General features: G+C 39.3%; 1 protein-coding gene across 1 annotated transcript; it reads left to right on the top strand.

Annotated features, from left to right (window-relative positions):
- Nucleotides 1–4,723: 4,723 nt before the first annotated feature.
- thbs1b (thrombospondin 1b) lies at nucleotides 4,724–43,714 on the top strand. Its single transcript, XM_062034770.1, has 23 exons — nucleotides 4,724–4,885; nucleotides 4,956–5,033; nucleotides 5,104–5,663; nucleotides 14,405–14,480; nucleotides 16,854–16,931; nucleotides 17,003–17,112; nucleotides 23,424–23,549; nucleotides 24,263–24,359; nucleotides 27,304–27,477; nucleotides 27,560–27,736; nucleotides 27,837–28,010; nucleotides 28,086–28,213; nucleotides 28,303–28,455; nucleotides 28,614–28,832; nucleotides 30,239–30,346; nucleotides 30,706–30,865; nucleotides 35,510–35,628; nucleotides 36,183–36,417; nucleotides 36,876–37,103; nucleotides 37,208–37,479; nucleotides 37,559–37,656; nucleotides 37,732–37,871; nucleotides 39,532–43,714. The coding sequence occupies exons 2-23, from the start codon at nucleotides 4,970–4,972 to the stop codon at nucleotides 39,537–39,539; spliced, it is 3,504 nt and encodes a 1,167-aa protein (XP_061890754.1). The 5' UTR covers nucleotides 4,724–4,885; nucleotides 4,956–4,969; the 3' UTR covers nucleotides 39,540–43,714.
- The last annotated feature ends 21,041 nt before the right edge of the window (nucleotides 43,715–64,755 follow it).

Below are 64,755 nucleotides of genomic sequence, written 5' to 3'. Positions count from 1 at the left end.
AATACATTATACTGATATATATATATATATATATATATATATATATATATATATATATATATATATATATATATATATATATATATATACACACACACATATATACATATATATACATATACTGTATATACATATGTATATATACATACATACTGTGTGTATATATATAAACATATATACATACTGTATATACATATATACTGTATATACATACATACATATACATACATAAACACATAAATATACACATATATATATATATATATATATATATATATATATATATATATATATATATATATATATATATATATATATATATATATATATATATATATATATATATATATATACATATATATATATATACACACACACACACACACACACACACACACACACATACTTTTTGGAGAGTTGCTGGTAAATAGCTAGTGAATGCAGGACCTGCGGACCCAGGGCATGTAGCAGTTAATGTAGAGGCATTTATTGAAGTTGTCTGAGTTATTCCCGCACTTTCACATCAATCTATCAAACGGCACTCCTCCGTTTCTCTCGATAGACAGAACTTTGTCATTGCACTTAAATCCATCCATCCATCCATTTTCTACCGCTTGTCCCTTTTTGGGGTTGCGGGGGGTGCTGGAGCCTATCTCAACGGCATTCGGGCGGAAGGCGGGGTACACCCTGGACAAGTCGCCACCTCATCGCAGGGCCATTGCACTTAAATGTGCAACAAAACTCAATTTTCAGCACAGACTCGTTCAAGAGCAAAACATCCATTGTGCAGGGTAGACAGAACAGGAACCCTGATGGGTCGCCACCCGCAAATGGTGGGAAAAGGTGGACGCAGGGGGAAGAGAATGAGTAAAAAAAAAAAAAAAGCGATCCCAGACGAGGCTCATATGTTAGGGGCTAAGTTTGGGGCCAGGAAAAAAAAATCTGGTCAAAGGTTCCGCAGACAAGTGAAAATGACGGGTAACCAACCAGGTTGACATATTAATTATTAAATCATGACATAATGAATTAAATTGTGAAATAATAAAATAAAACATGAAATCATAAATGATTAAATATTAGTCAAAGAACAATGAAATCAAGAACTAATTGAATGTATAAATAATTGTATGTAATTTTACATTTACACAACACTTTTGTATTTAATTCCTATTATAACAGTGACACATTTAAGTAAATATTTGATGACATATTTATTTATTAAATTGTGTCCCATTTACCCTCCATACAAACATGAGTTTGACACCCCTGCATTAAAATATTTCTTAGCTGTTAAATCATGTTAGGTTTACTTAATTGTGTCATTAGTGCGAGGAGTCAGCTGTGCCGCTAACTGAGGCCTTACACACACGCTCCGACAGGCACTGTGACCTCCAAGTGTCCATCACACACGAGACTAGCAGGCACCACAAGAGTCAGCTCCGCCCTGACCTCAGCCAGGACCCCTCAGGGCGACAATTCTACCCCCAGAAGTTTTATACCTTACGCCTCACTTCCCTTCCTGCATGCATCTTCTGCTACTTCTGAGACCTACAAAATAAGAGCACGTGCCACAACTACACATGCATTAGTTAGTTGCAGACATGCCTCATTTGCATTCACATTCTGCATCTCATGTCGACTCCTAGTGGTAGGAAACAGAACAGCAGCCACATAATACTCATGTTTGAGCTTTCTTTAATGGACCTACACAAATAAGGTGCATGTTTTATGGAGGTTAATTTGTGTCTTTACTACGAACGTTTTTTTACACTGAATTTACGCAAATGATTTTATTACGTTTGAATATTATGAACTGATTTTTTTTACATCAAATTATTCTGACAACTTCATTGAATGCAAAATTGAGAGCAAAATGTGTGTTTAAAAATGCAGATTTTTTTGCACTGAATTTTAAAACATTTTTAACAGACTGAATTTTTAAACACACACAATGAAATGATCAGTTTCTATAATTGAACTTTACAAAAAAGTGCATTTTATATGGAGCTTAATTTATCTCTATTAATGCTTTTTTTTTTTACACTGAATTTATGTAGTTGAATTTTTTTGTGTTTGAATTTTGGTAACTGATTTTTTTAAATTATATATACATACATAAATGCATATGTATGTATGGGGGCGGTAAAGCTCGGTTGGTAGAGTGGCCGTGCCAGCAACTTGAGGGTTCCAGGTTTGATCCCCGTTTCCCCCATCCTAGTCACTGCCGTTGTGTCCTTGGGCAAGACACTTTACCCACCTGCTCCCAGTGCCACCCACACTGGTTTAAATGTAACTTAGATATTGGGTTTCACTATGTAAAAGCGCTTTGAGTCACTAGAGAAAAAGCGCTATATAAATATAATTCACTTCACACATATATACATACATATGATTTAAATATTCTGACAATCTGAAAATTTTTGTTTAAAAATTCAGTCTGTTAATATACAATGTTTTAAAATTCAGAGGGTAAAAATCCAGTGCTAAAATATTCGTTGCTTCAAAACTTTTCTTTTGGAGACAGGATCGATTGATTCAGTCTTAATTTATGGGAAGTGAGTCTTGAAGCAACGAATATTTCTGCACCGACTTGTTTTTGCTACAACTTTTTAAAACAATAAATTTTGACAAACTGAATTTTTAAACACAAATTTTGCTCACAAATTTTGATTCAATCAAATTATCAGCATAATTTGATGTAGAAAAAAACTAAAATTCAGTTACAGATATTAAGTGTTCAAAAAAGGTTTTTGCAACGAGAACACAAATTAACCTTATGGCACTTGATCAAACATTCATTTCATATAGATCAGTGGTTCTTAACCTGGGTTTGATCGAACCCTAGGGGTTCGGTGAGTCGGGCTCAGGGGTTCGGCTGAGGTCAAAACACACCCGACTCAGTGTGTAAATAAAAACTTCTCCCTATCGGCGTATTATGGATACGGCAACAGCAGAAGTCACACTGATTTGCATGTGTGTAATTTGTTGTGAGTTCATGCACTGTGTTGGTTTTGTTCTTTGAACAAGGTGATGTTCATGCACGGTTCATTTTGTGCACCAGTAAAAAAACTTGGTAACACTTTAGTATGGGGAACATATTTACCATTAATTAGTTGCTTATTAACATGCAAATGAGTAACATATTGACTCTTAACTACTCATGATTAAGAACTTATAAATGCCTTATTTGGCATGGCCTTATTATAACCCCAACCCTCTAACCCTGACCCTAACCCTAACCAAATAACTCTAAATGAAGTATTTGTTACTTAGAATATGTTCCCCTAGTGTCCAAAAAACTATAATTGAAGTCTTTGTTACTTAAAATATGTTCCCCATACTAAAGTGTTACCAAAAACATATAACTTTGTCTTGAATTTGAAAAAAAAAAACATTTTATTTTTCACTAAAGAAGGGTTCGGTGATTGCGATTATGAAACTGGTGGGGTTCGGTACCTCCAACAAGGTTAAGAACCACTGATATAGATTAATGTCTACTTAAATGCATAAAGTAAGTGAAAACAGGTGTGTTATGTTTTTTTTTTACATCATTTAAAAAAATTATAAAAATGATAAATGTGTTAATCTGTAAAAAGGAAAGGTCCATCGAAATGGGCTCCATCTAGAGCAGGGGTCGGCAACCCAAAATGTTGAAAGAGCCATATTGGACCAAAAATACAAAAACAAATCTGTCTGGAGCCGCAACAAATTAGAAGCCATATTACATACAGATAGTGTGTCATGATATATAAATTGAATTAAGAGGACTTAAAGGAAGCTAAATGACCTCAAATATAGCTACAAATGAGGCATAATGATGCAATATGTACATATAGCTAGCCTAAATAGCATGTTAGCATCGATTAGCTTGCAGTCATGCACTGAACAAATATGTCTGATTAGCACTCCACACAAGTCAATAACATCAACAAAACTCACCTTTGTGCCTCCATGCACAACGTTAAAGGTTTGGTGGACAAAATGAGACAGAAAAAGAAGTGGCATAAAACACGTCCTAGAAAGTCGGAGAAAGTTATACATGGAAACAAACTAAGGTGAGTTCACGGACCGCCAAAATTAGTAGGACAAAACGGCGCTCGCCAAATACTCGAATCAGTGAAGCATGTTTAATATAAACAGTGTGCTTTATAACAATTAGGGAGGTTTGTGTCATGTTTGTCCTCCTACAGTAACCATACTAAAACAAAAAATGTTTTTTTTTCCCATCATCTTTTTCCATTTTTCATACATTTTTGAAAAAGCTCCAGAGAGCCACTAGGGCGGCGCTAAAGAGCTGCATGCGGCTCTAGAGCCGCGGGTTGCCGACCCCTGATCTAGAGGTACGCCAAATAATCACTTAATTACATATTCAAACAGTTCAAACTGTGTGTAATGTCACAGTGAACAAAAATAATAAATGTACTTGTTAAATAAAACCTCTGCCTTGTTTTAATGAATACGTAGGCCTACTACGCTACTGTAATTTGATGTTGGTCATTATGGTGGTACTTAGAAAGCCACGTTTTTTTTTTTTACCAAGGTGGTACTTGGTGATACTGCAGTAAAGGAAATACTCCTCCCTCCCTCTCTCTCTCTCTTGGACGATAAACTCGACCATTCTCTCTCTCCTCGCCCTGATTGGTGGAGGCCACTTGCTGGGAATGCCATCAAACTATTTAAATTGCACTTTGTGCCCCTTGCAGGCTTATAAGGGACTCCTTGTTGCGTCTGATCCCAACCAGGACACTTCATACTTAAAAAAAAATAAAAAAATACATACAACAAATGGAACTTCCATCTTTTTTGTCAAATTGATACATATCTTTCCCGAGGATTATTGCTGGATTTTTACACATATTGGTGTTTTTATACTGATTTAACGCAGGTGAGTTGACTATAGTGCAGAGGGGTTATTTATTTTTTTTTGCGTGTTTTAAGTGTTTTTCCTGTTACAGATAGTGACGTCACCATGAAATTGACGGGGATATTTTTGTTGCTGATGCTTTGGAGCTGTGAGGGCGCCATCATCGCAGGTGACTTATTCAAGTTTTATTATGAGGGGGGGGGAAATGCATGAATTGACGTGTCGCTATGCGCCGACAGAGAGCGGGGAAGACAACAGCGTGTACGACCTGTTCGAGCTGATACAAGTGGCCAAAAAGAACCACGGCGTGAACCAGGTGAAGGGAGACGACCCCTACAGCCCCGCCTACAAAATCCTCAACCCGGACCTGATCCCCCCGGTCCCCGAGAGCGCCCTGCGGGACCTGATCGACTCCATCCACGAAGAGCGCGGCTTCCTCCTCCTGCTCAACTTCAAGCAAGCCAAGCGCACCCGCGGCAGCCTGCTGACCGTGGAGAAGAAGGACGGGTCGGGCCCGGTGTTCGAGATCGTCTCCAACGGGAAGGCGAACACTCTGGACCTGGTGTTCGCCACCGACGACAGGCAGCATCTGGTCTCCATCGAAGACGCGGACCTGGCCACCGGGCAGTGGAAGAACATCACGCTCTTCGTGCAGGAGGACCGGGCGCAGCTGTACGCCGGGTGCGAGGAGGTCAACACGGCCGAGCTGGACGCGTCCATCCAGAGCATCCTCACGCCGGAGACGCCCGCCAACGCGCAGCTCCGGATCGGGAAAGGGGCGGCGAAGGACCGGTTCATGGTGAGCACGTCACACTTACTAAAACAGTGTTTTTCAACCACCGCGCCGTGGGAGATGATCTAATTTCACCTATTTGGGTTAAAAATATTTTTTGCAAACTAGTAATTACAGTCTGCAAATGATGTGTTGTTGTTGAGTGTCGGTACCGTCTAGAGCAGGTGTGTCAAACGTACGGCCCGAGGGCCGGCCTAGGCCCGCGATCAGGTTTTATCCGGCCCGCAGGATGAGTTTGCTTAGTATAAAAATTAACCTGAAATTTTTTAATGAAAGAAACAACTGTTCTAAATGTGTCCACTGGATGTCGCAATAGCAATTCTTTGTATCTTTGCAGATGATGCTTTATGTACAACATAAACCACATGATGTTAGTACACCAGTCGAGGGAAATGATCAAACTACATAAATAACATACTGTAATTTGATTTTGATATAATTTTTTTATCTTCATAGATTGAAAATTAACACCAATGAGTTGACTGATGAGCATTATCACATCATTTATTCAGAAAATATAAATAACGACAAATAAAGATAGAATACTATTAACCACAACAAGTAAGTGTAAAAAAAACACAACAACATTATGATTTCTACAATTTCAGAATGTGCTTGTTCTATTTTTAAACAAAGAAAATAACCTAAAGTTGTCTTGATTTTTAAGTTATCGTGCCGTGATTTTACCAGTCAGGCCCACTTGGGGTAGATTTTTCTCCATGTGGCCCCCGATCTAAAATGAGTTTGACACCCCTGGTCTAGAGCAGGGGTCGGTAACCTTATTGGCTGAGAGAGCCATGAAAGCCAAATATTTTAAAATGCATTTCCGTGAGAGCTATATAATATTTTTTAACACTGACTACAATTAAATGCGTGCATGTTTAAGTAAGACCAACATTTTTAGAGTATAATAAGTCTCTTATTCTTCTTAATAACACTGTTTTCCTGAAGCTAACCAATAATGAATACAATTCTTCTTACCAATAATGCCACTTCTTGAACAGGCGCGGTAGAAAGGGACAAGCGGTAAAAAAATGGATGGATGGATTAAAATGCATGAGAATGTTTTATATTTTGAATGTTATTTTTAACACTGTAATTACCAGCGGAATCATTCATTACTTATCGTGTAAAGAAATGTCAGGTAAGATTTATCTGAGACCCAGATGCAGTCATCAAAAGAGCCACATGTTCCCTACCCCTGGTCTAGAGCAGACCTGGGCAAATTAAGGCCCGGCCACATGCGGCCCATTAAGCTTTTCAATCTGGCCCGCCGGACATTCCCAAATAATGTTTCTAGATTTATTTTTTTTCCTAATATTTTTATTGAATTTTGCAGACAGTACAGTATGATGGATCATGGCAACAGCAAGTGGAGGTATCTGCACATTTTACAATATGTAACATAATAAACCCCATCCATTACACCCACTTAATTCCCAAGGTAATTGTCACCTAGTGCCCACAACAAATATAGACACACATGAATATATGCAAACTTAGATTCAATCTAACAAAATATATTAAAGATAAATAAAAGAATAGATAAGGTAAAATAAATAAATATATAATACATAAGATATACAATAAAATATAACGTAAAAGTAAATAAACACAAGGAATGGGGGTCAGGGGGGCGGGGGGAGGGGGGGGTTCCTACAGCGGTCAGCTTTGTCTAAGTTGTGTTACTCGAATCACTTGGGGTGATGTCAAGCTTGTCCCTAATAAGGTCTAGGAGGGGGCCCCAAGTTTTATGGAAAGATGACACAGATCCTTTCTGCGAGAACCGAAGCTTCTCTAATTGCAGACACCGCAAGACATCTTGTATCCAACTGTTATGGCTCGGCGGAGTCGCAAGCTTCCATTTAAATAGAATTGTACGCCTAGCCAGCAGAGTCGTTAACGCAATGACATGACAGGCGGTTGCAGGTAAACCGTCCACCTGCGGAACGCCAAAAAGGGCAGTCAGCGGGCTGGGGGTTATTGATTGATTGATTGATTGAGACTTTTATTAGTAGGTTGCACAGTGAAGTACATATTCCGTACAATTGACCACTAAATGGTAACACCCGAATAAGTTTTTCAACTTGTTTAAGTCGGGGTCCACTTAAATTGATTCATAATACAGATATATACTATCATATATACTATCATCATTATACAGTCATCACATAAGATAATCACATTGAATTATTTACATTATTTACAATCAGGGGTGTGGAGGGGGGGGGATATAGACATCAAGTAGTGGACATAGAGAGAGAGAGAGAGAGAGAGAGAGAGAGAGAGAGAGAGAGAGAGAGAGAGAGAGAGAGAGAGAGAGAGAGAGAGAGAGAGATCAGAAGGCATAAGAAAAAGAAAAAGTATCTGCATTTGATTGTTTACATTTGATTATTAGCAATCCGGGGAGGGTGTTAGTTTAGGGTTGTAGCTGCCTGGAGGTGAACTTTTACTGCGGTTTTGAAGGAGGATAGAGATGCCCTTTCTTTTATACCTGTTGGGAGCGCATTCCACATTGATGTGGCATAGAAAGAGAATGAGTTAAGACCTTTGTTAGTTCGGAATCTGGGTTTAACGTGGTTAGTGGAGCACCCCCTGGTGTTGTGTTGTGTTGTGGTTATGGTTATGGAAGTAGTTTAACATGTACTTCGGTATCAGGGAGGTGTAGCGGATTTTATAGACTAGGCTCAGTGCAAGTTGTTTAACTCTGTCCTCCACCTTGAGCCAGCCCACTTTAGAGAAGTGGGTAGGAGTGAGGTGTGATCTGGGGTGGAGGTCTAGAAGTAACCTGACTAGCTTGTTCTGAGATGTTTGGAGTTTAGATTTGAGGGTTTTGGAGGTGCTAGGGTACCAGGAGGTGCATGCGTAATCGAAAAAGGGTTGAACGAGAGTTCCCGCCAGAATCCTCAAGGTGCTTTTGTTGACCAGAGAGGAAATTCTGTAGAGAAATCTCGTTCGTTGGTTAACCTTTTTGATTACCTTGGTTGCCATTTTATCACAGGAAAGGTTAGCCTCTAGAATGGAACCTAGGTAGGTGACCTCATCTTTCCTGGTGATAACAATGTCACCTACTTTTATGGTGAAGTCGTTGACTTTCTTAAGTTTGATGTGGGACTCAAACAGGATGGATTCTGTTTTACCCAAGTGTATGGATAGCTTGTTGTCAGCGAGCCAGGTGCAAGTTCTACAGAGCTCAGCACTGAGGATTTTCTCCACCTGTGACTTGTCCTTGCCGGACACCAGCAGGGCAGAGTCATCCGCAAACAAAAACAATTCACAGTTGCATGCCGATGACATGTCGTTTATGTATATTAGGAACAGTAAAGGTCCCAATATACTGCCTTGGGGGACTCCACAGCTCACCGAGAGGGGGGGGAGGGGGGGGGGGGACACGGTGCCGTTCACCTCTACCAGCTGCTCCCTCCCCTCCAAGTAAGATTGCATCCAGCTCCATGAGGTTTTGTTAAATCTGATTGCTCTGAGCTTATCCAACAGTATAGCGTGGTTAACAGTGTCAAAGGCCTTCTGAAGGTCCAGCATGACCATGCCGCAGTATTTGCCCGCGTCCACCTCATGTTTGATGTGGTCGGTCAGATAGAGAAGGCATGTGTCAGTGGAGTGGTTAGTTCTGAAGCCGGATTGGAATTTGTACATGAGTTTATTAGTGGCAAGGTAACTATCGACCTGTTCATAAACTATTTTCTCCATTACTTTCGAAACGGAACTGAGAATAGAAACAGGTCGGTAGTTGCCAGGTTCCAATTTGCTTCCTTTTTTAAAGAGGGGAGTTACTCTTGCTATCTTAAAATCTTTTGGTACTTGGCCTTGTGTAATTGATAGGTTTACTATGTGCGTGATGATCGGGGCAATGATGGAGGCAGAGTCCCTGAGGAATCTGGAGGGAATATTATCAAGGCCGGTGGCCTTGTTAGGGTGGAGCGCGCTCAATTTTTTAAACACCTCATCAGCTGTGACCATTTCTAATTTGAAATCATCGTTGGATACTCCTAGCTTTCTGTAGAAGGCTTTAATGTGTTCTACACCAAAGCGACCAGAGTGGTGGGGCAGCTTGTTGACAAGAGTTGCAGCTATGCTGGTGAAAAAGGCGTTAAGTCTGCTAGCTACCTCCATTTTGTCTGTTATGAGGGAGTCACCCTCCTTGATGCTGATGTTGGTGAGTCTTGTTTTAAGTTTCTGGCTGCAACCAGGAAGCTGGTTGTTGAGAATTTTCCAGAGCTCACGTGGCTTATTTGTGTTTTCCTCTATTTTGTCGTTAATGTCATTTTTTTTTAAGGATTTAGTCAGGTTGGTTGACTTATTTCTTAATTTATTGCATTGCTTTTTGAGAGTTGAATGGAGTAATTTGAGGTTGATATTATTGGGTTGTTTATCTACTTCTGTTTTACATTTTTGGTATTCAGAGTATTTCCTGTCTCTGTCTTTTATGGCAGCTAATAGGTCCGGATTCATCCATGGTTCCGAGCGGGCTTTGATCCTGACTGTTTTCACGGGAGCCATGTCATTTAGTATCTTTATGAACGCCGTTTTGAAGCGATCCCAAGCAACATCGACCAGGTTGCTCGCGAGCACAGGGGACCAGTCCCACTCATCTCATTTTAAATTGAAATTGTAATTGGAGTATTTTTTGAGGGATCTGGATTGGGCTGTTATGTGGCCATTGGCTTTAGGTTTAGCTATTTTACGGGTGCAGAAGGTTAGATAGTGGTCGCTAAGACCACAGATCATGACCCCACTATTTTTTATTTTAGGCCGGTCTGAAGTGAGAATGAGATCTATGGTTGATTGGGTGGAATCACACACCCTTGTGTGTAGCGCTATTAGCTATTATTAGTCCTACCGAGGGCCTGCTTGACAGTGTCAAAAATAGCCGACCAAAAACTTGAGAGTTTTGGGCACGGCCAGAACATTTGCAAATGGTCAGCTGGGGATTGTCTACAGCGGTTACAAGCTTCGCATTTTTTTAGATTTTTAAGATGGAAAATGTAGCTGCTATTATGATGTGCAGTCATGTTTTCTAATGACCGTAAGTCTTCAACTATACTAAGTATTTCAATGGTTGGAATCTGCGCTTATGGATAATATACCAGTTACTATGGTAATCTAATTAGTTACTATTGTAATATAATTAGTTACTATGGTCATCTAATTAGTTACTATGGTAATCTACGTCACAGCAGCTCAGACGAGGCACCAAGCAGTGTGGGCAGGAAGCGTTTCCACAGACGCGGAAGGAGATTTTCACAACAAAGCTCTAAAGCTTAGTGATGTATCAGATGTATCAGATTGTAGGTGGGTTTATTTTGTACCCTTCGCGGTCATATTTCACTGTTTGTTGCGTTTTTGTTGCGTTTCACTTGATTGTAAAATGTGTCGATCGAAAGGGGGCGTGACGTTCATATTTTGTCAATATTCAGTGTTTTCTCCTTCGTAGAAAAATTTAAAATTCCATTACGTTTTTTAAGGCGGCCTGTCATAACGTTTTTAGCATTCAAACAGACATTATTGTGAGGTTTTGTATTAGTGTATTAGAGCCATATTGGACCAAAAATACACACAAAAAATTAAAAGCCTTACATACAGTAATTCTTATGGCGAAGGCAACACATGGTGTATGTGTTTAAATGAGCTATTAACTATCAAAATTACTATGTTTCACAGGCTGAGGCAAATCTTTGTTGATAGAAACGTTTATATGTAATATTTATTCTACACATTTTTCTAACATTGGAAAACATTAGTAAAACGGAGGCTTCTCTGAGGGTGAGATCACTCCTGGAAATTTCTGGCTTTTAATGGCCAAAGGTATAGATGTGTTTGTCTAAGTTAAAGGAAACGGGAGGCCATCTTCTTCTAATGTTACTATCTTTGGCAAGCTAGGTAATGTTTTCTGTGGTTTATAACGACATGTCACACAAACAACTGTCAGACATGCAGCCAATATTACATACAGATAATGTGTCATGAGACATGCAAATATAAATTAAATACAGTGAGTAAGGAAATTAAATGAGCTCAAATATACCTACAAACGAGGCATAATGATGCAATATGTACATGCAGCTAGCCTAAATAGCATGTTAGCATTAGTTAGCTTGCAGTCATGCAAGCTAATCAGGCAAATATGCCTGATTAGCACTCCACACAAGTCAATAACATCAAAAAAGCTCACGTTTGTGCATTCACACACAGCATGAAACGTTTGTTGGACAAAATGAGACAAAGAAGGAGTGGCATAAAACACGTCTTACTGTGGCAGCTTCTGAGAAAGTTGTACATGTAAAAAAAACTATGGTGCGTTCAAGGACCGCAGAAGTTAGTAGGACAAACGGCTCTCGTCAAATCCTCTCATCGGTGTAGCATGTTTAATATAAACAGAGTGATTTCTAAAAAGTAGGAAGGTTTGTGTCATGTTTGCTGTCTTACAGAAACAATATTAAAACAAAAATTATATTTTTTTCCACCATCTTTTCCATTTTCATACATTTTTGAAAAAGCTCCAGGAAGCCACTAGGGCGGCGCTAAAGAGCTGCATGCGGCTCGAGAGCCGCGGGTTGCCGAACCCCGGTCTAGAGCAACCGTGTTATACCATACTACATAGGCGCCGATCTACATTTCTGCCAGTGGGTGCTCGGTGTGTGTGTGTGTATAGTGTTGTCCCGATACCACTATTTTGGTACCGGTACCAAAAGTATTTTGGTACATTACATCTATCTGAAGCAGCATCTACTGTATACAGTAGGGAGGGGATTCATATGGTCCCATTTGTCATGGTTTACCTGACACATGAAACATGACGAATTGGGGGGTAGGGGGGGGGGGTACACTATCCACTTTAGCCGCCAGATGGCAGTAAAGTGTTGAATATCTTAAAATGTTTAAATGCGTACTTATAATTTTGTGGCCATTCACCAAAAGTATTTTGGTACTTTCCGGTGCTTTTCTAAATAAAGGGGACTACAAAAAATTTCATTATTGGCTTTATTTTAACAAAAATCTTAAGGTACATTAAACATGTTTCCTATTGCAATTTAGTCCTTAAATAAAATAATGAACATACAAGACAACTTGTCTTTTAGTAGTTAGTAAGTAAGCAAACAAAGACTCCTAATTTAGTCTGCTGACGTATGTAGTAACATATTGTGTAATTTATCTACCTATTATTTTGTCAACATTATGAGGGACAAGGGGTAGAAAATGAATTATTAATCTACTTGTTCATTTACTGTTAATATCTGCTTATTTTCTGTTTCAACATGTTTCTATCTACACTTCTGTTAAAATGTAATAATCACTTATTCTTCTGTTTTTTGATACTTTACATTTGTTTTGGATGATACCACAAATTTGGGTATCAATCCGATACCAAGTGGTTACAGGATCATACATTGGTCATATTTAAAGTACTCATGTGTCTAGGGACATATTTCCTGAGTTTATAAACATAGTATACATTTTAAAAAAGGAAAGAAGATTTTGTGATGTTAAAAAATATCGATGTAATCAATAGTAATATCGACTAGATACACTATTGTACGTGGTATCATTACAGTGGATATTAGGTGTAGATCCACTAATGGCGTTTATTTATATTGTAGCGTCCCGGAAGAGTTTGTGCTGCAGGGAATCCTGGGAATTTGTTCTGTAGTGTTTATGTTGTGTTGCGGTGCAAATATAATTTTATTGTTAAATTAATTTAAGAACAGGATTGATTTTTCAAAATGTATGTAAAAGAATGAAAGTTGCCGTCAATCCCACATGGGTGCTCGGCCCCGAAGCACCCACGGGATCGGCGCCTATGTCATACCATATCAGTAGGTGGCAGCCGGTAGCTAATTGCTTTGTAGATGTCGAAAACAGCGGGAGGCAGTGTGCAGGTAAAAAGGTGTCTAATGCTTAAACCAAAAATAAACAAAAGGTGAGTGCTCCTACGAAAAGGCATTGAAGCTTAGGGAAGGCTATACAGAACAAAATGAAAACTGAACTGGCTACAAAGTCAACAAAAACAGAATGCTGGACGACAGCAAAGACTTACTGTGGAGCAAAGATGGCGTCCACAAAGTACTACCGAACATGACATGACAATCAACAATGTCCCCACAGAGAAGGATTTAAAACAACTTAAATAGTCTAGATTGCTAAAACAAAGTAGATGCGGGAAATATCGCTCAAAGGAAGACATGAAACTGCTACAGGAAAATACCAAAAAAAGAGAAAAAGTCACCAAAATAGGAGCGCAAGACAATAACTAAAACACTACACACAGGAAAACAGCAAAAAACTCTAAATAAGTCACGGTGTGATGTGACAGGCTGTGACAGTACACCTACTTTGAGACAAGAGCTATAGTGATGCATGCTTGGTTATGGTTTAAAGTCATATCCAACAATTGCGAGGACGACTTTTTACTGTCAACCGAGTTTCGTTTTTTAATGATTTCTGCTGGTGGTGTGCCTCCGGATTTTTTCAACGCAAAAAATGTGCCTTGGCTCAAAAGGTTGAAAAACACTGTACTAAATAACGCACTGAGTGAGTAAAAGTGCTGCACAAACAAGAAATATGTTGGAGTGTTGGCAGTAATTTCACTCCATAAATTTGCCTCGGTGTGGTGATGCTTGCATAAAAAAAGTATATTAGTAACGTCAATTAGAGTAATAATTAATTTAAGGATTTTAAAATATTGCATTCAATTTGTTCATTGTGGGGGTAAATCCAACTATTGTTTGCAGGGAGTCCTTCAAAACGTGCGCTTTGTTTTTGGAACAACCTTGGACGCAATCCTTCGCAACAAGGGCTGCCAGAGCTGTGAGTAAATTATTATGAGCTATCTCTCTCTCTCTCTCTGTGTGTGTGTGTGTGTGTGTGTGTGTGTGTGTGTGTGTGTGTGTGTGTGTGTGTGTGTGTGTGTGTGTGTGTGTGTGTGTGTGTGTGTGTGTGTGTGTGTGTGTGTGTATGTGTGTGTTCTGGCAATGCTTACTTAATGGGGACATCGCTCTGTTTACACAGTCACCTTTAGGGGACCTCCGACGGTATGGGGACAAAAAAACAGGTCCCCTAAAGGGGAACCTTTTTAAATGAAAAATTAAAATTAAAATTATTTAAATGGAAATTTGGTCCCCATGAACCATATTAACTCTTTTTCCCCAGGGTCCCCAGTAAGAATGATCAGCACATTACTTCATCAATCCAGAGATTTAAAGACATGTATGAGCTAACTGGGCAGTGACCATTTTACTTAATTTTTTTTATGCCTCCACAACCTGTAGAAAGGGTGGTCTCCACAAATGATGATCAAAAACTTGGTCCCCATTCCAATTGATAACCAGTATCTGTGTGTGTGTGTGTGTGTGTGTGTGTGTGTGTGTGTGTGTGTGTGTGTGTGTGTGTGTGTGTGTGTGTGTGTGTGTGTGTGTGTGTGTGTGTGTGTGTGTGTGTGTGTGTGTGTGTGTGTGTGTGTGTGTGTGTGTGTGTGTGTGTGTGTGTGTGTGTGTGTGTGTGTGTGTGTGTGTGTGTGTGTGTGTGTGTGTGTGTGTGTGTGTGTGTGTGTGTGTGTGTGTGTGTGTGTGTGTGTGTGTGTGTGTGTGTGTGTGTGTGCTCGCTGTACCACGGCCCCGAACAAAGGGGTCCCCTTTGGGCTTTCGCAAAGTATAAAGATTTTTTTACCATCATTTAAGTATGCAAGTTATTTAAGAAAATGACGTCATAAAGACGATAAAGAGAAAATAAATATAGCCGTGATACAGTTGGTAAGGTTGTATTTTTGCCCTCATTCCTGTGAGAATCCTGCATATGACTGAAGCATTTAGGAGTGGTATCTATGCAGTGTGCTCAAACAACCACCAAACAATACTCTAACACAGACGTCATAGCGTCATCAAAGCTCGCCTTTAAGCATTCACCCACAGCACCAACAAGGAAGAGGTAATAGAAAAAAGGTACAAAATACATTACTTCTATCTGAAACAGCATATACTGCATACAGTTGGAAGGGGATTCATATGGCCCCATTTGTCACGGGTTTACCTGACACATGAAACGTGACGAATTGGGGGGATACACTATCCACTTTAGCCGCCAGATGGCAGTAGAGTGTTGAATATCTTAAAATGTGTTTTGTGGCCATTCTAACTTTGACCACAGTGTCAGTTGCTGTGTAGGGTGGCGCTTTCCATCATTTTCAGCAGACTGCATTGCACAATGTTTAACTTTCCTCTCACGCAAAATCCACCCAGGAACCTGGGCCATTTGAATCCCTTCCCTTCTGTAGAAGAAAGTGCGCGTTTCACTTTTGAATCTTATTGCTGTGGTGCATTCAAGGACCCTCAAATAAAGTCAGAAACAGTGGTTTTAAAGACTGTGGAACAAACTTAACCCTCAAGAGATGCACTAATAATAATGATATCATAATAATGATGTATTATTGCAAGGATGTCTAAAGTGCGGTCCGGGGGCCATTTGCGGCCCGCAGCTCAAATTTTGTTGGCCCGCAGCATACTATCAAAATAAAATTTAAAAAAAAAGTAAAAATGTAACAAAAAAGACAATGTTATGAGAAAAAGCTGACATTTTTAAACGAATACACTTTGTCACCTATAACTCAAACATGACAAATTAATGTTTTAGAAATTTAGTTTTTGGCTTTTTTTATTTACAAAATAAAACATTTCAAAATGGCCCTCGCATGCTTTGACATTTCAGTATGTGGTCCTAGTGGAAAACGTTTTAACACCCGTGTGTTATTGTATAATCCACGTATGATAGTCCTATGTAAATAAGATATTTATTTTACTAAAATATTTATTCTAATTAATATTATTGCCAGTTTATACTGAAACAATTTTTTGGTTTAAAAAAATGTTTCTTTAAAAAAAAATAAACTAAAATATTTAGGAATAAATACTACTAATAAACTGTCAAAAAATTGTAAGTGCAAATGAAGATACAGCTTCACCACTTTAGTCAAATTTTTTGTGCTTAAGAAACTTCCCTGTGACTTTAGCGCCAGACTTCTTCTGTTTGTTTGAGATTGTCATTACTGCCACAAGTGGTGGAAAAGTGTATTGCAACAGAGTACCGCCTGGGCCTATTAGGGCCACAGCTAGGAAACAGGTATTTTTTGGTGGCCTACCAGGGGGCGCTATGGTTAAGAAACACTGTTTTATATGATGTCATCTACAGCCACAGATGCAGTCATCATGGAGAATCTCAATGGCTCCTCGGCCATCAGGACGGAGTACACAGGACATAAAACAAAAGGTAAACAATAGAAGTAGTATAACATAAAAGACAATACATGGAAGTGATTTTTTTTTTCTGCCTTGGTGAAGATCTCCAGATGGTCTGTGGCTTCTCCTGCGATGACCTGGTCAGCATGTTCAAAGAGCTGAAAGGTCTCGGCGTGGTGGTGAAGGAGCTGTCCCTCGAGCTCCGCAAGTTGGTGAGCAAGAAAAACATCAACCTGCGTGTGCTTCTTGTCATTACTTCGGAGTACACTTGTTCAACTGCCACTGGTCGGTTTTCTTTTGACTTGAACTTACGGGCCCAAAACCCTACCTTAGCTCTGAAATTTCTAATATTTTAGGATTTTTGTTTTTCCTTCATCACCGAACCGTGAATCTGAATTTCAAAATGAATGAAAAAAAGATGTGACAAATGTCCAGTGGGGTACATTGTGGTCATCTAGGTTCACAATTTGCATGTTAGTAACAGTACTTGAGATCTCAACCTACACCAAAAAGAACTCTTTTTTTTTTTTCTTTTTTTAATTTTTCATCAGAAATTGAACAAGATTTCAGTCAATTGTACACTGTAATACAGGGGTGTCCAAACTACGGCCCACGGGCCAAGTGCAGCCCGCAGGCGAGTTCAATCTGGCCCGCGAGATGTCACCAGTTTATTAAGGAATGTTGCAGAAACGTGATATTTCTGTTTGATTACAAAACTTTTAGGAGGTTGTCACTAAAGTAAACAAGGTAATAGTCGAACTTTCACATACTCCTAATATCCAATTATATTCATAGAAATTATATTATATATATATATATATATATATATATATATATATATATATATATATATATATATATATATATATATATATATATATATATATATATATATATATACACAGGTCAAAAGTTTGGACACACCTTCTCATTTAATGGATTTTCTGTATTTTTATGACTATTTACATTGTAGATTGTCACTGAAGGCGTCAAAACTATGAATAAACACATGTGGAGTTATGTACTTAACAAAAACAGGTGAAATAACACGTTTTATATTCTACTTTCTTCAAAATAGTCACCCTTTGCTCTGATTACTGTTTTGCACACTCTTGGCATTCTCTCAATGAGCTTCAAGATGTAGTCACCTGAAAGGGTTTTCACTTCACAGGTGTCATAGTTTTGATGCCTTCAGTGACAATCTACAAAGTAGTCATGAAAATAAAGAAAACGCATTGAAATGATAAGGTGTGTCCAAACTTTTAGCCTGTACTGTGTGGGTACATATATATATATATATATATATATATATATATATATATATATATATATATATATATATATATATATATATATATATATATATATATATATATATATATATATATATACATGTATATATTTTATATATGTACACATGTATAGTTTTAGGACATATATGTGTGAGCGTGTATATATATATATATTTGCCACGTTTCATATATATATATATATATATATATATATATATATATATATATATATATATATATATATATATATATATATATATATATATATATATATACACACGCACACACACACACATACATATTACTTTACGGCTTTCGACCCCTGGCCAAATTTTTTTAGCCCAATGCGGCCTCCAAGTCAAAAAGATTGGACACCCCTGCTCTAATAGTTGTTTTGTCCATTTGCTAATAAAATGCATGAAATAAAATGCAAAATGTTCGGAATAGAAACATCGTGGTTGTTTGCCCAAAATAAATTAAGTCATGTGATTAATCACCAAAAATGACTGCATTAATCATGTCTATACGCAGATTAATCACGCATTTTATTTTGACTGTAGATGCTCCTTTTACCTTAATCGCTGTATAGGTTGTTAGATGGTCAAGTCATAGAAATTTCACTTTAAAAAAAACAGATGGGACTAAGATAAAATTGTTACCAAGTGTTGAGTAAATAAATGACGTACATTAAAGTATAGCATAAAAAGTGTTCCTGAACGATATTCTGACAATAAAATTGCATATGTGGCCAAATGTTAGGCCTTTTTTATGTATGCAATAACCTATGATTAGTCATGATTAATACAAAATATAAAAGTGTAATTAATGTGATAAAAAATAATAATTTGACAGCACTAAATGTAACAAATATACGACATTTCTAAATTGTAACGTGTCAAACTGTAATTCCATCCAACTTGAATATTAGATTACATGGAAAAAACCCATGCACTGTGGGATATGTTGTGGTTGTCTAGACCAGGGGTTCTTAACTTTTTTGACTTCGGTGCCCAACTTTTCCACTACAGAGGAGCCTGCTCACTTAAATATTACTTGTTAACACTTTTAATCCTATCTAATAATTATATCTAACTTACTTACAAACCATGTGTTAATCACAAAGATTATTATTTATTCAACACATAAAACTTGGGCTTGGGTCAGGCTGATTACAAAAATAAATACTAATCAAATGTACTGCAAAAGATAGTCTCATAAAAACTGATAAAAAATAAATTTACATAAAATTCATTACACAGTTCGAAAATGTATCAATTCAAACTAAATTAATAATAATTTTCTTAAATAAACTGTCAATAAAAAATAAAAGTGCAAATAAAAATATAGCGTCACCACTCTCGTCATAATTTTTGCGCTTACGAAACATCCCGTTAGCTCCAGACTTCTCCTGTTTGTTTGAGATTGTCCTTACTGCCACAAGTGGGGGGAAAATGTTTTACAACCACATGGACCACAGCTGAAAAACACTTTTTTTGGCGGCCGGCCCCATGGTTAATGAAACACTGGTCTAGACTCACAATGTTCATGTTTAACAGTACTTGAGCTCTCAACATGGGCCAACAATGGTACCAAATTCTCCACAGTTGCAGTGTTTTAAGGCGTATTTCTTTCATTAGCAATACAGCTGCTTGTGATACTGTCAATTTGTAATCAGTTTAAGTGTTTTTGTAACCCTAATCGACCCAGATTCAACAAATCAAACAAAATACAGTAGGGAGGGAATTCATATGGTCCCATTCGGTTTACCTGACACATGAAACAGGACAAATTGGGGGGATGCGCAATCCACTTAGTCGCCAGATGGCAGTAGAGTGTTGAACATCTTAAAATGTGTTTCGTGGCAATTCCAACGTTAAACACAGCGTCCAGTTGCTATGTAGAGTGGTGCTTTCCATGGACGCCCCTGCTTATTACAGCAAGACTACCCACCAATGTTGTTTTTGACAACCATCTTACATTTAGTCTTAGTCTTTTGGACTAAAATGCTTATTAGTTTTAGTCACATTTTAGTCACTTTTATATGTGATAGTTTTAGTCGACGAAAACTCAAAAGGGTTTTAGTCTAGTTTTAGTCGATGAAAAGTCAAAAAGGTTTTAGTCTAGTTTTAGTCCAAAAAAAATTAATAAAAAGTATAATATAAGTATATAAGTATAGGCTTTTAACAAATTAATTTAGGTCAATAAGTATTGGAGATTGCTGTTGGGCAGTGTCACACATAAGTTGTGAAAATAGCAGCAGATCTTTAAGTTCAACCCATTGTAAGCTTGCAGATCTGCTATTTTCACAAATAATAACAATAAAGGAATGGTTTTAGACATATAAGGTTTCCACCAAACAGCAAATTCCTGATCCAAGGATTGTGTATTACACACAGATAAAGTGGTAACAGTGGAATCAAAGTTCATTACTCCAAAAAAGCCAAAAAACAAAAACATTCTACTTCAGCAATTGTGGCTTTATTTCTCAGAATTTGTTAAAGTACAATGAACATAAACATGCCCAAAATATGAGTGATGGATGAGGAACACATATGCTCAACTTGGCCTTGTCTGCCAGTGCAATTACAACAGATATCATACAACCCCACTCTCTTTAATTTGTGCAAACCATGTAATAAAATAATCAATTAATTCCTGAGGTACAGTGAGGTAGGTTGTAAGTTATACCAGAGAGTTATGCTGTACATACTTGAAAGTATGAAACAAACATGTTCTTAAGTTTTTGGAACAAAATAGACCACCCTGTAAATACTGTAAACACTAGTAAATTCAATAAATAAAAACAACAACAACAGTGTTTAATATGAATTAGAGGCTTTTAGGCTAAAGCTAGCAGACTCTACGTATAACAGTAACTCGACCTGTTTAACATATCAAGTTACGTGCTGACAGAACGTACTCACAAAGAGATAACCACACCGTCACTGAATGTAAACATGGCTAAACATGCTGCTAAAGTAACACACACTTAATGAATTGATGTCAGCGTAACAAAAGCTAACTTTAGCCTGAAGTTAGCAGCCCATTTGCGCCAGGAGTATGTGGAAAACGTACTAATGTATTAGCTTACTATGACATTTATCGATTATGTTAACAGCATTTGTAACTTACCTTCGAAAAAATATCCTTGTGGCGAGCCTTAAGGTGCCGCTTAAGGTTGGTCGTATTTTTCCGCATATTTTGTGGCCACATTTGTCACCGTCTTCCTTCACAATACACTCTGTTTTATTATCTGCTGGGTTATATTTAAAATACACCCATATTGCGTCTCTATGTTTGCGACCACCGAGCCCCTGTGTTGAAACTGCCGCCGCCATCACGGTCCATTGCCTGATGAGTAACAACAGTCTGACGTGTTGAGCACGTTGTGCGCTGCACGCCAGTTGGTGGGCGTGACCAAACAAGGATAGAATGCAGCAGCAGATACGTTGTAGGTTTTAATTGACACACACAATAAACAGAAATGTCATGCATTTTAAACGTCTGACAGATTACCCACTAACATTTTCGTCCGTTCTCGTCTCGTCAACGAAAACTCACACATGTCTCGTCATGTTTTCGTCATCAGAGAGACATGTTTATCTCGTCACCGTCTCGTTATCGTCATGAAAAAAAGCGGCGTCAACGAAATGATTTCGTCATCGTCATCGTTGACGAAAACAACACTGCTACCCACCCCCTCACCCTTCTTCCTCTCACGTGAGATCCACCCAGCAATGAATCCCTTCCCTACCATATGCTTTCGTTTATCTTCCAACACATTACACTTACATTGGGTAAATGTTAAAAAACATCTATAGGTGATTTTTGTTGGTAAATGAGTGAAGGATGAGTAATAAATGAGTATGTAAAAAATCGTAACAAAGAAGTGGGGTGATGCAGGGAGACAATCGGGTCGCGTGTGAGTGCTGCTGGGACAAATTGGATTAGCAAAAATGTTGATGATTGGCAAAAATGTGCAGGGAAATTTTCGGTGATTGGACAACGTTGCGAGGTCAGAGATTGGTTGAATTAGCGTCAATTGGCATCAAAATCCTGGAAGGACTGAATGTGGTTGTATTGAAAAATGTAAATGGCTGGCTTCACACAAATTTGACAAATTGATGAAAAAAAAACATGCACTAATTTAGTAGCTACGTGTCAACTAGGGATGTGAGCCTTACACCATGTTATGATTCCATTCAATTCCGATTCTTGGGGTGACGAGTCCTTTCAGAATCAATTCTTGATTCAACATGATTCCCGATTGAAACCATTTCTCGCAAGCTAATATTTGGTACAAAAATGCCAATAAAACCAAGTTACAGTTTTAAAAAGCTCCTCTTAGCTGCTAACATGTGACGTATACACGCAGTGAGTAAGCGCACAGACGGCCTAAAAACCATCTTTAAAAAAATCCTTCTTTTGATTTTGATCGATTTTTGAACATTAGAATTCAGAGTCGGAATGAACGAGATTCGCGTTACGAGTGTGAATTTTTTTTGGCAACTCTTCTGTCCAGTAGGTAGAGCAACTACACTTGAATAGTGCTTGAACCCTGTTGTTTATCGGAACATATGCATGCACACTGTTATGGGAACATATGCATGCACACTGTAGACCAAAAATTGTATCTGAATCCTCAATTTTGGTAAATTGATATTTTCCTGTGAAACCTCAAATTTTACAACTTGTCCACTAGGTGGAGTAGGGATTCCCAAACTGTGGTACGCACAATAATCAATAATTTAATATTCAAACACAGTGTTGCTGTTCAAACTATGTGTAATGTTACAGCGGCCAAAATATCAAATATACTCCTGTCTTGTTTTTAATAAATAGTTAGGCCTGCTACGATACTGTATTTTGATGTTGGTCATAATGGTCGTACTTGGAGAGCCAAGTGTTTTCTGAGGTGGTACTTTGTGAAAAAAGTTTGAGAACCACTTATGTAGAGTGCCTACATTTTAATTGTGCTTTCATCCAAAAATCCGAGAGAAATACCATGGGCTACATTGTGGTAGTCGACAAGCATACTTTTCTAATTGTATGTTTTGCCTTGGGCAACAACATAACATTGAACTCTTCGGAGATGTGCCATTTGTCACACGCGGTACACAAAAAAATGTGCTAAACTACAAACATTATCAAATGTACATCATTATAAAGCATTACCGCATTCTTATGCTCATGCCATTCCTCTTTCTTTGTTTTCCCTCTGCTGCGTCCAGACGAACGAAAACAAACTGATTAAGAACCGCATCGGCATCCACAGTGGCGTCTGTATTCACAATGGCATCGTGCACAAGAACAGAGACGAGTGGACCGTGGACGACTGCACTGAGTGCACTTGTCAGGTGAGATCTGGGCGGTGTGAGACGAACACAACTCTATTCTCAGACTGCGTTTCTGCCTACTGACAGGAGGACACACTAGTGCGTAATTAGTACACACACACTCAAGAATACCAGACCTCAGCTGACTTGGTCAGTAATGACAGGATCGGGTCAAGTCTTGTTTGGTCTAGATAAGAGCTCTGTAATCAGGGAGTCAACAGAAGTGGGTCTGAAGTGATTCACAGCTCGTAATTGAGAGGAACGTCAAGTGGAATGCAACCGTCATTTAGGTCAGGTGTTAAAGATCTCCTTGCTTAGTAAAATCCCTGCAAGTTATCAGTTGCTTATTATCCCTGAGTGACTCATGTAGGACATACCGGCTGTCTGGCTTTACATGTCTAGGGAACAGCACCCAGTCTGGGTCCTCAGTCTGAACCCAACTCCATTTTTACGAAAGGTTTGGCCACGGTCCCACCCATCTACTGACCCAGTAGGCCTCTGGGTGCCCGCAGAGGTCTCCTTTCTCAGACAGAATCCTGCTTTTTTGAGATTGTCGGGCTCTGTGAATCATTCAAAAGCTCACATGGCGATCAGACAATTTGTTTCACAAAGTTGAATCAAAACCGGCAACTAAGTCCTACACAGGATATAGTCAATTTCCGTCTGGACTCGTTTGACGACTTTTGATAGTCTTTATTACATAACCTGTACCAAAAAAACTCTGTTCATTGCAGAACTCCGCTACAGTTTGTCGAAAGATCTCCTGCCCCCTGATTCCTTGTGCTAACGCCACCGTACCTGACGGAGAGTGTTGTCCACGCTGCGGAACACGTAAGCACTTCTCTCCACATAATCCACCATATTGGCTTCAAGTACATTATGACCGCTAAAGTCCAACCCAACTGAGGTTGTACAATTTAGTGTTTGACCAAAATCTGGGGTTAAAATAAACCAAAGGCTACATTCACACAGCAGGGTTTGATGACCATTCAGATTTTTTGTTAAATCCGATATCTTTATGTAGTCGTTCACATTAGTAACAATATATGCGGCTTCTATGTACAGTATGGCTAACGTGAACGGAATGCAACTGTGAACAAAACATGACGTCACACACGGACTCCTATGTTGACGGAAGATGACGATAGGTCCGGTGAACTCAACCTGATTGGTCAAAATGCAGTATCCGATTTATAACCACATACAAAAGAGACCTGGGTCGGATTTGAAGAAAATTGCAATTGTACCATTCACATTGACATGAAAAACACAGAAACACATCACATATGGGCAAAACAAAATTAGAATCGGCATAGAATGCAAAAATAGCCTTAGTCGTACGAAAACTCTAATGCTGAATTGTCGACTAAAATCGAACAGTAAAATGTGTTGCAGACAAAAGTGTTATCGATAATAGTGGGTGACGTCCAGTGTTCGTAATAACTGGTTGTATAATAACGGTGTTCGTAACGCCGTTACTTTAATCTAATTAATTACTTTTGGGTCTGTTACAATGCTGTTAGCGATAGCTTGTTGTGACGTGGAACACTATTTTTGATGTGTTTTTTTGTCAGCAACAAGGCAGCAAGTTCAATGCAGGAAATATATTTTTACTCGTGAAAGCAAAAGGCAGCGCCACACTAAAATGAAAAGGATAACAAATAGGAAGAGGCACCATCACACTGTAACACAGCAACATACGCACACGTACACAGTGGGGAAAAATGAATAACAAATCAATGATTGAAGTGACACTTACTTACCACCCAAACAATACATCGTTTGTTGACAAGAAGATATGACAGCCATCAAAGCACATTCAATCTCTTTATTGACCAGAGGCAACACAATCCGGCGAAAAGATTCAAAAGGGCTGGCGTCAGAGCCGACAAACTGCAGCCTGCCGCTGCTAACTGGTAAAGCTAACAAACGCAGCCCCGTTGAAGTCCTCGATGACATCATACATCACTAAGCAACAAGCTCCGCCTTTTAAAAGCACACACACACAAAATATATATATAAAATGTCTCAACTGCATATGCCAGATATTTGAATTTTTTTTTTTTTTTTTAAGTAACTTATTAATTACTTTTCCTAGTAATTATTTACGTTTATTAAAGAGTAATTCAGTTTACTTTACCAAAAGTAAAGTAACAAGTAACCATTAGTGATCACTTTTGAAAAGTAATTTTCAGAACACTGGTGATGTCATTGCTTGTGGGTGTTTTTTCGGACAGAAAACAAACAACAGAAAGAGAAAAAATGGCTGTGGCCACAGTAAAAACACAGTGAGTGAAAAGAATGAAATTATGGGAACATTTCACCCTAAAATGTCAAATAACTTGCTGAAATTGCAAAATTTTAACTTGCTTTTCATGGCAGTAAGTCTGTGGTGCGGGAGCATTCACTACGAAAGCTAGCTAAAAACACAGTTGAGTAAAAAATAGTGGGAACTAATATTTTAGCCAACTAAACTTTGTCTAAACATCATCTTTCTAAACATTATCGTTAGAAAATTAACTTTTTCTTTTCAGAAAGATTAGATAGTATGGCGTTTTTCGATGTTTTTTGTTAGTTACTATTTCTACGGTTCTTTGTTTACATGAAAAATGATACTTCACTCGTCCTTTCTTTAAAATGTCCACAAGTTGCACAGTTCATAAATAAATATTATTATCAGAATAAGATAGTAATTGTTATTGTCTTAATTGTTAGTAAAAACATTCCGAAAAACAAGCCAAATATAAAAGCCAATGGCTAAATTAAATCGACTTATTACACGATTAGTCGATTAATTGTTAGGATAGTCGATGAATCGTTCACTATCAAAATAGTCGTCGGTTGCATATGATGAATCCTGCAACATATTTCTATTATTTCCCAAGGAAATGTTGTTTTAAATGTTTTAGAATCTGAACAAATTGGAGCTAGACCAGCATGTGATCAACCTGAGAGGTTCCACTGTGCACTGGAATTAAAGCCATATAAACATCATCCAATGCATTACAGTAAATGCTGCCAAAGCTATGGATGGTGCATTCATTCAAACACTAACCTAGTCAGCCTCTAAAAAGAGATGCTGTGTAATTTCCCAAATAAAAGCCACAAATATGTCCCAACATAAAAGGTTTCTGTTCAGATATGTTAATTTTAAAGATGACTTAACTGGACTCACCTCCCAGTAAATAAAATAAGTGTTCCTGTGTTTGAAACATTGGCGTTTTGTGCCTGAAAACATCTTTGAGTCCTTAAAGCTGAAATGGCTGTAATGTGGCCAAATTGTTCAAAGCGGGTTAAGAAAATTGTTTGACTGTTTTGTGAAGGCATCATCCACATGAATGCCAACCAACATGTTGGTCATACCTCTGCAGGTTTGGCTGCAACGCCTCGCTAAAACCAAAAATAAACAGCAGGAGCCACATTCATGTGGAGCTCGGCCACTTTTTGAAGTCATGACACACTGACAGCCATGTTTTCAGAAACATTTCCTCTTTAGGAAAACATAAGTCAGTGGGGCATCCCTCTGTATCTGTAGGACAGTGGGCCTTTCTGTTCTACGCATTCTCTCAGTGCCCGTCCTAAACAAAAGCCCCTCTTTCTGTCTAAATCCCGGCTAAATCGACACTATTAGCCCTTTGCTCTAAAAGCCTTCCTCCCCTCATTTAGGCTTGGGGGTGTTTGTGAGTGTGTGTTGGGGTGGGAGGGTGCTGCTTTTCTGCAATAGCTCTTTCATTGTGTCTCTTTTCCATATTCTCGCCATTTCCCTCCTTCTCAGCGAGCGACTATGCAGAGGACGGCTGGTCGCCGTGGTCTGAATGGACCCATTGTTCCGTGTCATGTGGGCGGGGCATCCAGCAGCGTGGACGCTCTTGCGACCGTATCAATAACAACTGCGAGGGCACCTCTGTGCAGACCCGGGACTGCTACCTCCAGGAGTGCGACAAGCGCTGTAAGTTGGCCCCCGGTAAACAACACAAGTTCCGGAAAATGCACCAGAATGCAATTCAAGTGTGTGTTTTTGGTTGCATCAGTCAAGCAGGATGGCAGCTGGAGCCACTGGTCGCCGTGGTCATCATGCTCCGTTACCTGCGGCGCTGGTGTCATCACCCGCATCCGTCTGTGCAACTCCCCAACCCCCCAACTCGGGGGCAAGGACTGTGCGGGACAGGGTCGGCAAACGGAAAAGTGTCAAAAGTCGCAATGCCCCAGTAAGTTTTGGGTCTGCCTGATTGCACTTGTGTGTCCATTTGGACAACAACAATAGCATCATATCATCATCATGCAACCGGTCTTCCTTGTGTTTCTCAGTCAATGGCAACTGGGGACCGTGGTCGCCATGGGATACATGCACAGTCACATGTGGAGGTGGCATGCAGACTCGTAAACGAATTTGCAACGACCCTGAACCCAAATATGGCGGTAAAGAGTGTGTCGGTGACATCAAAGAAACACAGACGTGCAATAAGAAAACCTGTCCTGTTGGTAAGCGCCACTGATTAATAAGACTAAATATATCGATTAAAACACTTCACAATAAGCATTGATTCTTGTTTCAAGATGGATGCCTCTCAAACCCTTGCTTCGCTGGGGCCAAGTGCACTAGTTTCCCTGATGGTTCCTGGAAGTGCGGAAAATGCCCTCTGGGCTATACGGGCAATGGTATCAAATGTAAAGATATTGATGAGGTAACACTATCAATCTTTCTTTACTCTGCTGTCCCAGCTGAAACCACATGCAATACTTAATTTAGTTTTTCTGCCTAATCTGAATGTAGTGCAAGGAAGTCCCAGATGCTTGCTTTGAGTTTAATGGCGTGCACCGCTGTGAGAACACAGAACCCGGCTACAACTGTCTTCCCTGCCCTCCCCGTTACTCAGGACCCCAACCGTTTGGCAAAGGTGTGGAACAGGCTGCGGCAAAAAAACAGGTACGTACAATAATCAAAGGGTAGGGCTTTGCATATCAAAAACCCTCAAATTAGGTCTCTAGTTCTCTAAGGTTCAAACTGCATTTCTGCCTTACAAAGATTAGAAAAACTTTCAAAACCCCAATCTGATGACTGATTATCCTTTCTTTCTGATAAAGGTGTGCTCACCCCGAAATCCTTGCCTGGATGGAAGCCATAACTGCAATAAACACGCCCGCTGTAACTACCTCGGACATTTCTCTGAACCGATGTTCCGATGCGAGTGCAAACCTGGCTACGCTGGCAATGGACATATCTGTGGAGAGGACACCGATCTGGATGGATGGCCCAACGCTGACTTGGTTTGCGTAGAGAATGCCACCTACCACTGCAAAAAGGTAAGTAGGGAGTTTATGAAGCCAAAATACACTTGAGATTAAAGGCCTACTGAAACCCACAACTACCGACCACTCAGTCTGATAGTTTATATATCCATGATGAAATCTTAACATTGCAACACATGCCAATACGGCCGGGTTAACTTATAAAGTGCAATTTTAAATTTCCCGCTAAACTTCCGGTTGAAAAAGTCTATGTATGATGACGTATGCGCGTGATGTCAATAGTTAAACGGAAGTATTCGGACACCATTGAATCCAATACAAAAAAGCTCTGTTTTCATCTCAAAATTCCACAGTATTCTGGACATCTGTGTTAGTGAATACTTTGCAATTTGTTTAATGAACAATGAAGACTGCAAAGACGAAAGTTGTAGGTGGGATCGGTGTATTAGCAGCTGGCTGTAGCAACACAACCAGGAGGACTTTGACTTGGATAGCAGACGCGCTATCCGACGCTAGCCGCCGACCGCACGGATGATCGGGTGAAGTCCTTCGTCCTTCCGTCGATCGCTGGAACGCAGGTGAGCACGGGTGTTGATGAGCAGATGAGGGCTGGCTGGCGTAGGTGGAGCGCTAATGTTTTTATCATAGCTCTGTGAGGTCCCGTTGCTAAGTTAGCTTCAATGGCGTCGTTAGCAACAGCATTGTTAAGCTTCGCCAAGCTGGAAAGCATTAACCGTGTATTTACAGGTCCATGGTTTAATAGTATTGTTGATTTTCTGTCTATCCTTCCAGTCAGGGGTTTATTTCTTTTGTTTCTATCTGCATTTAAGCACGATGCTATCACGTTAGCTCCGTAGCTAAAGAGCTTCGCCAATGTATTGTCGTGGAGATAAAAGTCACTGTGAATGTCCATTTCGCGTTCTCGACTCTCATTTTCAAGAGGATATAGTATCCGAGGTGGTTTAATATACAAATCCGTGATCCACAATAGAAAAAGGAGAAAGTGTGGAATCCAATGAACCCTTGTACCTAAGTTACGGTCAGAGCGAAAAAAGATACGTCCTGCACTGTACTCTAGTCCTTCACTCTCACGTTCCTCATCCACGAATCTTTCATCCTCGCTCAAATTAATGGGGTAATCGTCGCTTTCTTGGTCCGAATCGCTCTCGCTGCATTGTAAACAATGGGGAAATGTGAGGAGCCCTTCAGCCTGTGACATCACGCTACTTCCGGTACAGGCAAGGCTTTTTTTATCAGCGATCAAAAGTTGCGAACTTTATCGTCGATGTTCTCTACTAAATCCTTTCAGCAAAAATATGGCAATATCGCGAAATGATCAAGTATGACACATAGAATGGATCTGCTATCCCCGTTTGAATAAAAATATGTCATTTCAGTAGGCCTTTAAGTGGAAGGTTATGAATGAGAGTGTTTGATGTTTGTGTTGTGGGTTTTTCAAGGACAACTGCCCCAACCTCCCCAACTCTGGGCAGGAAGATTACGATAAGGACGGCATTGGAGATGCTTGCGATTTTGATGACGACAACGATGGCATTCCTGATGACAGGGTACGTATGAATGCCCAAATATGGTCATGGGAGTGCACAAGGAACATGTATGTACATCATTCATGTGCAAGAAGCCAGGCGGACAGGAGGTAGCGCTCCGAGGGAAAGCAAATGTTTTCCCTGGCCAAAACCTCAAATTCTATCACTGAGGTACAAGTCTGAAGGCACTCCTCTGTGCACCACAAATTCCAACGCGAGAAGTGGGATATGACCTAAAAATAAAGCACCTTTTCATTCCCCAGAGCTCCTTCCTTTCTAAATAGATCCACTCAGTCAGTGTGATGGCAGATGGTAGTGACCTGCACCTGAACACATAGCTCTAACCCCCCACCCCCACCTCCTCCCTCTCTCTCAAACAGGACAATTGCCCGTTTATCTACAACCCCAGACAGTACGACTATGACCGTGATGACGTTGGCGATCGCTGTGACAACTGCCCTTACAATAGCAACCCTGACCAAACAGACACGGACAACAATGGAGAGGGAGATGCCTGTGCTGTGGACATCGATGGAGATGGTAAGCATCAAAATGGTTGACAGCCACTGATTGAAATTATGAATAGTTTTTACATCGCAATAGATAGGAATGACAATTGGGTATTTCACTAAATTTGGTAGTAGCAATCTTTTTTTTGTTTTGGTCAAACTCTTGATTTGCTTGTGACTTGACAACTGCCTCACAATTTATGATTGAATAAGCTAATGAAATGCTATTCTAGTCAGTTTGTATTACTTCTCCCAATTAGTTGTCGAGTAAATAGACACGTTAGGGTGATAATTATTTACTGTGATTTTCCACTTACATTCCTTTTAAAGATATATCTTACCAAGGTCAGCGGGTCTATGTTTGGGATAAGCATTCAGTGTATGCGTCCTTGTTCTTCTGTTTTTGTTAAATTCTTCATTTTTTTTTCCATGTCACTCCGAGTTGTTTGACTTGACATCTGCCTCACAAACGTTTTAGCTAAGTCTACCCATATTTCTTACTACCTATTCAACCCAGAAACAGATCTTACAAGCTACCTGGTAGTGTAAGACAGCTTACTTATTTCAAATTGCTGTGAGAATGCACACAATTTAACCTAAATGTCAAGTTAGCGAGTTGTACCTACTTGTAATACTTGTGTTTTATATGATATTTTACTAATGCTAGCAGTATATGGCAATGTGATTGGTAGCAGCATTCTTCTTTTTTTGTTTTGTTAACATTATTCATGTATTTCATGTCACTCTGAATTTGTACAACCTCACAACCCTTTTTGCGCAGTTTTAAGTGACAAAGCACATTCTAGTTAGCTAGCTACAAGTCATTTGCTTTACTTCTGCGAATTAGTTGTTGAGTAAATAGATGAGCTAGGGTGCTAACTATTTAGTGTAATGGTCTGCTTGCATTCCCTTTAAAGAACTATCTTACCTAGGTTAGCATGTTTGTGTTTGGGATAAGAGGAATATGACAGCATACAGTGTTTGTGTCCTTGTTTTTTTGCTTTTGTTGAATTCTTCTTCATTTTTTTCCATGTCACTTCGATATGTCAGACTTGAGATCTGCGTCACAAACATTTTAGTAGAGCCTAAAAGCGCCTAATAATTCCTACTAATTATTCGCCCCAGAAACAGGTCCCACAAGCTAGAAGCTAACAAGCTATATGTCAGTTAGCATTACTTCTCTGACTTAGTCGTCAAGTAAAAAGACAAGTTAGCGTGTTGTATCTATTTGTTGATATTTATGTTTAATACAGTATTTTACTAATATTAGCAGGTAGTGAAGTATATGGCGCTAGAGCTGTGAATATTTAGGCACCACAAGATTTGATTCGATTCGATTCTTGGGAGTAACGATTCCATTCAAAATCGATTCTCGATTTAAAACGATTTACGATTCAATACTTTTTTATTAACATTGGGTGCCAGTTCAATGATTAACTACATTCCTCCATAAAGTAGATACCGTATTTTTTGGACTATAAGTCGCTCCGGCCGAAAATGCATAATAAAGAAGGAAAAAAACATATATAAGTCGCACTGGAGTATAAATCGCATTTTCTGGGGGAAATTTATTTGATAAAACCCAACACCAAGAATAGAAATTTGAAAGGCAATTTAAAATAAATAAAGAATAGTGAACAACAGGCTGAATAAGTGTACGTTATATGACGCATAAATAACCAACTGAGAACGTGCCAGGTATGTTAACGTAACATATTATGGTAAGAGTCATTCAAATAACTATAACATATAGAACATGCTATACGTTTACCAAACAATCTGTCACTCCTAATCGCTAAATCAGATGAAATCTTATACGTCTAGTCTCTTACGTGAATGAGCTAAATAATATTATTTGACATTTTACGGTAATGTGTTAATAATTTCACACATAAGTCGCTCCCGAGTATAAGTCGCACCCCCGGCCAAACTATGAAAAAAAACTGCGACTTATAGTCCGAAAAAAACGATAACAGCTCTGATAAATGTATATATTTCTTAAAAGAAAACTGGTTTTGTTTAATAAAATTCTACCCAAATGTGTATTAAAGTCAAATACAAATAAGGCAACAAGTGAAGTATCCAACACTACTCTTTTCTAAAAAAAAATCTGTACAGCAGGTATGGGCATCTACATCAACAATATGATTTGTCTAAGCGTCTGGACAAGACAGATAAAAAAATATATATATATATATATATGTTTTTTGGGTTGTTTTTTTTAATCGATTTTTGATTTTTCTTGAATTGATTAAGAATCGTTACAAGTAAGAATCTTGATTCATTTGAAAATCGATTTTTTTTTTAGACACCCCTCAATGGGGTCATATTAAAGTTAAAAGTTAAAGTACCAGTGATAGTCACACACACACTAGGTGTGGTGAAATCATCCTCTGCATTTGACCCATCCCCATGTTCACCCCCTGGGAGGTGAGGGGAGCAATGAGCAGCAGCGCTGGCCGCGCTTGGGAATCATTTGGTGATTTAACCCCCAATTCCAACCCTTGATGCTGAGTGCCAAGCAGGGAGGCAATGGGTCCCAATTTTATAGTCTTTAGTATGACTCGGCCGGGGTTTGAACTCACGACCTTCCAGTCTCAAGGCGGACACTCTAACCACAAGGCCCCTGAGCAGGTCATCACATACCGTTAGATCCATAAATATTTGGACATTGACACAATTTTCAGTATTCCAGCTCTGTACAACACCACAATGGATTTGAAATGAAACAATCAAGATGTGCTTTAAGTGCAGACTTTGAGCTTTAATTTGAGGGTATTTACATCCAAATCAGGTGAATGGTGTAGGAATTACAACACATTTTATATGTGCCTTCCACTTTTTAAGGGACCAAAAGTCATTGGACAATTGGCTACTCAGCTGTTCCATGGCCAGGTGTGTGTTATTCCCTTGATTTTATTTTCATTTATTTAATTTACAAAGAGCAGATACGAGGCCTGGATGTCATTTCAAGTGTGGTATATTCATTTGTAATCTGGGGAGGTCATCTCTCAATATGAAGTCCAAAGAGCTGTCACTATCAGTGAAGCAAGCCATCATTAGGCTGTAAAATCAAAACAAAGCCATCAGAGAGATAGATGGAAAAGAAAAGGTGTGGCCAAACTAACTGTTTGGTACATTCTTAAAAAGAGAGAACGCACTGCTGAGCTCAGCAACACCAAAAGACATGGAAGACCATGGAAAACAAGTGTGGTGGATGACAGACAAATCCTTTCCCTTGTCAAGAAAAACCCCTTCACAACAGTTGGCCAGATCAAGAAAACTCTCCAGGGGGTAGGTGTATCTGTGTCCAAGTCAACAATTAAGAGAAGACTTCACCAGAGGAAATACAGAGGTTTCTTCACAAGGTGTAAACAATTGGTGAGCCTCAAAAACAGGAAGGCCAGATTAGAGTTTGCCAAGAAACATCTAAAAGAGCCTGTGCAGTTCTGGAACAACATCTTATGGACAGATGAGACAAAGATCAACTTGTAACAGAATGATGGAAAGAGAAGAGTATGGAGAAGGGAAGGAACTGCTCAAGATCCAAAGCATAGCACCTCATTAGTGAAGCATGGTGGTGGTAGTGGCATGCATGGCTGCCAGTGGAACTGGATCTATTATATTTATTGATGATGTGACAACTGACAAAAGCAGCAGAATGAATTCTGAAGTGTTTGGGGCAATATTATCTGCTCATATTCAGCCAAACGCTTCAAAACTCATTGGAAGGTGCTTCACAGTGCAGATGGACAATGACCCGAAGCATACTGCGACAGCAACCAAATCGTTTTTTTAAGGCAAAGAAGTGGAATGTTCTGCAATGGCCAAGTCAATCACCTGACCTGAATCCCATTGAGCATGCATTTCCCTTGCTGAAGACAAAACTGAAGGGAAAATGCCCAAAGAACAAGCAGGAAGTGAAGACAGCTGCAGCAGAGGCCCGGCAAGAGCATCACCAGGAACGAAACCCAGCATCTGGTGATGTCTATGTGTTCCACACTTCAGGCTGTCATTGACTGCAAAGGATTTGCAACAAAGTATTAAAAAGTGACAATTTGATTTGTGATTATGTTAGTTTGTCCAATTACTTTTGGTCCCTTAAAAAGTGGAAGGCACATATAAAATGTGTTGTAATTCCTACACCATTCACCTGAATTGGATGTAAATACCCTCAAATTAACGCTCAAAGTCTGCACTTAAAGCACATGTTGATTGTTTCATTTCAAATCCATTGTGATGTTGTACAGAGCTGGAATACTGAAAATTGTGTCAATATCCAAATATTTGTGGACCTAACTGTATATGTCAGCGAGCAATACTTCTAAATAGATGAGCTGGGGGTGTTATTTACGTAGGTTTCTGCTAAACGTACTCAGGTTTAATACATATTTTACCCAGGTTAGCAGATTTTTATGCAGTTAAAAAAAAGGCAGGCAGTTTTGGTTTGCTTCTTCTTCTGTTTTGGTCAAATCGCCCAAATTTTAGTCTGACAGCTTGACAACTAAAATGACTAACCTTGTTTGTACAATTTCAAGTTTTACTAAGAAACATGATTTTAAAGCTAGAGGCCAGCTCACTAGCTAGATAATTCTAGCTATATACATTTTTCTTTTAGAAATGTCCTGAGTTCAAGTCATGACTTAATACACTTGTTTCTGTTTTCATTTGCCAGGCATACTTAACGAAAAGGACAACTGCCCCTATGTGTACAATGTCGACCAAAAAGACACAGACTTGGATGGGGTGGGAGACATGTGCGACAACTGCCCTCTGGAACATAATCCCGATCAGGTGTGTGGCCTTTTTCCTTCCACCTCAACCGCCACCAACAATACACATTCATCTCTCTGTCTCACTCCATAGCTCAGCATATTTACCTCATTCAAATGGGAGACAGAAAGAGAGAGAAAGAGAGTCCTGAGCCCATTTCAACAGGGGAAAAAAAGCTTGAGTAAATCCCGTGTAAAGGTCAAGGGCACATCGGATCAAAAGGCATAGTGGGCCTGGGGGGTTGGCGGGTCTCTTCAATGGCCCATTGACATTAGTTGGTGGGTTATGCGAGGGAAGAGACCCTCAGCTGGATATTAGTGAGGAATGGGCTGCGTCCTGCACCTGTGCCATGCTACACTGAGAAAAAGGAATGTGTTGTTACAGCAATCATTTAGCTAGGTTTTCATTTGTAAAAATGACAGTATATTTTGGACTAGATTTGACCAATCCAAGTCTACGAGCATGAACCGATAAAGCCTGCTCCAATGAGAAGCGAAACGTTTTCTAAGACAAACAGAACGGTCCAGTTGGGATCGATCGAGCACCCTGAGTAAAAGGTACATTTGCCATTTCAGGTGGATTCAGACGATGACCGAGTGGGAGACAAGTGTGACAGCAACCAGGATATCGATGAGGACGGACACCAGAACAACCTGGACAATTGCCCGTACATCCCTAATGCCAATCAGGCTGATCACGACAAGGACGGAAAGGGAGACGCCTGCGACCATGACGACGACAATGACGGCATTCCAGACGACAAGGACAACTGCAGACTAGCCTTTAATCCTGACCAGGTCGACTCTGATGGTGAGTGCAATAGAATATTCTTTACTTCGTCTACTTTCCCGAGAGGAGTCTGGATGTTCCTTAGGAACTCTTAATATATATTAATTATATATATATTCATTATATTATATTCATTATATTTCATTATTCATATCAAAAGCCAAGAGTGGACAAGATATTTCTTTGTGGACTGCTTCATTACCTATCTTATAATTAGGTTCTTATCTCCTTGTTTGCTAACTTACCCAACCTTTGAGACACTTCTCTCAATGGTCTCTTTGTCAGGGTTGCATCTCACTAAGTCGCTGTGTGAATGACAAGAAAAAGAAAATTATCTTGGGGAGAAAATGTTTGGGGCCACCTGCTGGTTTGCTTTATAGAACTGTAGATCCCGAATATAAAACTCCCCATCTTTCTCAGACTATGTATGTTTGTATGACTCAACAATCATTACCAAAGTATATCATCTCTAATCGCAGGCGATGGCCGTGGAGATGTCTGCAAAGACGACTTTGACCAGGACAACGTGCCAGACATCTACGACGTGTGTCCGGAGAACTTCGACATCAGCGAGACAGACTTCCGCAAGTTCCAGATGGTTCCTCTGGATCCTAAAGGCACTTCCCAGATCGATCCTAACTGGGTGGTACGTCACCAGGGGAAAGAACTTGTTCAGACCGTCAACTGTGACCCTGGCATTGCTGTCGGTGAGTGAATACTAATGTACAACTCTTGAGGATTTCAGAAATACCTCAGAAAGTCCATCATTTAAGATAAATTTAATATCTTTAACGTGATCAATATACTGCAGGATACCACGAGTTCAATTCGGTGGACTTCAGTGGGACTTTCTTTATCAACACCGAGAGGGACGACGACTATGCTGGCTTTGTGTTTGGATACCAGTCCAGCTCCAGGTTTTATGTGGTGATGTGGAAACAGATTACTCAGACCTACTGGTCCAACAAACCCACCAAGGCCCAGGGCTACTCTGGCCTGTCCATCAAAGTGGTCAATTCCACCACTGGCCCAGGAGAACACCTCAGGAATGCTCTCTGGCATACCGGGAATACTCCGGGACAGGTATGACATACTTTTAGGCAGCGTAATCTAGTCCACAAACAAAAGGTAATGACTTATTCATAATTTTTGCTGACTTTAGGTCCGTACTCTCTGGCACGACCCTAAGAATGTTGGATGGAAAGATTTCACTGCCTACAGATGGCATCTGATCCACAGACCAAGAACAGGACTTATCAGGTGAGGGGAATGACTTCATCTCTGATGGATTAAATTCTAGCTCAAACTCACAATGTTCTTTCCTCATTCACTCAGAGTTGTGATGTACGAAGGAAAGAAGATTATGGCAGATACTGGTAGCATCTACGACAAGACCTATGCTGGAGGCAGGCTAGGTCTTTTTGTCTTTTCACAGGAAATGGTTTACTTCTCAGACCTCAAGTATGAGTGCAGAGGTAAGAACTGATCCTTTCTGTAAAACTGGCTAAACGTCTGATTTAGAATATACTTCTCCCTTTACATAAATTACAGCATTAGTAATTACCAAATTATTTGTGTGTGTCATAAAACATAAATAATACACCAAAAGCCTGATCTAAGATGCGCTAAATAGCATGAGCGAAACTGTAAAAATGGGTGTGTTGCTCGTGATCTACTAAAACTGCGTGTGCGTGCAACATTGATTACAAGTGCAAAAGTAATGCAGACCGTCCTCTTTAAATGATGATTTTTTTTTTAGCATTTCAGTGCTAAATGATTAAATATGCATCTCTTCCTCCCAGTTTTGTAGGCATTCTGATAATCATCATAATCATAATCAAGTTTGCAAGCGTTTTAGTGCACACAAACCTTTAGTAGATCAGGCCCTAATACTTAAACCTAAATGGTATAAAATATTATCAAATATTATTTTAATCCGTGAATTTCAAAACGTACTGTTTTATTAATTTTTTTTTTAAATAGCAAAGCATGTGTTTTTCTTGTTGGTTATGTGTGGAAAACCTTTAATATATACGGCCCCAATTCTTAAATATTATTTTAATCCATTAATTTCAAAGTGTACTGTTATAATATATACAGTACAGGCCAAAAGTTTGGACACGCCTTCTCATTCAATACGTTTTCTTTATTTTCATGACTATTTACATTGTAGATTGTCACTGAAGGCATCAAAACTACGATTGAACACATGTGGAGTTATGTACTTAACAAAAAAATAAATAATTGAAAACATGTTTTATATTCTAGTTTCTTCAAAATAGCCACCCTTTGCTCTGATTACTTTTATGCACACTCTTGGCATTCTCTCGATGAGCTTCAAGAGGTAGTCACCTGAAATGGTTTTCACTTCACAGGTGTGCTTGAAGCTCATCAAGGGAATGCCAAGTGTGTGCAAAGCAGTAATCAGAGCAAAGGGTGGCTATTTTGAAGAAACTAGAATATAAAACATGTTTTCAGTTATTTCACCTTTTTTTGTTAAGTACACAACTCCACATGTGTTCATTCATAGTTGTGATGCCTTCAGTGATAATCTATAATGTAAAATAGTCTTCATAATAAATAAAGAAAAAAGAAAATACAGAAAACGCATTGAATGAGGAGAAGGTGTGTGATCAACCCCCCCAAAAAAAACTTGTAACCCAAAAAATTATTTGCAACCTAAACCTGTTTTTGTTAAAAAATTGAATTTCTTGGGCTGCAGATCCATTTTTGCTTTGGTGGCATAAAATACACACATATCTCTCCATATTTTTTGTCATATTTTGTATTGAGTAGTTCAGTGCCTTAACAGAAGAATTGTTTTTGGTGATCGAATGACTGAAAAATGTCTGACTTTGTCGGAAAAGTGACTTTTTGGTTCTATTTTTTTGTGAAACATTTGATAAGTCGAATGTCAGATACTGTAGTTGTTTGTCGCTTCACTTTCATTCCCTTCATTTTTAGTGTTGACTTAGCCATATTGTACTGAGCAGCCAGGACACTAAATGTAGCATTTCACAATTTCCTGTTGAAAAACCAAATTGTTCACCCTCAAGGAGTGTTTGACTTCAAAGGCGTGACAATAAATACAAAATCTTCCAAAACGTCTAACATAATGTATCTTTCTTCTCACAGATGCATAAATGCACAGCGCTGGATGCTCCGAGGAATGCACTTTTTAGTAGTATGACTTTTTTTTTTTTTTTTTTAATTCTCTTTTAAAAGTCCAGGGACCGATTTTTATCCCCGCAACGCTTTTTTGTGCACCCGTAAAGGGTGAAAGGGCATTTGGGCGGCCTCAGAGTAACGGCCGAGCACCGAATAGCTGAATGCCGTTTGAGGATCAGAGAGTCCCTTCTCCTCCAGCCTTCTGCAAGAGCAGGGAGAAAAAGGAAAATATTCCCTCCCGCCCTGCCTTTGCCAGTAGGACACCAGCACCTCTCTGTCCCAGCTCTCCTTGCTTTCTTACTCTCTGAAAGAACTCATTCATCTCTGTGCGGGACGGACTCCCCGAAGACAACTATGCACTTCCAAACTATTACATCCACAGCTTTTTTCGCGCACCTTTCCTACCTTAGCCCTCTCTGGACGGACATCCCAAAGAAAAGACTGAGTAAATATTCCGTTTCCTTTACGTTCGGAACAATGGACTCGAAGAATGACGGCGGCAATAACGTTTTTAGGAATACTTGGAGAAAGGTGGGGTGTTAGAAGCCAGCGGAACTCATGGATGTTCATGCTTGTGTGTGCAAGACTGGCCATGGAAGGAAAACGAAAGTACTTCATTCTTCTATGAAAGTCCTAGAAAAGAAGACATGTAGTGTAGTCTTGTGTGCGTCCTGAATTGCTAAACATCTCTCAGGAAACATCAAGAGCCACCGATCTGCAGTCCCTCCATGTCACACCCAAACTTGCTCAACGACTTATTACACCCTCGTCTTTTGAGGTCCTGATTAGGTATTATGTAAATACATATAATTTATTGACTCATGCCTACAATGTAGGCAGCAAAATACACGTTTGCATACTTTGAAAAAGTAAAAAATCAATTTGATGAAACAGTGATAAATGAACAAAATCGGAAGTAATCAGGTTTCGGAAACTGGATCCCAGCAGGCACAAGACATTGAAACAACGTTGAGAACTTGTTGAATTAGGTCCTGACGTTGATCATCTCAAACTTAACGTTGAAACCACATGTTTTTTGATGACGTTTAATCAATGTTGAGTTCTGATGTTGATTTGACCATTGAATTTTGGTCATTTCCCAACCAATATTCCACAACACAAATACAGCATTGAAACAACATGCTTTTTGACAGCGTTTATTCAATGTCAAGTTGTGACGTTGATTTGACCATTAACTTTTGGTCATTTCCCAACCAATATCCTACAACACAAACACAATATTGGAACAACATGCTTTTTGACAACGTTTATTCAATGTCAGGTTGTGACGTTGATTTGACCATTGAAATGTGGTCATTTCCCAACCCACAACGTGGATTTTGCAACGTTGTCTCAAAGTCAGTTTTAAAGGACATGTATGTATAATCAACGTTGTATCAATGTCTTGTGCCTGCTGGGATGTGTTGCTCTTGCAAGATCCCTCCTTCCAACTGTACTTAAGCATGGATTTGACTTGTGTGTCCTTTTTGGAAAGAAATGCACAACAAATGAAATGATGTACAAATATTACCTCATTGCTGTTGATCAACACAAACACATGCATTTAATTCTCTTACAGTAGTATTTGTGTAGCATGGGTTGTAAATAAAATGACATTAAAATGCAACCTACCCCAGTGAGAGTAATATGGGAGATTTGCTTTTTTTTACTGGATAACTTTGCTTTAAAGTATATATGTCCAATGCTGTTTTTAGCAGATAAATTATTTTTCTGTTATGTCTTAGCCTTTTTTGAGAACTCGATTTGAGTGTATGTGCGTGTGTGTGTGTAGTCAAATGCTATTTAAATAATTTATCGGGATTTGTTGCCGTACAGAAGGCCACGTATCCGTCTGTATGAACGGTTTGCACATTGATGTGAGGATGTTGTATTCTTATCATTTTTACTTTTTTGTATCAATATTATCGTTATTTTTGTACAATTAGTTTTGCTTGTATGTAAACATGTTCTTAGTTGTACAAAGCTAAAATGCTGTTTTAGTCATAGTGATCATTTTGTTACACATTTCAAGATAATAAATAGTTAAAAGGTCCATTACTGTGCGTGAGTGTTTCAAATTTAGAAATACAAAATATATCTCCACAAGATTATCCATCATCTTAGGGAGTGCATACATACTCCTGGAGGCCATACACACCTTTTGAATAGAGAAAAATAAAATGAAATCAAAATGCAACATTTTCTAAAAGAGCAATATTGAGACTTAATGCCCTACACGCGACCAAACCCCATTATAACTAGAGTCAAAGTCAAAAATACAATCAAAATGCAACATTCTCTTTTAAAGACCAACATTGTAGGGAGTGCATACAGACATGGAGATCATACATAGAACTAATCCACATTCTAAGTAGAATCAAATTTTAAAAAATACAATCAAAATACAAAATGTTCTACAAGACCAACATTGTAGGGAGTGCATATAGACATATGAAGGCCATACACACAACTGAGCCCCATTATAACTTGAGTCAAAGTCAAAAATACAATCAAAATGCAACATACTCTTAAAGACCAACATTGTAGGGAGTGCATACAGACACATGGAGATCATACATAGTACTAAACCACATTTTAAGTAGAGTCAAATTTTTAAAAAATACAATCAAAATACAACATTTTCTACAAGACCAACATTGTAGGGAGTGCATACAGACATATGAAGGCCATACACACAACTGAGCCCCATTATAAGTATAGTCAAATTCAAAAATACAATCAAAATGCAACATTCTCTAAAAGACAAACATTGTAGGGAGTGCATACAGACACATGGAGCTCATACATAATACTGAGCCACATTTTAATTAGAGTCAAATTTTAAAACATACAATCAAAATACATTTTCTACAAAACCAACATTGTAGGGAGTGCATAGACATATGGAGGCCATTCACGACTGCGCCCCATTATAAGTATAGTCAAAGTCAAAAATATAATCAAAATGCAACATTTTCTATTAAAAATAAAACAACATTGTAGGGAGTGCATACAGACCAAACATACAACTGAGCATCATTATGAGTCCAGTCAAATTAAAAGAATTTCAAACAAAATGCAACATTTTCTAAAAGACCAACAGTGCATACACACACAAATGCCATGCACATAACTAAGCAACAACATGAGTGGGGTCAAATAAAAATAAAAAATACAATCAAAAGACAACCTTCCCTGAAATATAAAAATTGTAGGGAGTGCATACAGACACATGGAGGCCATACACACGACTGAGCCCCATTATAAGTATAGTCAAAGTAAAAAATCAATCAAAATGCAACATTTTCTAAAAAAAAATACAAAAATAATAATACATTGTAGGGAGTGCATACAGACATATGGAGGCCATACATACAACTGAGCATCATTATGAGTCCAGTGAAATTAAAAGAATATCAAACAAAATACATCATTTTCTAAAAGATCAACAGTGTAGGGAGTTCATACACTAAGCAACAACATGAGTAGGGTAAAAAATAAATAAAAAATACAATCGAAAGACAACCTTCCCTGAATAATCAAAATTGTCAGGAGTGCATACACACACAAAGGCCACACGCATAACTAAGCCACAATATGATTAGGGTCAAATAATAATAATAATAATAAATACAATCAAAATGCAACATTCCCTGAAAGACCAGAAATGTAAGGAGTGCATACAGACACATGAAGGCCATACACACGACTGAGCCCCATTATAAGTATAGTCAAAGTCAAAAATACAACCAAAATGCAACATTGTCTAAAAAAAAAGAAAAAAAAACACTGTAGGGAGTGCATACACACATATGGAGGCCATACATAAAACTGAGCTTCATTATGACTCCAGTCAAATTAAAAGAAATTCAAACAAAATACAACATTTTCTAAAAGACCAACAGTGCAGGGAGTGCATACACACACAAAGGCCATGCGCATAACTAAGCAATAACATATAGGATAAATTAAAATCAAAAGACAACCTTTCCTGAAATATCAAAATTGTAGGGAGTGCATACACACACGAAGGCCACACGCACAACTAAGCCACAATATGAGTAGGGTCAAATAATAATAATAATAAATACAATCAAAATGCAACATTCCCTGAAAGACCAAAGTTGTAAGGAGTGCATACAGACACATGGAGGCCATACACATGACTGAGCCACATTATAAGTATAGTCAAAGTTCGAAATACAACCAAAATACAACATTCCTTGAAAGACCATTATTCATCGGAAGCATGCCCAGACATTGAATGGAGTGCACACTGACATGTGGAGGTCATACGCACGGCTAAGCCATACTATGATTTGTCCCAGTTGGAGTCGTGTAGGACGAGATGCCCCAATTGCCCATGCATCATTGTATCATTGTATGAGGAGCATGCCCAGATGATGTAGGGAGTGCACACTGGCAAGTGGAGGCTATACAAACTACCGAGCCACAATATGAGCGGAAGACATTAACAAAAGTTAGGTTTGATTTTACTAAGTTATTTTGCACCATAGTGTAATTAACAATATTTTCTATGAGTTATTCATACATTTGAGCAGAATAGTGAGTCACGCTCCACGGTTGAGAGAAAGTTGCACTATCTGGTCCTCTACAAAAGGTGATGAAGACCACATGAGGAATGTGACACACGTGTTTGCTCTTCAGCTTCAACTACCAGACTGCGTCAATAAATCAATAGGTTGTAGATTATGATACAGTACAGAGGGATACTTCTCGGTGGCAGTGTACATGCAATATACGTACAAACAAGGATGGGGCGAGGGTCACCACTTTGTGAACAAATGCGTGAGCAAATTGTCCAGCAGTTTAAGAACAACATTTCTCAACGAGCTATTGCAAGGAATTTCACCATCCACGGTCCGTAATATCATCAAAAGTTTCAGAGAATCTGGAGAAATCACTGCACGTAAGCGATTATATTGTGGACCTTCGATCCCTCAGACGGTACTGCATCAAAAAGCAACATCACATCACCAACATCACCATATGGGCTCAGGAACACTTCCGAAAACCACTGTCAGTAACTACAGTTGATCGCTACATCTGTAAGTGCAAGTTAAAACTCTACTATGCAAAGCCAAAGCCATTTATCAACAACACCCAGAAATGCTGCCGGCTTCGCTGGGCCCGAGCTCATCTAAGATGGGCTGATACAAAGTGGAAAAGTGTTCTGTGGTCTGACGAGTCCACATTTCAAATTGTTTTTGGAAACTGTGGATGTCGTGTCCTCCAGACCAAAGAGGAAAAAAAACATCCGGACTGTTATAGGCGCAAAGTTCAAAAGCCAGCATCTGTGATGGTATGGAGGGTGTATTAGTGCCCAAGACATGGGTAACTTACACATCTGTGAAGGCACCATTAATGATGAAAGGTACATACAGGTTTTGGAGCAATGTATGTTGCCATCCAAGCAACGTAATCATGGACGCCCCTGCTTATTTTAGCAAGACAATGCCAAGCCACGTGTTACAACAGCGTGGCTTCATAGTAAAAGAGTGCGGGTACTAGACTGGCCTGCCTGTAGTCCAGACCTGTCTCCTATTGAAAATGTGTGGCGCATTATGAAGCATAAAATACCACAACGGAGACCCTGGACTGTTGAACAACTTAAGCTGTACATCAAGCAAGAATGGGAAAGGATTCCACCTGAAAAGCTTCAAAAATTGGTCTCCTCAGGTCCCAAACATTTACACTCGGACCTTGCAGGGAGAATGAGGCTCAGACTCCCAAAATGCAACACGGAACGACACAGGAATCCCTTCATACCGACAGCCATCAGACTGTATAATGCATATGTTCTTTCTTGACTGCACTTAAATGTAGAGTATATGTAGTATATGTAGAATATATTTGTATTATTTATATATTACATATATAATATATTATATACTGTATATTATATTATTTATTGTTATTCTTGTCTATTGTGAGTGAACTGTGGTGCTGAATTTCCCCCAGGGATCAATAAAGTACTTTCTATTCTATTCTAACAATAATAATTTGATTTCTCCAGTCAGCAACAATGTACACACATACATATAATGTGCAACCCGGTTCACTCTTTCATCTCCCTGGTATTTTGCATACTCCTCAGCATGTCTAGTTGTATAATGACGTTTTAAATTGTATTTCTTGTGCATCGCAACTTTCTCTGTGCAAATAAGACACGTTGGGGTGCCCCTGTGCTCAACAAAGAAATATTGCATCTCCCACTTTTCCTGGAATTGTCTTTGCTCATCACTAACCTTTCTCTTCACTGCAGGCTTTGAAAAAGACATGTTTGGGGTTGTAGAATATATTTGTATTTAACCGACGCACGGAGAATAATGTTATTTCCCCAATGTGTGTCGTTCCGCTTTTCCTCCAGACAGCAACACGGCGGTCGGCGGAAAGTACCAGGAAAAAGTGACGGCTCCCGGAGTGTTATATGGCGTCATATAAAAATATATGTAGTGTTCATCGTGTGAGGCAATGCAAATTAAACAATAAAAAAAACAGATAACGGTTTTAATTGGTCCAGGTTATCAGGGACTTTATTACTGACGGACAGGTGTCGCCGTGTGACTGCAACCAGGCACGTAAGACAACCCTCGTCTCCATGGCAACGTTTCTCTCGCTTTCACTCATTTGCCGCTTTTCCACTAACGCAGGGGTATTTTGGACCCAAATAACAAAAATTGTCTCTGTCTGGAGCCAACGGGAGGGGGCTTGTCTTTCTCGGGAGCGACAAAGACACACACAGTGACAGAGAGCGCGCGAGAGAGTGAGCGAGGGAGGGAAGTAGAGCGCGTGTGGGTCTCGTGGAAAAGCAGCAAAACGTTTCTCTGCTTGCATCACGCAAGTGACGTCAATGTTCGGCCCTCGAGAGCCATATACCACACCATGATTGGTAGATTCCTTGTAGCCCGGAAGAGTTAGGGCTACAAGGAATTCTGGGTATTTGTTCTGTTGTGTTTATGTTGTGTTACGGTGCGGATGTTCTCCCAAAATGTGTTTGTCATTCTTGTTTGGTGTGGGTTCACATTGTGGCGCATATTAGTAACATTGATCAAGTTTTTTTTATACGGCCACCCTCAGTGCAGTCACTTACGTGTGTCTGTTGAAGCCGCATATAACATGTGACTGTGCAGGCACATTGTTTGTATGGAGAAAAAGTGGACGCTAAACCTCGTGTCTTCAATATTGATGTCCTCAGTATTGTTGAATTGTTGATGGGTGTAAATCGGGACGGGGAGGGTTGGCAAGAATGCTTCACCTCCGCACACAACGCTGTCAAGCGCCATTCATATAAAACTCGCGGGCCGCACTAACATTAAACGTTTATATTAAGGTGGGGGCCGCACAATAACGTCTCGCGGGCCGCAATTGGCCCGCATGTTTGAGATCCCTGATCTACGGCTTTTCACATTCACAAGTGAATGCAAGGCGTACTTGTTCAACAGCCATACAGGTCACACTGAGGGTGGCCATACAAACAACTTTAACACTGTTACAAATATGTGCCACACTGTGAACCCACACCAAACAAAAATGACAAACAAATTTCGGGAGAACATCCGCACCATAACACAACATAAACACAACAGAACAAATACCCAGAACCCCTTGCAGCAGTAACTCTTCCGGGACGCTACAATATACACCCCCCAACCCCGCCCACCTCAACCTCCTCATAGTCTCTCTCAGGGAGAGCATGTCCCAAATTCCAAGCTGCTGTTTTGAGGCATGTTAAAAAAAATAATGCACTTTGTGACTTCAATAATAAATATGGCAGTGAGATTTGGCATTTTTTTTCCATAACTTGAGTTGATTTATTTTGGAAAACCTTGTTACATTGTTTAATGCATCCAGCGGGGCATCACAAAAAAATTAGGCATAATAATGTGTTAATTCCACGACTGTATATATCGGTATCGGTTGATATCGGTATTGGTAATTAAGAGTTGGACAATATCGGAATATCGGATATCGGTAAAAAAGCCATTATCGGACATCTCTACTTTTAACCAAGCGAATAAAAAACGGTGCGGCTACTTTTATGGATTTTTCTTTGCTGACAGCCATAAGGCAAATAGTTTATCAATCGATCAAAAGTTGACTTATATAGCCCTTACGCACAAATGTCTCAAAGGGCTGCACAAGCCACAAAGACATCCTCGGCTCAGATCCCACATCAGGGCGAGAAAAATCTCAACCTAATGGGAACAACGAGAAAGGGACCACAGAAAAAACAAACATGCAAAGACACTGAAAAGGTGTGGTATTGTTTGCGCCATGGTGCCATATTTTGAACGAGTTCGCTCACTGCAAGTGCTGCGACGCTGCAGTGCCCATCTGTTTAGACTAGAGCTTTCAACCGGAAGTACAAGTGCCGTTCGTCTTCTAAGTGGTCCATAGCATTTCTACTCGTATGGATTCTTCATCACTCCAAGCAACTTTGTAAGTTTTACAATATAACTAAAACACTTCATAATTATCATAATTACAAAGGTCCTAGGTTCGATCCCTGGGCTCGGGGTCTTTCTGTGTGAAGTTTGCATGTTCTCTCCATGACTGCGTGGGTTCCCTCCGGGTACTCCGGCTTCCTCCCACCTCCAAAGACATGCACCTGGGGATAGGTTGATTGGCAACACTAAATTGGCCCTAGTGTGTGAATGTTGTCTATCTGTGTAGGTCCTGCGATGAGGTGGCGACTTGTTCAGGGTGTAACCCGCCTACCGCCCGAATGCAGCCGGGATAGGCTCCAGCAACCCCCGCAACCCTGAAAGGGACAAGCGGCAGAAAAAGGATGGATGGAATTCATAATTGAAGTGAAGTGAAGTGAAGTGAAGTGAAGTGAAGTGAAGTGAAGTGAAGTGAATTACATTTATATAGCGCTTTTTCTCAAGTGACTCAAAGCGCTTTACATTGTGAAACCCAATATCTAAGTTACATTTAAACCAGTGTGGGTGGCACTGGGAGCAGGTGGGTAAAGTGTCTTGCCCAAGGACACAACGGCAGTGACTAGGATGGCGGAAGCGGGGATCGAACCTGCAACCCTCAAGTTGCTGGCACGGCCGCTCTACCAACCGAGCTATACCGTCCGTAATTACTAAACCGTCCCATGTGTGATGTCTGTAGGAGTGTTTTCATGCATATTTGCACGTGATATCGTAATGTAATGAAACTAGCGTTGTGGACAAGTTCACTCACTGCAGGTGCTGCAGTGCCATGCTTTTTGAAGCTTTCAACCGGAAGTAGAAGTGTCATTCCGTCTTCTAGCCGTCCATAACGTTTCTACTCCTATGGATTCTTCATTCATCGCTCCGAGCTACGTATGTAGGTTTTACAATATCACTAATACTGTTTATATTTACTAAACTGTCCCATGTGTGATGTGTGTAGGAGTGTTTTCATGCAATGAAGCTAGCGTCGTTCCCATTAGCTAATATGCTAACACGTTTGCGAGTGGCTGTGTTACTATTATTAACTTACAGTGGCATTATTTTTGCATTGTTTCAGTTTCGTAAATTCACCAAAAACGTCACCGCGGGGTTATTGAGTCTGTTTAACTGATTGGAGAGATAGCTTCCGCAGCTGGTGGGTCTATGACGATGACTTCTGTTTTGTTTGAACAGCCGTTTTACTGCCGTGTTACAGGCGCCGTTCGAAAACAATAAAAGGTATGTAAATTAACTTTTACAAAATCTTTCTGTAAAATAACTCATTTCACAACGTATTTATCTGCGGCTAACATATGGAAAAATATTTGTCCGTCTAGAATTTTGTGGGTGCGGCTTATATACCGGTGCGCTCTGTAGTCCGGAAAATACGGTACTCGTGTTGCCAGCTACTTAGACAACAATGGTTGTGTGGTCAGTGGCTCGTAACTCTATACTGCTATACAAGATGTACACTGACACTACTCTAAAGCAGTGATTCTCAAACTGCGGTACCAGGCCCCATCTCGTGGTATGCCAAATAATCACTTGATTAAAGTACAGTGTTTTATTGTCCTATTTATTTAAACACAGTGATACTGCTCAAACTGTGTGCAATGTTGCATTGGCCAAAAATATTAAATATACTGGTTATAACACCTCTGCCTTGTTTTTAATGAATACTTCGGCCTACTACGCTACTGTATTTCAATGTTGGTCATTATGGTGTAAGTTTATTCCGAGGTGGTACTTGGTGAACCACTGATCTAAAGTACATCCACGTAATACTGTATTAAAGACATACAACTGTGATGTTCTACTTGCCTGAGAGTGAGTACAGTTTCTTTACCGTTCCCTCAAAGACGAGCCTTCCGTGTTACACACCTTTAAATAATGACAGAGCTGCGCACAATTAGTCCCCGGCACCTCCGATAGCACCTTTTCCCCCAGTAATGGAGCATAAAGCATCAGCCTTGAAGTGCAGGGACAAAGTGCTGATCTTAGCTCCTGTAATTCACCCGAGGAAGCGGATGGACTGTGTCGACACTAAACAGACCTCAAACCTCAACTTTTGGCGACTCGAATTGGCCTCCCTGCTCCTCTGTCACCTGACACGATACATGCTGGTGAGTGTTGTGTGAGGAGCAGGACCCCCCAGCAAAATGCCCACCGCCACCTTGTACATGAAGGGCAGGAACCACCTGAGCACACAGAATTTGACACTCAAACAATATAGACTGGCTAAAAATAAATCCGGAATGCTTTCTCCCCATTGGAAGGCGGGCCGCAAAGATGACCATGCACTGGTTTTTCAGCGTGAAAATAGCCACAAATAGGTGGAGGACTCTTAAAAATTGTGACGATAAAACATTAATCGGTCTGAGCTGCCCCTTGTTTTAGTAGATTTAGGACCGCAGACTGAGACGAGGAATGTATACCGAGTAGAGATGTCCGATAATGGCTTTTTTGCCGATATCCGATATTCCGATATTGTCCAACTCTTAATTGCAGATACCGATATCAACCGATACCGATATATACAGTCGTGGAATTAACACATTATTATGCCTAATTTTGTTGTGATGCCCCGCTGGATGCATTAAACAATGTAACAAGGTTTTTCAAAATAAATCAACTCAAGTTATGGGAAAAAAATGCCAACATGGCACTGCCATATTTATTATTGAAGTCACAAAGTGCATTATTTTATTAGCTTGGAATTTGGGACATGCTCTCCCTGAGAGAGCATGAGAAGGTTGAGGTGGGTGGGGTTGGGGTGGGGGTGGGAGGGTAGGGGGTGGCGGGGGGTGTATATTGTAGCGTCCCGGAAGAGTTAGTGCTGCAAGGGGTTATGGGTATTTGTTCTGTTGTGTTTGTTGTGTTACGGTGCGGATGTTCTCCCAAAATGTGTTTGTCATTCTTGTTTGGTGTGTGTTCACAGTGTGGCGCATATTTGTAACAGTGTTAAAGTTGTTTGTATGGTCACCCTCAGTGTGACCTGTATGGCTGTTGACCAAGTATGCCTTGCATTCACTTGTGTGTGTGCAAAGCCGTAGATATTATGTGATTGGGCCGGCACGCAAAGGCAGTGCCTTTAAGGTTTACTGGCGCTCTGTCCTTCTCTCTACTTCCGTGTACACAGCGGCGTTTTAAAAAGTCATAAATTTTACTTTTTGAAACCGATACCGATCATTTTGAAACCGATACCGATAATTTCCGATATTACATTTTAAAGCATTTATCGGCCGATAATATCGTCAGTCCGATATTATCGGACATCCCTAATACCGAGTACCAGTCATTTTTGGTACCGAATCTTAATTAGGTCGGTCCATGAGGACCGTAAAGATTCTGGACTAACGATACTGTTATCTGTGTTTTTTGTTCCAGCTGACCGAGGTAATTATGACACGCTGCCACTGCTACACATTAAAATCAGCTTTGAATAATGACAAATAAGGAGGCAACACCACACAAAAGTTGGGAACACAACATTATTTCCTCCTCAAAAGTTCCTCAAAGTCACGCACGCTGTGTGAACGCACTTTGCTCACAACCACGTTTTATCAACCGTAAATTAAATGGTAAATGGGTTATACTTGTATAGCGCTTTTCTACCTTCAAGGTACTCAAAGCGCTTTGACACTATTTCCACATTCACCCATTCACACACACATTCACACACTGACGGCGGGAGCTGCCATGCAAGGCGCTAACCACAACCCATCAGGAGCAAAGGTGAAGTGTCTCGCTCAAGGACACAGCGGACGTGACGAGTTTGGTAGAAGCTGGGGATCGAACCAGGAACCCTCAGATTGCTGGCACGGCTACTCTCCCAACGGCGCCACGCCGTCCCCACCGTCCTCCTCGTGATCCATTAATTCATAGGCCAATATTAACCTACTCAAAAGTGAAAAATGTAGGTATCATATAACAATCCATAAAGTTTCTTTGAAGCGATATAGCATCCACTGTGACTGACAGGTCTCTTGTTGCCGTCTGACGTCACTCCATTGAAAGACATCTTGCTTAAATGTGTTTAAGTTTCTGCTGTCTCTTGACTACAAACTGGACGATGGAGTATTATACTTTCTCACTTAGTCTCTTTAATTATATAATACACACTGCACACACACACACACACAGGTAACACAACACTCAATATGGCTTCCGGTCCGTCACTCAAATACGTCCATGTACAACATAAACACAAATAATTCCTTACAAAATGCACACCCACATAACATGCTAAGGATTGCATATAGATATCGCGATATATCATGTAAAACAGAGGTGTCACACTCATTTTAGATCGGGGGCCACATGGAGAAAAATCTACTCCCAAGTGGGCCGGACTGGTAAAATCATGGTACGATAACTTAAAAATAAAGACAACTTCAGATTATGTTCTTTGTTTAAAAATGGAACAAGCACATTCTGAAAATGTACAAATCATAATGTTTGTTTTTTTAACACTTACATGTTGCAGTTAGTGTTTTTATCTTTATTTGTCGTTATTTATACTTTCTGAATAAATTATATGATAATGTTCATCAGTCAACTCGTTGTTCATTTTCAATCCATCAAAATAAAAAAATATCAAACTCAAATTACAGGATGTTATTTATGTAGTTTGCTCATTTTCCTCGACTGGTGCACTAACATTATGTGTTTTTTTTTATTTTCTACAAAGATACAAAGAATTGCTATTGCGACATCTAGGGGACACATTTAGAACAGCAGTTTCTTTCATTCAAAAATTATAGCTCCTTTTTATACTTAGCAAACTCATCCCGTGGGTCGGATAAAACCTTCGACTGATCCGGCCCGCGGGCCTTACGTTTGACACCCCTGGTGTAAAAGGTCTGTACTCTGCACATGAATGCCATATATAAACAATGTTTCCTGAGTGTAATTGTAATGAATAGAAAGAGTGATGGATCTGTGTGCTATTTACAAGAAGATGACATAACTGCATTTCACCTTGCACTGCACACATAGTTGACTACTTCAAGACTTTAAAAAAAAAACAGGTATTGATGTAAAACTTCAAGTACATCATGTTGGAGGTGTTTAACCTATTGTGCTAACATGAATGTGAATTAAAATTAATTTTTTTCACATCTTTATATCCACAAATTACAAATAGTGCCTCTAAGAGTACCGATAAATACCGGTATCAATAAGGAATATCGATAAGCGTTTCGTACCGATAAAATCTTAAAGAAATAAAAGGTTTATATGCTTTCTGCCGATTATGTAAAAAAAAGAAAAACAGTCTCAAATCTGGTCCACAGAGGTCTACTTAGGCGATATTCTCAGCATCTGGTGGATCTTTCTGTCTCGTATCTCATCTGTGAAGCCATCTGGCTGTGGTTGGGTTGCAGAGTCATCATCGTCGTCGTCGTCTGATGACAACCGGGGATGTCTCATTTCCGTTTTTCCTTTTAAGAAGAGTTTTACAGCCAAGTGCCTCCTATAGGCACACCACAAATGACTGTTATTAGAGAGCCTCCATACCAGAAATTGATTTTTGGAAGAGGCGGCAGCACATGTGAATGGTGAGGGTCAATGGTCGTAAACATTCTGTTATGAAACGCTGGTGAAAGGCAGGGGAGGGCGATACTGGGAATTGTGGTATCGATCCAATGCCAAGTTAATACAAGGCTCGTATCGGATACCGATACTTTTAACTTGAAATGTTATGATTATGGCTGCAGCTGTCAATTATTTTAGTAATCGAGTAACCTATCGATTCATTTGTTCGATTAATCGAGTAATCAAATAAAACAGGCTTTCTGGCCTCAATGCATATTTTAGGGACAATTGTTTAAATAATTTTTCTAATGATATATAACTTTCTTCTTATAAATGCACATAACATTAAATTGCACGAGGGATGTAACGATATGACAATGTCATATTACGGTTATTGTCACCAAAATTATCAGGGCTATCATTTTTTATTTGAATGTATATATATATATATATATACTGTATATTGTAATTTTTTTATTTTTTTTTTAATACAATAAATAGCCACACATATTATATAACATTGTTCTGGCTACATAAAGGTGGTGTTTGCAACTTCCTCACAGTTACATTTTTCAAAGCAAAAAATACAACAAGAACACCACCAGCTAGCTTATGTTACCAGTAGTGGTTTAACAGAACACGTTTGTTTGACAATTGTCACAATTACAAGGTTTATGTAATAAAACATTTTTACCCGCCCAAATAAAATAGGCGTTTACGACGATCCCTCACACAGTCTCGTCAATACGCACTCGCAGGGAGCGCATGCACGCATACAAAAGCAGTCCAAGAGAAGCGACGAACAATTTGCAGTCATGTTGTTGTTATGATAGAATTTACATTCAATGACAGCTAACGCTAGCTATCCAAATTGCTATTATTAGCTAACACCTAAAGCTAATGTGTTACGTATAGAGATGTCCGATAATATCAGACTGCCGATATTATCGGCCAATAAATGCTTTAAAACGTAATATCGGAAATTATCTATCGGTTTCAAAATTATCATTATCGGTTTCAAAAAGTAAAATTTATGACTTTTTAAAACGCCGCTGTGTACACGGACGTAGGGAGAAGTACAGAGCGCCAATAAACCTTAAAGGCACTGCCTTTGCGTGCCGGCCCAATAACATAATATCTACGGCTTTTCACACACACAAGTGAATGCAAGGCATACTTGGTCAACAGCCATACAGGTCACACTGAGGGTAGCCGTATAAACAACTTTAACACTGTTACAAATATGTGCCACACTGTGAACCCACACCAAACAAGAATGACAAACACATTTCGGGAGAACATCCGCACCGTAACACAACATAAACACAACAGAACAAATACTCAGAACCCCTTGCAGCACTAACTCTTCCGGGCCGCTACAATATACACCCCCCGCTACCCCCTACCCCCCACCCCAACCCCGCCCACCTCAACCTCCTCATGCTCTCTCAGGGAGAGCATGTCCCAAATTCCAAGCTGCTGTTTTGAGGCATGTTAAAAAAAATAATGCACTTTGTGACTTCAATAATAAATATGGCAGTGCCATGTTGGTATTTTTTTTTCCATAACTTGAGTTGATTTAATTTGGAAAACCTTGTTACATTGTTTAATGCATCCAGTGGGGCATCACAACAAAATTAGGCATAATAATGTGCTAATTCCACGATCGTATATATCGGTATCGGTTGATATTGGAATCGGTAATTAAGAGTTGAACAATATCGGAATATCGGATATCGGCAAAAAAGCCATTATCGGACATCTCTAGTTACGTACGTACAAAATTACTATATTACATACAAAAAAACAAATATCTAATCACTGTAGTATTGACCATATAGTGTACTATTGATATTTGTATCGATCCGACCACTCTTGTTCACATTCAATAGTTCGAGCTTAGTGGTTAGCATGGCTTCTTGTACCCTCCTACGGTGTGCAGTGTAGCATGTTTAACTATTCCTCGTCCTGCAGTGGTAACGTTAATTGTAAGAAACGTAGTTTATTTGCGAACATTGAGGCGAGGATTGCTGATTTAGAAGTAGCTTTTCACTGCGGAGGGACGTTAGCCTCCAGCTTTCTGGTGATGATGCTACATTGTGTTGAGGACTGTTTGCTACATTGTGTTGAGGCTGTTTGCTCGTTGCTGTCATTTTTTTTTTTTTTTAAGTCATTCTGTACTAGTATGGAGTACAGACTGACACATTACATACAGTATTTGCTTTCTGTGCATTACTGCTCCTGTTTTTTTTTTTTACAAGCGGTGCACGAGGCAACATATAGACAGTAAGTACCAAAGGCTACCACCAGACACTGTCAGGGTGCTTTTCATTAAATCAACTGAAAGCAGATGAAAGACGAGTGAGGGGCTGAAGGAAGGCTTTTCATTTCCTGCTGAGAGGACGGCCTGCTACGACTCTGCAGCTTCTGTCGACCCAATGGCCTGTAATTCCATCTGCCCTTGGCCTTGGGTCCAGTTACACAATACGTCTCCGCCCGTTGGACCGGTACCGCTCAAGTCAGCATAAAATCACCTGCCCAAGTCCAGCAGTGTACAGTGTAACAGTTCTTAATAACTCGGAATTCATATTTTTTTTCTCCCTCTAAATCAATGTCAGTCCTAAACAAAAAGGGCAAACAAGTCATTTTTGAAATTGTATTTTAACCCTTTAAATGCCCGTTTTAACTAATCATGTCAAGTTCTTTTATTTAGATAATGTGCATAAAATGAGTTATCGTCCATTTAGTGAACATTAACGGGCTGATATACTAGGGTGAAGATTAGGCCTGAATATACTTAATAAAAGGGTTTTATTTTATAATGTGTCAATTACCGTTCACAGTTCAACCGATACGGTACTCATTTTTGGTAGCTTGGAATCAACACCAATACTCAACGGTAGCATTTCCCAGTACTTTTGTGTGTGTTAATAAATATTGTTTTTAATAATAAAAAATTTTTTTTTTTTACTGCAACATTCAAAAATGTGCTGATGATAACTGCAGTCCAGTTTTTATATCTTTCTCATCTGTCTCAAATTAAGTTGCAATTACAGTTGGAAGTCCAAAATGTTGACAATGTTTGGTGTGTTTTTTTGTTTTTACTGCACACTAAAAAGTGTTAATACTGTAAGTATTGTACTTTTTACACACCATCTGTTTGACTGTAACGTGCGTCATAGTTGTAGTTTTCATTAACAAATTTGAAGGTGTTGAAATAGCCATGTAAAATCGCTAATGCTAGTAAGCAAACCCAATGTAATATAGCATCAAGCTAGTGCATTTGTTACGGCGCACGCGCAGTCTGCTTCTCCCTCTTCTGCGGCAGCACCTAGAAGCTCCACTGTGAGCCCCGCTAGACACGCCCCCGCGCTCGCTGCGCAGGCCGCGCCCACGCGTCACCACAGCCGGAGGCAATCTTCAATCTACGCACCTGGATCTAATGAGAAGCGACAGTATAAAGAGCCTCGCTGCTGATTTCTCCTTGTCGGAACGTAGCCCTGTTTACAGTAAGCTCTCACGTCTCTGGCTCCCTTCCTGTGCTCACTCTTGATCGCTTTGTCTTCCTCGTGTCTTGTCCTGATTTTGTCTTTGTCATCTCCTGTTCCCACAGTCCTCCGTGTCTCAGTAGTTGCTGTGCGCTTCTACTGAAGATCTTCCCCCCCGGACTCTGACTGCCTTCCTCGATCCTCGACCCCACACTCGGATTTGGACCTCTGACGCCTCTCTCCTGCCCCACGGACCTCACTCGGATCACGGACCTCTTTTGCTTCTCCCCCCTCTGGACTTGGATGCTGCCACAACCAACACGCACCTTCAACAAACCCTCGGTAATTCACATTGTGTTAATCTCCACACATAGCATTACATCCACACACATAGTAGCATACACACACCACGTATTCATCAAAAGCTCAATAAAACCTGTTGAGCTAGACCTCCTGTTGTCGTGCCGTCTCCTTCCCCCTTGTCGATACACAACAGCATTTTTGGAAAAGTGGAGCCTTACTTTACTAACATTGTTGCAGTTTTTGAGTCAATTTCTTTGATGGCATTGAAAATTGCAACCTTAACCAGAGGTAGTTTGGCTGAGTCCGCTCTCAGTGCTGCTGGAGTGGTCGCAAATTGTCAAAGTGAGTCGGCGACCAAGCGTGGCGCCACGTGGAACCCAGGTACCATAACATTGCACCGTTGGATTTTAAGTGAACTGGTGGGATTTGGTTGGTGTCAAAAAAGTACCCGATTAGGTCCCAATAACTCATCATGGGACTAAAAAGTCCCAATGAGAACTGCAATTTTTATCTTTTCAGTCCTTACACAAAGTAATCATGCATTTTCTAATTTCAGGCTTTCATTTATGAGAGAAATTGTACCAGCACTTAACTAAGCTAAAATTATTTCCCAGCGTATCGTTGACATGTGAAATAATTGAAAATAAAAAATATTAAAATTGAACATTTTAGGAAAATAAATCATTCCATTTCGAGTAGCACAACCAAAGTTATAACCAAAAATAGAAGAAAAATGTACCTGAAAAGGACGGGAAAAGTTGAAGATTTAATGTAGTTGCATGATTATAAGTATTGTATTGTACTTTGAACTCCTAAAACACAACAATTCAATGCATTATTTCATGTAGTTGTACAATTGCAGCTGTTACAAAGCAGCAAGTATGATTCAACACACACATACCCTACACTGACCAGTGTTGGGACTAACGCGTTACAAAGTAACGCGTTACTGTAACGCCGATAGTTTCGGCGGTAACTAGTAATCTAACGCGTTATTTTTTATATTCAGTAACTCAGTTACTGAATATACATCATATATAATATCATGCATTACTACATGATGCGTTACTGCGTTATTTTACGTTACTTTTTATGTAGTATAAAGTGTGTTTTAGCGGAGCGCTTCAGTGTCATCGTTCTGATTCTTCTTGTGTCACAAGCCGAGGAAGAGAGACATGCGCTCTTTGTGTGTGTGAGTGTGAGTGTGGGGAGGTGGAGGAGGAGAAGAAGGGGGGGGGGCGTGTCTGATCATGGCGGAGCTGCAGTCGAGTTTGTTAACATGGAGATATTTTCACTACTTTTCTTTTGTCGAGCACAAAGACAATAACATTTTAGTTAAATGTAAATTGTGCTTTGGATCAAAGATCCCATCTACTGCCCAAAACAGCAATTCAAATCTGCTGAAACAAGCTACATAAGCAACATGCTTCGACGAAGCTAGTAAAGAGAGACAGAGACTCCAATGCTACTTCACCTCCACCACCACCACTTAAGGATTAACTCTGCCTCTGCTCATCATTCAGCACTGAAGGTACACACTCTGTCAATCAATGTTCCCTCTAATTGTTCATGTGTGAGCAAACGCAAAAACTCTCTGAGCATTCAGTGGAGCCCATGTGAGCAACTTCAGACGTGCACACTGTGGCTACACCAGCAGCACACCTGTCCCAAACCTGACTAAATAACAACTTCAATCTCCATCCATTTTTTACCGCTTGTCCCTTTCGGGGTCGCTGTAGCCTATCTCAGCTGCATTCAGGCGGAAGGCGGGGTACACCCTGGACAAGTCCCCACCCATCGCAGGGCCAACACAGATAGACAGACAACATTCTCTGATTGATTGATTATTATAATCAAATGACAGCAGTCATTTCCATTTCTAATATAAGTGTTTAGGCCCACTTACAATGACAATAACAACAAATATTGTTTTTCATGAACTGTGTACTTGTATTGTTTGTCTGGGTGGAGGTCCTGCTTTGGAAATAGTTTGTACCCCTTTCAGACATTGCATTTAGTTCCCAATTAAATCATTCTCATGTTGCACAATGAGATGTAAGCAGGAGATCATGTGTACATTCCTGCAATTTCCTGTTTGTAAAAAATATATTTTTATTAGTATTTATTTAATATACTAACAGCATTTAATTATTAATATTTATAAATTAAGATTCCTAATAAATGACACTAGAATAAGCACACATTTGATTGGTAAATCATAGTGTAACAACCTGGGATGACACTTTATGTGTGGTGTTGGAGTTGTCCCACTTTTTGTGTGGCTGTAAACGCCTCACTGGCTAAGTGCCATATGTGCATGTGTTGGCGCAAGTGAGAAAGAGCGAGCGGCTGCTGTTGATATAACAAAGTTGCTTTTGGTCTGGTTTGTACTGCAGAAAATGACCACTTTTGCTAGATATAATTTTTTTTACTAATGTTTTGGTGATGTGTTTATGGCCGACAATAAAGAGTTTTGCTCAGTAAAGTGATGGATGGAATGCATGTCCTCAAAGCGTCTCGACAGACGTTACAATATTTGAACAATGATGACAAAAAGTGTTTTTTCTGTCGTGTCCTTGTGTCGAAAATTGTTATGCGCTTATTTTTTTATTTGATTTTATGTGTGGCATAGATTTGCCGTGCGCAGAGGATGCTTGAGCAGTGCGCAATTGCACAGGCGCGCACCTTAGAGGGAACATTGCTGTCAATTCTCTTATATACTCTTTCATTCTAGACTTCTAGAGTGTTTGATTATCACATCACTCTACATGTATAGACTATAAAGTTCACAAACATAAAGAGGGATGCTAGTGGGCCAGGCCAATCTTTCCTTATATCTAATCTAAAACTGGGGAAATGTGTAGAGTGTTCTGGGCTTCAGACATGATTTTGTGTCAGAATTCCTTGAGGAAAAAATGCCTGGTTAGGCTTTGTGTATGTAGTGTGTGCTTTTCTTGCTTTTCAGCTATGCTGTTATTGTGCTGTTTGTTACTTATGTATGTTATGTTGCAGCTATTTAAAATAGTTTTGTCAATTTGTTCTGGCCAGAAACAAATTGGCCCTTTGAAACATATCTTTGTCTTTGTGTGTTGTATGTAGACCACATTGCTTAGCAGAGTTCAGTGGTGCAAATGCATGTCAAGTTGATCAACAGATTGTATTATTCTCCAGTGCAATAACAGTACTGAAATGAAGGCTAAAAGGGCATTAATGGGAGCTTTAAAAAAAAAAGAAGAAAAAAAGAACTAAATAGTTACTTTTCACAGTAACGCATTACTTTTTGGTGTAAGTAACTGAGTTAGTAACTGAGTTACTTTTGAAATGAAGTAACTAGTAACTGTAACTAGTTACTGGTTTTCAGTAACTAACCCAACACTGACAGTGACACACGCTGTTTGAACAGCAATGACCGACGACGACGTCCGCCAAGCGAGAGGAAGTCCTCTCTCTGACTGCTATTGACTCGCTGCTCTGCCCCCGCTTACCTCTCCACACAGTCCTGTTAAATATTGGAGATAGCTGTGGCGGACACGTTCTCACACGGCCACAAAACTCTCCGATACGGTGGGCACGGCGTGGTGTGAGATGCACACAGCTAGGATAGACACCTGTGTTGTGTGTCTGGGCGACACACATGATGATACAGTCAGGTGGGGATGTGCTTAAAATAAAATGTGTGATGCTGGTGTAATCTGATTCAAAAACACCATTTTGTGTGCAGGAAAGGAGGAATTCATGCTTTTTTTTTATCACCTCAGTGATGAATATGTACAGTATTTTGTTTCCACTGCTGACGTATGCTCATGAGAATGAATGTCATTTTTATTTTCGGAGTTCAATTACTTATTTTAACCGTGTTTTTTCCCACGGAGGATTGATTTTATATATTTATAATCTGACAGCCATATATATATATATATATACACATATATATATATACACATATATATATATATATATATATATATATATATATATATATATATATATATATATATATATATATATATCTGTATACAGTCGTGGTCAAAAGTTTACATACACTTGTAAAGAACATGCCACGGCTGTCTTGAGTTTCCAATAATTTTTACAACTCTTATTTTTTTGTGATAGAGTGATTGGAGCACATACTTGTTGGTCACAAAAACATTCATGAAGTTTATTATTATTATGGGTCTACTGAAAATGTGATCAAATGTGCTGGGTCAAAAGTATACATACAGCAATGTTAATATTTGGTTACATGTCCCTTGGCAAGTTTCACTGCAATAAGGCACTTTTGGTAGCCATCCACAAAATTCTGGCAAGCTTCTGGTAGAATTTTTGACCACTCCTCTTGACAAAATTGGTGCAATTCAGCTAAATTTGTTGTTTTTTTGACATGGACTTGATTCTTCAGAATTGTCCACACGTTTAAATCAGGACTTTGAGAAGGCCATTCTAAAACCACTTTTGAAGTGTGTTTGGGTCATTGTCCTGTTGGAACACCCAACTGCGCCCAAGACCCAACTTCTGGGGTGATGATTTTAGGTTGTCCTGAAGAATTCCTTTTTCATTGTCCCATTTACTCTCTGTAAAGCACCAGTTCCATTGGCAGCAAAACAGGCCCAGAGCACAATACTACCACCACCATGCTTGACGGTATGTATGGTGCTCCTGGGATTAAAGGCCTCATCTTTTCTCCTCCAAACATATTGCTGGGTATTGTGGCCAAACAGCTCAATTTTACATATACATATACATACAGTACATATATATACATATACACACGTGTATACATATATATATATACATACAGTACATATATATATATTTATATACATACATATATACATACAGTACATATATACATTTACTGTGTATATATATATACATATAAACACAAATATATACATATACATAGACATACATACATGTATACATATATATATGTATATACATACATGTATACATATATATATGTATATACATACATGTATACATATACAGTATATATGTATATGCATACATGTATAAATATATATATGGATATACATACATGTATACACATATATATGTATATACATACATGCATATACATATATATATACATGCATATACATATATATGTATATACATACATGCATATGTATATACATGTATATGTATATACATATATACACTACCGTTCAAAAGTTTGGGGTCACCCAAACAATTTTGTGGAATAGCCTTCATTTCTAAGAACAAGAATAGACTGTCGAGTTTCAGATGAAAGTTCTCTTTTTCTGGCCATTTTGAGCGTTTAATTGACCCCACAAATGTGATGCTCCAGAAACTCAATCTGCTCAAAGGAAGATCAGTTTTGTAGCTTCTGTAACGAGCTAAACAGTTGTGTGAACATGATTGCACAAGGGTTTTCTAATCATCAATTAGCCTTCTGAGCCAATGAGCAAACACATTGTACCATTAGAACACTTGAGTGATAGTTGCTGGAAATGGGCCTCTATACACCTATGTAGATATTGCACCAAAAACCAGACATTTGCAGCTAGAATAGTCATTTGCCACATTAGCAATGTATAGAGTGTATTTCTTTAAAGTTAAGACTAGTTTAAAGTTATCTTCATTGAAAAGTACAGTGCTTTTCCTTCAAAAATAAGGACATTTCAATGTGACCCCAAACTTTTGAACGGTAGTGTATGTATATACATACATGTATACATATATATGTATATACATATATATGTATATACATACATGAATATACATGTATATACATGCATACATATATGTATGTATATACATACATATATGTACACACACACACACACAAACACACACACACACTCACTCACACACAAACACACACACGCACACACAGGTTATATACAGTATATAGGCTGTCTGGTGATAATATTTTTAATCAGGTTAATCACAGGGTTGCTGCAGATTAATTCAGATGAATCCCAATTAAATAACAAATGCTTTTATCAACATGAATTGTGCTTTATTTAGCATGAACAAAAATTGTCAATGAAGAAGGAATATTCATTAGGGATTCCTGGTGTGCCGATTCAATTCAGAATCGATTCTCGATATAACAATTCTAGATTCAAACCAATTCTCGCAATATATTATTTGGTATATACATTTTTTTAAACAACAGGTTACAAAAGTTCTACTTGGCTACTGACTTATGATGTATAGCGCATTAAGTAATAGCGCAGATGGCTTCAAAAAAACTATTTTCAAAATTGGATCCCAGAAAATGTTTTATCGATTCCAAATCGTAATAAATAAGAATCGCGATTCTGCTGTGAATCTATTTGTTTGGGCACCATTAATATTGATGAAATGTATCCACATTAAACTGACTGTTTACTCACACAATCCTAAACCCACATATTACCTGACTTTGGATACTGTACATTTCTATAGGATGCTCCACTTTAAAGTCATATATATAAAGTACTGTGCAAAAGTCATAGGTCACCACCAATTATATTGTTTATTCACTAAACTTCACTTTGTATATTTTTCAGAACTATGGACCAGACATGTCTTGGTATGAGAACACATCTGTTGAATTCAATCGCCTCTGCTTTGAGCCAGGAAAGAAAAGACGAAGAAGAAGCAGATAAACGTCTGACACCGAGTGACACAAGTGACTCATGTGGGCAGTGGTGCTGTGACAGGCCGGCTTTCCACTCCCGAGTGTCAAAAGTCTTCCACTGCCTTGTGCCACGCCGGTGACAGTCGGCAGTGGAGAATGCGGGCGGGGGGAAAAGCTTCACTGAGCACATTGACTGGCATTTCACCTGGAGCCCATCTGATTGGACGTTTGCATGGAAGCACTGGCCTGATGGATTCCTGGCAGTGGATGTCGTTCAGCAGCTGCATAATTTCACTTTTTTAAATTACTGCACATATGTAAATTACCGTTATGTGATTGACAGGCGACTACGTTACCCAAGTTTAGCTAGAAGCAGTAGAGAACGTCCATCCATCCATTCGTATTTATTATTAATCAGCCTACTAATGCTCCCGATTCCTCGATATCAGAGTACTATAGTTGTATTAATATATGTTTAAGATATACAGTAAGTAGGGGCAACTAGCAGGGGTGTCTTAGGACAGGGTTGTCACGATATTGGAATTTCAGTAGTCGATACCGATACCTATGAATTTCCACGATCGTCTTTAAAAATAACGACTGAACCCATATACTTTTAAATTCACTACTTTATTGGAAACTGTTTCAAAGTTTCAAGTACTTAAGATCACTGTGCATTAACATATTTTTGCACAGAATTTAAATTGGAGTATCAGCTGCCGAGGAGTAACTATGCATTAAAAAAAGAACAGTAGTGTTCTATAGTCTTCCAGAGTGTCACAACTAGGGTTGTACGGTATACCAGTATTAGTATAGTACCGCGATA

The sequence above is a fragment of the Entelurus aequoreus genome, linkage group LG23, assembly GCF_033978785.1.
Source record: "Entelurus aequoreus isolate RoL-2023_Sb linkage group LG23, RoL_Eaeq_v1.1, whole genome shotgun sequence".
Classification (NCBI taxonomy): domain Eukaryota; kingdom Metazoa; phylum Chordata; class Actinopteri; order Syngnathiformes; family Syngnathidae; genus Entelurus; species Entelurus aequoreus.
Note: the sequence above shows the minus strand (reverse complement) of the source record. Positions and strands in the feature narration are given on the sequence as shown.

Bases quoted from the DNA above. Each gene is read 5' to 3' on its own strand.
- thbs1b (XM_062034770.1), top strand. From the start codon at position 4,970: ATGAAATTGACGGGGATATTTTTGTTGCTGATGCTTTGGAGCTGTGAG. The intron at 16,932-17,002 runs GTAAACAATAGA...GCCTTGGTGAAG, and splicing joins CACAGGACATAAAACAAAAG to ATCTCCAGATGGTCTGTGGC. The intron at 17,113-23,423 runs GTGAGCAAGAAA...TGCTGCGTCCAG, and splicing joins CCCTCGAGCTCCGCAAGTTG to ACGAACGAAAACAAACTGAT.